The 69,282-nt window shown below is 35.5% G+C and overlaps 9 protein-coding genes, 1 long non-coding RNA gene and 1 pseudogene across 14 annotated transcripts in view; 6 read left to right on the top strand and 5 right to left on the bottom strand.

Annotated features, from left to right (window-relative positions):
- Positions 1 to 4,449: 4,449 nt before the first annotated feature.
- LOC125200636 (BTB/POZ domain and ankyrin repeat-containing protein NPR1-like) lies at positions 4,450 to 7,811 on the bottom strand. Its single transcript, XM_048098326.2, has 5 exons — positions 7,469 to 7,811; positions 6,415 to 7,373; positions 5,204 to 5,957; positions 4,938 to 5,135; positions 4,450 to 4,855 (listed from the first exon to the last, which is right to left on the bottom strand). The coding sequence occupies exons 2-5, from the start codon at positions 6,967 to 6,969 to the stop codon at positions 4,602 to 4,604; spliced, it is 1,761 nt and encodes a 586-aa protein (XP_047954283.1). The 5' UTR covers positions 6,970 to 7,373; positions 7,469 to 7,811; the 3' UTR covers positions 4,450 to 4,601.
- A 2,826-nt stretch (positions 7,812 to 10,637) lies between these two features.
- Positions 10,638 to 13,855, bottom strand: LOC125202077 (E3 ubiquitin-protein ligase RSL1-like). The gene is made up of 4 exons (XM_048100400.2): positions 13,674 to 13,855; positions 12,732 to 13,445; positions 11,885 to 12,621; positions 10,638 to 11,218 (listed from the first exon to the last, which is right to left on the bottom strand). Exons 2-4 carry the CDS (start codon positions 13,125 to 13,127, stop codon positions 10,837 to 10,839), a joined length of 1,515 nt encoding a protein of 504 aa, XP_047956357.1. The 5' UTR covers positions 13,128 to 13,445; positions 13,674 to 13,855; the 3' UTR covers positions 10,638 to 10,836.
- Positions 13,856 to 26,746: 12,891 nt separating this feature from the next.
- On the bottom strand, positions 26,747 to 28,032 carry LOC125204684 (BOI-related E3 ubiquitin-protein ligase 1-like). Its single transcript, XM_048103394.1, has 3 exons — positions 27,883 to 28,032; positions 27,503 to 27,788; positions 26,747 to 27,408 (listed from the first exon to the last, which is right to left on the bottom strand). Exons 1-3 carry the CDS (start codon positions 27,939 to 27,941, stop codon positions 26,866 to 26,868), a joined length of 888 nt encoding a protein of 295 aa, XP_047959351.1. The 5' UTR covers positions 27,942 to 28,032; the 3' UTR covers positions 26,747 to 26,865.
- Positions 28,033 to 40,140: 12,108 nt separating this feature from the next.
- Positions 40,141 to 42,296, bottom strand: LOC125201823 (vesicle-associated membrane protein 721-like). Its single transcript, XM_048100083.2, has 5 exons — positions 41,926 to 42,296; positions 41,286 to 41,427; positions 41,064 to 41,184; positions 40,645 to 40,707; positions 40,141 to 40,478 (listed from the first exon to the last, which is right to left on the bottom strand). Exons 1-5 carry the CDS (start codon positions 42,128 to 42,130, stop codon positions 40,335 to 40,337), a joined length of 675 nt encoding a protein of 224 aa, XP_047956040.1. The 5' UTR covers positions 42,131 to 42,296; the 3' UTR covers positions 40,141 to 40,334.
- A 1,191-nt stretch (positions 42,297 to 43,487) lies between these two features.
- Positions 43,488 to 46,974, top strand: LOC125204796 (uncharacterized). The gene is made up of 15 exons (XM_048103569.2): positions 43,488 to 43,717; positions 44,218 to 44,262; positions 44,493 to 44,533; positions 44,627 to 44,708; positions 44,792 to 44,836; positions 44,928 to 44,984; positions 45,114 to 45,173; positions 45,254 to 45,381; positions 45,484 to 45,742; positions 45,820 to 45,886; positions 45,958 to 46,028; positions 46,107 to 46,196; positions 46,262 to 46,370; positions 46,440 to 46,637; positions 46,740 to 46,974. The coding sequence occupies exons 1-15, from the start codon at positions 43,598 to 43,600 to the stop codon at positions 46,865 to 46,867; spliced, it is 1,500 nt and encodes a 499-aa protein (XP_047959526.2). The 5' UTR covers positions 43,488 to 43,597; the 3' UTR covers positions 46,868 to 46,974.
- A 504-nt stretch (positions 46,975 to 47,478) lies between these two features.
- Positions 47,479 to 49,799, top strand: LOC125202695 (uncharacterized; annotated as a pseudogene). Its single transcript, XR_016135151.1, has 4 exons — positions 47,479 to 47,818; positions 47,905 to 47,997; positions 48,330 to 48,499; positions 48,610 to 49,799. The product of XR_016135151.1 is annotated as an uncharacterized LOC125202695 (transcript).
- A 148-nt stretch (positions 49,800 to 49,947) lies between these two features.
- Positions 49,948 to 50,890, top strand: LOC125202691 (protein PHLOEM PROTEIN 2-LIKE A9-like). Its single transcript, XM_048101139.2, has 3 exons — positions 49,948 to 50,089; positions 50,171 to 50,256; positions 50,385 to 50,890. Exons 1-3 carry the CDS (start codon positions 50,033 to 50,035, stop codon positions 50,752 to 50,754), a joined length of 513 nt encoding a protein of 170 aa, XP_047957096.1. The 5' UTR covers positions 49,948 to 50,032; the 3' UTR covers positions 50,755 to 50,890.
- An 847-nt stretch (positions 50,891 to 51,737) lies between these two features.
- LOC148931754 (putative F-box/LRR-repeat protein 23) lies at positions 51,738 to 53,724 on the top strand. Its single transcript, XM_089063948.1, has 3 exons — positions 51,738 to 51,867; positions 51,982 to 52,315; positions 52,865 to 53,724. The coding sequence occupies exons 2-3, from the start codon at positions 51,990 to 51,992 to the stop codon at positions 53,259 to 53,261; spliced, it is 723 nt and encodes a 240-aa protein (XP_088920074.1). The 5' UTR covers positions 51,738 to 51,867; positions 51,982 to 51,989; the 3' UTR covers positions 53,262 to 53,724.
- Positions 53,725 to 55,977: 2,253 nt separating this feature from the next.
- LOC125201154 (putative F-box/LRR-repeat protein 9) lies at positions 55,978 to 58,547 on the top strand. 3 transcript variants are annotated; one of them, XM_048099121.2, is made up of 4 exons: positions 55,978 to 56,133; positions 56,325 to 56,381; positions 56,482 to 56,818; positions 57,722 to 58,547. In XM_048099121.2, the coding sequence occupies exons 2-4, from the start codon at positions 56,333 to 56,335 to the stop codon at positions 58,380 to 58,382; spliced, it is 1,047 nt and encodes a 348-aa protein (XP_047955078.2). In that variant the 5' UTR covers positions 55,978 to 56,133; positions 56,325 to 56,332; the 3' UTR covers positions 58,383 to 58,547. The 3 variants fall into 3 exon arrangements, with proteins under 3 accessions (XP_047955078.2, XP_047955079.2, XP_088920253.1); XM_048099122.2 differs by having other exon boundaries at positions 55,978 to 56,381; positions 57,722 to 58,394; positions 58,472 to 58,547; XM_089064127.1 differs by having other exon boundaries at positions 55,979 to 56,381.
- A 7,698-nt stretch (positions 58,548 to 66,245) lies between these two features.
- On the top strand, positions 66,246 to 68,681 carry LOC148931753 (putative F-box protein At4g05475). 2 transcript variants are annotated; one of them, XM_048099117.2, is made up of 4 exons: positions 66,246 to 66,413; positions 66,531 to 66,654; positions 66,755 to 67,091; positions 67,794 to 68,681. In XM_048099117.2, the coding sequence occupies exons 2-4, from the start codon at positions 66,606 to 66,608 to the stop codon at positions 68,455 to 68,457; spliced, it is 1,050 nt and encodes a 349-aa protein (XP_047955074.1). In that variant the 5' UTR covers positions 66,246 to 66,413; positions 66,531 to 66,605; the 3' UTR covers positions 68,458 to 68,681. The 2 variants fall into 2 exon arrangements, with proteins under 2 accessions (XP_047955074.1, XP_047955073.1); XM_048099116.2 differs by having other exon boundaries at positions 66,526 to 66,654.
- A 245-nt stretch (positions 68,682 to 68,926) lies between these two features.
- Positions 68,927 to 69,282, bottom strand: part of LOC125202798 (uncharacterized) — a 1,956-nt gene continuing 1,600 nt past the window's right edge. The window contains exon 4 of the long non-coding RNA XR_007173193.2: positions 68,927 to 69,159. This is a non-coding gene — a long non-coding RNA (uncharacterized LOC125202798). The remainder of the gene's footprint in view (positions 69,160 to 69,282) is intronic.

Genomic DNA, 69,282 nt, shown 5'->3' with positions numbered 1-69,282 from the left:
CTTCTGTCCCTGAAGATATTCATCCCCAATATCCTCCTTGTCTCTCCCAAATCCTTCATTTCAAACTTAATTTTCAATTCTGCCTTTACTTTCTTTACTTCATCAATATCTGGGGCTGCCACTAGCATATCATCCACATAGAGAAGAAGAAAAACAGAAGCAATTCCCTTCTTTTCTCTGATGTAAACGCAGCTGTCAAAATCAGATTTTCTGAAGCCCATGGAAGTAATGTGTTCATCAAACTTCATATACCACTGCTACTTTGCTTTAAGCCGTACAAACTTTTCTTTAACAAACACACCATTCCTTCACTCCCTGGCTGCTCAAAACCCTATGGTTGGTGCATATATATGGTCTCTTCGAGATCACCATGGAGGAATGCGGTTTTAACATCTAATTGATGCAGAACCCAATCATACTTTGCCACAAGGGCCAGCAGGATCCTGATTGAGGTGTGTTTCACAATTGGTGAAAAAACTTCATTAAAATCTACACCTTTCTCTTGAGTGAAACCTCTAGCCACCAACCTAGCCTTGAATCTGATACTATCTGAATCTCCTACCTCAACTTTCTTCTTGAAGATCCACTTACAACTTATGACTCTCTGAGTGAGGGGGTTCTTGACCAGGATCCAAGTCATGTTTTTGAGCAGGCTCCCAATCTCTTCATGCATAGCTTTCAGCCATTCTTTCTTTTCTTTGCTCCTCATAGCTTCAGTGTAGTTAGCTGGCTTAGCATGCTCAATTATCTCTGCTACACAGAGGGCAAAGAAACTCATCTCATAGTCACTGAATCTAGTTGGAGGCTTGGGCTATCTCCATCCCCTATCTCTGGCAAGTTTTCATCCACTGCTTCCTGGGGCTGTGGAGCTGGGCTCTGACCAGTGGCATCTATATGGTCATCTCCTCCTCCATCATCAGCTCCACCTCCATTTGTAGCTCCACCTCTATCTGTGGCTCCACCTTCATCTGAGGAGCTTGCATTCTTGTCAGTAGAGCTAGTTTCATCATCATCACTCTTGTTCTGACCAACTTCGGCTTCTGAGCCAGTGATCTTAGGATCATCCTTCTTCAAGTATGGCAATGAGTCTTCATCAAAGACAACATCTCTGCTGAAAATAACCTTCTGATTTCCTTTTTCAGTGCACCACAATCTATAGCCCTTTACACCCTGCTGATACCCAATCATCACACATTTGAGAGCTCTGGGATCAAGTTTCCCCTGCTTGCAGTGCGCATAAGCTCTGCAACCAAAGATCTTCAAAACCTTATAGTTGAAATCTCTTCCATACCATCTGATGTTAGGGACTTCATATCCTATTGCTGATGAGGGGGAGTTGTTAATTAACACAGTAGCAGTGCTAACTGCCTCACCCCAGAAGTTCTTTGGAAGACCAGAGGAAAGGAACATGCACCTCACCCTTTCCAAAAGAGTTCTGTTCATGCGTTCAGCAACCCCATTTTGTTGGGGGTTAGCTGGGACTGTCCTATGCCGCTGGATACCATTTTCCTTGCAGAAAGTCTGAAAATCAGAAGACAAGAACTCTAAGCCATTGTCAGTTCTTAAACACTTGAGAAACCTTCCATTCTTGAGCTTCATCTGCAGAGACCATTCTCTAAATTTCTCAAAAGCTTGAGATTTCTCCTTTAAGATGTACACCCAAACCTTTCTAGAAAAATCATCTATGATGGATAGGAAATACCTTCCTCCACCCATGGAAGGAGTTTGAGCAGGCCCCCACAGATCCGAGTGAGCATAATTCAGAATTTCCTTTGATGAATGAATCCCAGTTTCATAGGGAAATTTCTTACTCTTGCCTAACACACAAGACTCACATATGGTAGGCTTTGAGGATGCTTGTAACTCTATAACACCCTTTTTGATCAGCTCCTTCAACCCATTCTCACCAATATGCCCAAGTCTCTTATGCCATCTTTGGAAATCAGCATTCATAGAACCTACTATAGCCTCTGCCTCTAGATAATACAAGCTATTTTTTCTCTTAGCTCTTATCAGATCAACACCATCCTTAGAAACTATCATGTGTCCCTTTTCAGTAATGATCTTATAACCTTTAGATTCAAGAATGCCAACTGATATAAGATTTCTCTTGATGTCAGGAATGTACCTGACTTGTGTGATTATCTTGACTGCTCCATTGTATGTCCTGAGCCTGATATCCCCGACTCCTTTGACAGCACAAACCTGGTCATTTCCAAGAATCACTGAGCCAGTAGCATCAAGTTCGTTCTCAAACCATTCCTTGCAGGAGCAGATGTGGAAGCTGCATTCTGAGTCCATAATCCAAGCCCTCTCAATCTCTCTATCGACAACATTCAAAACCTAAGCTGGATCTGCTTCAAGAGTCAGATCGGCTTGATTCTAAGATCCCTCAGCCTGCTTCTTCTTCCAAGAAAAGCAGTCCTTCTTAAGGTGATCGGGCTTCTTGCAATAGTGACAGCTCCTGGTCTCTTTTCCACTTGCATCAAAATGCTTGGATTGTTGTGGATTCTTGAAACCATTTTGCCCCTTTTTTTTCTTTCCCTTGAATTGTTTGACATTCAAGGCTTGATTAGCCCCATCAGCTGGTGCATTTGAGGATCTCTCCAGCTCCTTTGAATGCAGAGCACACTGCACTTCCTCATAGGTGATGCCCGCATCCGCATTTCGACCAAAAAGCATAGCATCTTTGAGGTGTTGGTAAGACTTAGGCAGTTCATTTAGCAATAAGATGGCCTTATCTTCATTCTTCATCTGGCCATCCACGTTCTCAAGATCATCAAGATTCTTGCTGAAATCATCTATCTGCTCGGCAAAGGGGCGATCCTCCAAGAACTTGTATGAGAACAGTCGCTGCTTCATGTATAAGCGGTTGGCGAGAGACTTGGTCATGTAAAAACTTTCAAGCTTCGTCCAAATCCCATATGTCGTAGTCTCCTTCGATACTTCCCGCAACACTTTGTCGGTCAGATTCAAAACTATAGCGTTGTGTGCCTTCTTGGCCATTTGCGCCATCTTCAACGCATCTTTCTCGTCGAGCTCTTCCTTTCCCTTCTCCTTCGCGTCAATGGGCTGAATCGCTTCATCAAGGCCTTGCTGAATCAGCAGAGCCCTCATTTTGATCTGCCACAGACCAAAATCATTTTTACCCGAGAACTTCTCTGCTTCGAATCTCGTCGTCGCCATCGGTGATTTCTCTGATCGTCCGATTCCCACAGACGGCGCCACTTGATATAAAACGAGGGTCGATCGGTTGAGCAAGAAACGAAACAAACAACACACAAGAATTTTACGTGGTTCGATCCAATCGATCTACGTCCACGGGCAAGGAAGGGGGCGATATTATTGATGGTGATTTACAGAGATTACAAACACTGAATCGTTGAGTAGATTCCAACTCTCGCTTCTAATCTAGCTTCACTCTAAGCTTAATCAAGTGATGAAGAAGAACCCTAAAATTAGACTCTGAATTGGGGATGAAAACGCACGCATACAAAAAGTGAGCTATTGAGCTACCCGTCTACTTTTATATGCTGACGTGGAAGCTCTTCCTCTCAGCTTGTGGTCCCAGCCGAGGAGCGCATCTCCCGTAGCTCATTCATCTCCAAAACGACCATTGCATTTAAACGTGAGCCGTTGATCTTTGGTGATCAAACAAAATCGACGGCTCAGATGTCTTGATGCGTGGTTACTGTTTTATCATACATGAATTAAAAAATCAAATAAAGCCCGGCCCGGCCCACTTGCCAAGTGGGCTTGGGCTGGGCCGGGCTTAGCAAAATTAAGAAAAGTCCGGCCCAGCCCAGTCCGACTCAGGCCTGGGCCAAAATATAGGCGGGCTTCAGCGGGCCTGGGCCAGGCCGGGCCAGCCCAGTCCACTTGACATCTCTAAGTAGCAGTATAAGATACTCCTCCATCACATTCGAGATCCCCATCTGTTTTTTTTTTATCTTAATTAAGATGTCTATTTTCTACTTTTGGAATTAACTATCCTCTCTCTTCTCTTTTTAATAAAATATTCAATTATTATTTTTTATTTTATTTTATTCCACTCAACCGACAACAATTCACCTAAAATCTCATACTACCACGCAAAAATGTGGCATCTTGAATGAGATGGAATGAACTAATGTTTTGGGCTATAACAAAAATGCATCAATTACATGTCACATTGTAAAATGTAAATTGAGGCCGATTGTTTCTTAGCCCAATCTGAGTCAACATTAGCAAAATCTAAAATAGGAAGACTTAATTGTATACTCCATTTGTATGGAAACACACAAATTATACCCAAATATTTAGATTAATTTTTATCTATTACTACAATTTGGCATTGAAACCCAGTTTTAGCCCATACCAATAATTCATCATGGTAAATTTACCAATAAATTCTAAAACGAATAAACTTACAATATAAATACCAAAAGTTAAAAATTACACATCTTCACAAAATCAAGAAATTAGAAACTACCTTTCAATAAACAAGGTTAGTAACTGATGCATCTTAAAACATTTATTACAAGAACTTGCTAAAAACACATCTCTACAAGTGTAGAAAACAGTGCAAGAACACCTTTCTTTTCTTTCTTTCTATTTCTTTCTCAAATTTTATATATTTTGTGAGGTATGTCTTTGAAGGAGGAAGACGACGACGAAAACCCGGAGCGATGGAGCTTCGCTTTGTCCTTGCTGAACGCTCGATGAACCTCGTCTTTGAGCTCCATGAAGCGCGTCCGCTTCATCTTCTGTTCTTCCGGGGTGCCCATCTCAAGGTAGAGCGCATCGGGCAAGTCGTCTTCCATGAACTTGTCCAGCACCTGCGAGCAATTCGGGAAGTATCGCCTCCCCAACTCAACTGCCACCAAAAAACGACAAAAGTTAATCCGAAGCTCTAGACGACATTCAAACCTACTGGTTGGAGGAGAAACGTCTTATACCTGTTCTAGATAGGGTTTCTATTTTTGAAATGAGCCGTTTATTCTGGGAGATGGGCGTCTCGTTCAAGTCCACTTCCATCAAGTTCCCGCTCGAACCTCTTGATGCTAGAAGGCCAGCAAGGTCCGAAGTCGACTCAGCGTACGCGATCTCCATAGCTAGCTTCGCTTCGGTAGGGAAGAACATCCGAGCAAACGCCACTGTAAAATACGATACACAAACATCAAGAACTACTAATCGAGTTGAAAAATCAAAATCAACGAGCTACCTCGATCTTCTAAGTATAGCAATTTCATGTGCAAATCATCGGCCATCGCGAGGGACAAGAAGGACGCGTGCCCTGCAGTTGGATTCCTCCGCATCTCTCTCTCCAACACGTCGATGCATATCCGGTCCTTGTTCGCTTCCTGCCCTTTCTCTCGTTTCATCTGATACTCCTTCGGCCTCGTCAGTCTCCTGCAGATACTAACAGCGCTCTGCCCATCGAACGTCGGCTCTGCTGCAGACGCTCCTTTGGTCAGAAGCGACACTATAATCGACGGCTCCTTCCGCCTAGCAGCAACATGGAGCACCGTGTAGCCCCGTGAATTCCTCAAATTGACGTCGGCTAGACCTAGACTAAGCACCTCCGAAACTATCTTGGGATCACAAAACGCTGCAGAGTAATGCAGAGCACAGGCCTCGTCCAGGGTTACATCGGACTCGGTCAGAAGAAGCCTCACGAGCTCGATATCGTCCGAGTCCAACGCCTTTTGTATTCTCTTGATGTGCTTCTCGAGCATAGGATCCACGGGAGGCGCTTGATTTTCTTGCTCTGATTGGAAATTGAGACGAAGCAATTTAATATCCTCTGCAACACTAGACGGGAGGACCTTCTCAATGAAGATCGTCTCAAGGTCCGACTGAGCTACCCTGTGGGCGCACACAGTGAGGAGCTGACTCAATTGACAATGGAACGCGACTGTGAGAATCGGGATGACATCCTCAACAACAGCCTTCCCAACCAAATTAACAAGGCGACGCTGCAATTTAAGAACGCATTCGAACATTAGTTGAAAGGCGACTAGCATATAAACTACTTGTATTAGTCCATCAAAAAACAACTCGACATTCCTAATTAAACCTCATAACGATTCACAATTAGTTCATACACACGAAAAAAATCTCATAACTCATTTGTTCATCACTCAATTGACAACGGAAGGCGACGCTGCAATTCAAGATTGCATCACTAAATGCTCGGATTTTCGCGAAGGAGAAAGCACTTGCTAATTTTTATCTACAAACTATCCATTAACTTGTTCGAACATTAGTCGATCTAAAAACAACTCAAGATCACAATTATACCTCATAACGATTCACAAGCTCGGAGACTTGAAAACATCTCACAACTCATTAGTTCGTCACAAGTAAAACGACATACAAATAAGCATTATCCGATTCTTGAACAAATGAGTAGAGTTCTTAGCCATTTTATACCTGAAAAAGAGAAACAAGCTCGGAGACTTGAAAAATGGTGGATGCATACATCAACTCCACAGCAAAGTCGATCGCGGGCCTACACGCATCATGAGCACACAAACTATCCACACACGTAGACACCTCCAACGGGGAAGCTCTAAGCTTCCCCGTGTACAAGTAGCTCAAGAAGATCACAAACGCCTCGTATCCAACCTTGCCATAAGGCAACATATTCGCCATGTAATACCTCGGCTTCCCCTCCTTCCCACCAACAACCTTATCCTTGGCAAACAAGTCACTGAAAAACTTGCTCCGGGCAGCCAAGATGCACCGGTGCACGCCCACGCTACTCTCTTCCACCACAACCTCCGCATCACTAAAATCGCCACCAGAATCCGACAACAGCTGCCCCAAATTGCTGCTCAGCTTGCTCAAGCTGATGATTTCGAGATTCGGCCCTGCATCCGATCCACCACCGGAGGCGTGCATTCTGTTGCTCGCGGTTGATCCATTCGAGAAACGGGAGGAGGAGGTGAAGCTGATTGAAGATGATGGCTCTGCAGAGGTCTCCATCACCAATTCACCACAGCATATGAGCAAAGAGTTTATTCCTACCTAAGATGAATTCGAATTCCCACAGCATTCATATTGAATCTACCTACTGAAAAAGCTCTAACCAAAAACAAACTCGAGATATTTCATGCCCTTCACAAATGCAAGGAAACAGCAACGATTTGACAACACCACCATCAAATTCCTCCCACTCTTATGCAAAGAAAAAGGAGAGAGAATCATGATGCCAAAGAAGCAACACACGGCAGAAATTCCCTTTTGCCAAGAATCAAATACTACGGCACCCCTTTTCAACAAAGCCACAGAATTCACAATTACATCAAATCAACACGTTTTTTTTCCCTCTCCCTCAATCATAACACCAATTCACCACAGATTTCACGTGTTCTTGATTCCTGGCGCGGCTGAAATAAAAAAAAAAAAAAAAACAAACAAGCCCTTAAATCAAGAACACTTTTTTAAGACGAATTCAAGCCCTTCAACCGAAATTAAACCTTACCTTATTCAAGCTGGCGATGAAAAAGGTGGAGGAATTTGCAATTGAGCTAGATCCAGAGGCCACCCAAGTCCCAACCCAAAACACAAAAATTAAAGCTTAGAATTCAAGGGAGAAAACAGTCCAAAGAGGGACCCACGTGGGTTTAATGAAATTTCGTGATGGAATCAAAGAAATTGCGTGAGTTGACTGAGGAAAAATAGCTTTTGATTTTAATTTAACAGTGAAGTCACACTTGTTCCAGCGCCATTTCGGGTCCCAGTAAATTGCAGACGAATGCACTACAGAAATTCGCTTTAAAATGTTTTTTTTAATCGACCCACTAACCCAATTTGATAAGAACAGTGAGGAATTTCTGGGGGAAAAAATGGTGTTTAAAAGGAAAGAAGGTGGAAATTCCACCGACCGGATTCGGGTCGGGTCGGGTCTGCGGGCTGAAAATTTGGCGGAGTGGTTGGGTTCGGGCCCACAAAGTGAGGTGTCGGGTGGCTTTTGTGTTGTTTAGTAAATTTAATCTGATAAATGATGACGTGTCACTTAGTTAGTTGCGTTGAAGGCGTCACGTATGACGTCAGGCTTCGGATGTCGGCGACCGCTCATGAGCTATCGCGTCACCTTCTTATATCATGGATTTACGTAATTAGTTTTGCTTCTTTATTTAATTATTTTCTTTTTTTATTCAAATGGACAGGTTTTTGTTGTTCACAAAATTCAAACTAATAGTATTGTTTAACGTATTGTATAAATAGAAAATAAAATATGTATAAAAATAATACTAATAATAATAAGATATCCATATTTTTTTTTAGTTTGTCCTAATTAAGTTATTTATTTTTTATATTCAGAAATAAATCCATCTATTCCACATTATCCTCATTAAAAGTATTTATTGAAACTCTTAAATCTTTTTTCACCTCGACTTGGTGATGATCTTAGCTCCTCCATATAAGTAGAGATTATTCTTCCATTTATAAGACATTTTAAGGAGGGAGTGACTCATTTCTAATATGGTATCAGAGCGGATCCAAGTCGATGATGGATTTTATCTCTTTATCCTTCTTTTGCCTACTCACGTGATGAAAATCCGAAGTATTATTCCGGTCCACACGTGGGGGCATGTTAAAACCCTCCTTCTTATAAGTATGGATAAGCTCCTCTATATAAGTATGGATAACTCTCCCACTTATATGGCTTTTTAAAGGGTAAGTGACTCATTTTTTATAATATCAATTACATTTCTCTTTACTTACTCCATCTCCATCCAAAATCTCATGTCATTCAAGAATGTGGACATCTTGAGACGGAAGAAATACTACTTCCTCCGTATTCAAAAAATAGAAATATTTGAAACGACACGAATTTTAATGCATAATTGGTAAGTAAGTGAGAATAATTGGTAAAGTAAAAGAGAGGAAATGAAAAATGAGTAAAGTCAGAGAGAAGAAGAGAAAAAGTAGTGAAAGTAGAGTTAGTGGATTGTGGGGCCAATCCTAAATAGAAAAATTCTAAAGTTTTTATTTTTAAGAAACTGCCTAAAATAGAAATAGTTGTTATTTTTAAAAAAAATAGGAGTGTTTTACTAGTACACATGAAAAATCTATTTGGGCTCGACTGAATTTGAAACTTTAATAAAAATGAGGAGAATCATAATTTTTATAAATTAATTAATATAATACTATGTGATTTATTAATAAAAATATAAAAGAGACATAAAAAAGTATTAAATATATTAATGGTGGACGAATTGAGAAAATAATATTGACATTTAGAAATATTTCGCTATGAGTAAAACACACCGAAAGAATGTGGGATTAATAATTAAAATTGAAATGTTTGATTTTTTTCTTTGGTGGTGGGTCCTACGAGGAAGCTTCGTTGTAGAATAAAATAGTTGAGGTGATGTGTTTTATTACGCACGACTTTGGTGTTTGTCTTTTAGATTAAGACTTTATTTGTCATTTGGGCCCATTTTTAAATTAAAATAATGAAATACGTGGCTGAGCTTCTTGGGATTTGGATATTTAATAGTTTAGCAACATTAAGTAATTTGATAATCATGTTTGTCAAAAAGGATTAGCAGACCGTTGAATGAGTCCAATTGTGAGTGTAATTAGTGATTACTAATTATTTTATTCACAAACATTCGTATAAAACATGGGATTTATTCACAAACACTCATAAAAAATATGGGATTTTATTGTATTGTTATTATAATTTTACTCTCCCCTTCTCAGGTTACTCGCATTATTCATTGTAGACAGTAAATTTGAGATTGATTTTTTAATGTAATTAAATTAGAATTTTAAGTGTAATGAGAAATTACTTAATAAATGAGCTCTTAACTTAATCTAATATATTAATAAAATGCATTAATTCTAAAACTATAAATAGTGAAAGAGTTTGTGATGAGCCGAAAAGCAACCGTGCAAGTAACATAGGACGGAGGGAGTATATAAGAACGTCAATTTTTTTAAATTGAAATTGATTCATCTTATTTCAATGATGACAACCAGAAAAAAAAATTTTGAGGCGTAATAAATCATCACTTTTTTGCTTGATGATTAATCATCATGACCAAAACGTGAATGCTCTTTTAATAGACTCCAATTTCAAAATTTGAAAACCCTCGATTTAATATAATTAAATTTGATATATTAAAACTTTGGAATCTTTCTTTGAGAAGTGGGTGTTGGAGAAAAAATTAAGGAGTGACCGAGTGAGGCATGAAAAGTAGTAAGCATTATAAATTTCTTTTCGAAAAAGAATTAAAAAGTGGTATTTAGTTGATTTAACTGAAGTCAAGTATAAAGGAGTAATACTATGATTTACAAGTGAAAAAGTAATAAATTGAAAAGGATTAAACAATTAATTTTTGCCAAAAAAAATATTTACTGTATCACTTAATTTGGAACGGTCGTATGAATCACTTATTGATATGTAATGTAATTTAGGAATTTAAATTAGTTAATTATTTTCAATTTATAATGACAATTCCTTTAAAAAAATGGTATTGAAGAATAACTAAAATGGAATTGAAGAATAACTAAAATGGTATTGAAGAATAACTAAAATGGTATTGAAGAATAACTAAAATGGAATTGAAGAATAACTAAAATGGTATTGAAGAATAACTAAAATGGAATTGAAAAAAAAAAAGCAATAACTCAAATAGTGAACAATCAATCAATTGTGATCTATTTTGCTTTTAAATCATATAGCAAACATATATCTCTTGACCGTTATACATCCGATGTAATCTAAACATCACGAAACACGAACACAAACACGAGCACGAGTTCGGTAATCGCAGCTAAAACTCGTAATTTCTAAAGGAGTGAGAGTGAGTTGCTCTACCTCTCCTAAATCTCGCATCATTGTACGTAGTCTTCGTAGAAGTCGTCGCTTATCACTGAGACGAACCTCTCGAGCCAAGGCAGCTGGCGCAGATCCTTCATCGTGTCCGCATACGAGTCCGTGCACTGCGGAGGGGCTTGATGCGGATCCTCGTCGCCCAAGCTGAAGCCCCCAGCGAGGAACCTCTGAATCAGCGCCAGCTGTGACCGCTCTTGTTCCGAGTACGCGCCCGATGCGATCGGGAGCGGCTCGAACGAGTCCCACGCCCACTGCTCCAGCTGCTGGGAAGGGTACGCGACCATCCCTTCCGTGAAGTCGTCCTCCCAAAACGCGCACTGGCACGTCCGATTCCCATCCCCGTAGTCCTCCCCACACGAGTAGCAGAACTTGTGACCGCACCTGAAGAATCGAGCACGCACATGTGAATTATGAACGAAAATCGTAGCGAACAATTTCTCGTACACGAATCAACAATTTCTAGTGAAATTAATGTCATCGTGACTAGCTGAAGTAGTGTTAAGTAATGTAGTCGTTTAACGTTTCCACATCCGCATTAATGAAATACTCCCTCCGTCCGCGAATAGGAGTCCCGGTTGAATTGGGTGCGGATTTTAAGAAAAGTTTGAGTGTAATAATTAAAGTGTGTGATAGTGGAATGTGGGACCCATTTATATTATTATTTGCTTTATTCTTTGGAATAATGAAATCTAACATTAAGAGAGAAAGTGAGAAATTGCAATCAAAGTGGATTAAAATTAATTGCAGCTTCTAAATTAAGGGAACAATGAGGTCATTTTTTATACTCCCAAGATAAAATGTCTAACCGGGACTCCTAATGGCGGACGGATGAAAATGGCCAACCGGGACTCCTATTCGTGGACGGAGGGAGTACGTCATTTTATACGTCATCAAAAGACAACATTTTTGGATAATTGAGAAAGGACTAAAATTTCGTGATTTAATAATTCAATTTTAAATTTCATGGGATCGACCAGAATGTGACCAAATTTCATGATTTAAACGGCTATTAACCCTGTCAACAATAATATCAAGAAATCATCATACCAGCATCTCATGTGGTAGCGACCGTGAGTTAGCTCGACCATTGTCCTGCAACGATCGCAGCGTCTGCGCCTCGTGATCCGAGCCAGACGAAGCGAGGTCGAATCGGACGCGTCCCTCTCCTCCGACAGGAGACTTTGGTACTCCTCGCAGGTCATGGAGGAATGCCACGCGACCTCACAGTTAACGCAGACAAGCCCTTGACAGACGGGACACTCCACACAGCTGTTGTCCAACTGGCTCGATGACAAGCAATCACGGGGATCAAGCAGCACCGAGCAATTAGGATACGGGCAATATATCTTGTTCGAGCTCAACACATTTGCTCTCTCCAGAGACTCATACGAGGCAACGGGGAGAAACAGTTTGCACTCGGAAGCCGAGATACAATACTTGCATCCTGATTCAGGGCATCTGATCGGCACTCGACCGCAACGCACTTTACCCTCGACGTACGTTTTCATACAGTTGGAACAGAACTCGTGGGAGCACTTGAACGAGAGCATCATCGACGAGAGCTTCTCCTCACAACAGATCGAGCAGCTCTCCGTTGAATCCTCCCCGACACCACCACAAGAGGAGACTATACCAACAGTGACTCGAGCTAAACCCAAAGCCCTATCTAGGTCGCTGGCCGGGACGAGTTTTAACACAAACGTCTCGAGATTACGTGCTTGTTCCATGATTCTTTGCCTCAATGCCACCAAAAGAGGACTCTCAGCAATCTTCTCATCAACAATCTAACACATAAATTCACATCAGATTCAACATTCAACCTAAAAAACACCAATTCTTGATCAAATATAGTCAAATCAAACATCTTAAACGCTAAAAATTTTGCAAGATTCACCTGACTATGCAAGATTTCAGAATCTGTGAAGGCGAAAACGCACTTCGCCTCGTGCTGTATAGCCTCGGACAAACCATCCAGCAACGCCAAACACTCTGCAATCGGCTCCTCGACATAGAAATCGAGCTTCTTCTGGATCCGAACTGGGGCTGAACAACCCGGCCTCTCCATAACCACCCCAATTCCTGATATCCTAGAGCCCGAATCACCGGGGCAAGCAACAGACACACCCTTAAAATACATCTTAACTACATTTTCATCTAAATCCACCTTCACATTGTCTTCCTTCTCCTTCAAATCCAATTCATCCTCGTCTTCGCAGCAGCTCTTGAAGTCGTCTTCGTCTTCTTCCGCCCTCAACAATGCTTCACTCACTCCTTTTTCCTCCATTGTCATATCTTCCAATCACCCCCAAATCCCAATCACTCACCAAGAATCTCTCTCTTTATTCACTGATTTCCCACATTTAGAAATCCCCCAATTTTTTTGAAATAAACATAAAAATCGAATATTTATCTTCGAACAAAAACAGGCGAAATGAAATGCTAACAAACCAAGAAGATTATCCCCAAATTTCTAGAAATAAAAATCGAATCTTTATCTTCCAACAAAATTAGGGGAAATGAAATGCTAACAAACCAAGAAGATTATTCCCCAAATACTAACCAAAACCTAATCAGCATTTCAAATTATCTTCAATCTCCACACTGAATTCTGTACGGATATTCAAGAACTACAATTCAGTTTCAAGATCCAAACTTTCGAAATAAAGCAACAAAAAAAAAACAAATATACATAAAATTCGGCCCACAAAAAGAAGCTTTCCTTTGTGCATAAACCCAACAAAGTAAAATTAAAAAATAATGTATGCAGAAATAATAAATCCAAGAATTAAACAATAATAAAGAAACCAATTAGAAGAGAATGGAAGGAATTAATCACCTGACACTGTTTCTGCTAATCCTGATTTGTGTCTGCAAAGAAGCCTTCCCATAATTTTTCTTCCTTGTTGAGAGAGAGAGAGTTAGTGTGTGGTGGCAAGACTAAAATTCTGGATCAGATTGTATTGTTTTTCAATTTATCAAAATTAATTTTTGCAGAGGAAGTTGGAGATTTTACCACGATGAAAATGTCAAAAGAAATCCAAGAATTTAGCACAAAAAAAATACCTTATTTAATAGAAGAATCAAGTGATTATTGCAGAATCTTTACTTTAACAGTGCACTCTCCAACTAAATCCAACTCATGTACTACCACACTAGTATTATTTGTATAAGTCATAATTAAAATAATTAATTGTTGTGTGTATTTTATGTCAAATCATTCATATAATTTATTATTGTTTATGTATTTCCGTAATACATTAAAAATCGGACTTAAACTCCTTTATATTTGCTACCAATATATAGTAAAAATGAGTACTAATTATTTATGAATTACAGATCTTTGACCAGATTTTTGTATACTAATTTAAAATGTTATCTAATAATTGTTGAACATTTAGCTTAATTTAATCTAAAATGATAATGTTTTGGTAATTACTCTCGATTGATTTGGTCAACTTAAATTTACAAGTGATCGTGCTTGGGCCGGATTTCAATTCGTTGATAAAATTGATGCAATTAAATTAAGTAATTACGGAAATCCCAAATTAATGTGCATGACTAACAATAAAATACTATTATAAAAAAATTAGAAAGAGGAACCAAAATGGCTATTAAATATGATTAAAGTTTTGCAACCACAATAATTGGTAGTTCAATAATGGATGTTGAATTTCCTTTTTGACATTAACAAACAGTCCTCAATTATAAACTGTAGGTAGGTGTCCCACACGGAATTAATTAAATTATGCAGCAACTTCCGTTTAACTCGTGATTGTGACGACTCGAATATCCGATCTATTAATTAAAGATAAAACGTTGTATTATCTATAAAGTGTGGTGCGTGTGTTTTAATTCTATATTGGCGATCGATATAGTTCTGATTTTTTATTTTAAAATTCAATATCTAGGAATGGATTCGAAGGAATTTCATTTGTCGGCGTTCGAATATTTTTATTTTACTTTATTACATTAGAAATTAGAATGATGAAGTTTACAAATTATATAAACCTTAATGATTTGTTAATTTATAAATGGTGCTCATAGATTATCTGTAACATATCAGTCCATTTCATTTAGTATATAGTACTAGTACTATACTACTATTTATAATTTTATTTGAAGTATACAATGGAACTAGTTAGATAGTAAAGGCACATAAAATTTTCCCCTTATTTTAAATTTTTATTTATATGAATAAATTTTACTTATTTAAAGTAATGGAACCTAATTGGACTCGTAAGTATATAGACCACTTTTTCATGGTATATTCCCAGAGCTGATGTTACTTTTTTTTATCTATTAATCAGTTATCCAATAGTTTGATTGTGCTATTTAAATGCTCTGTATTTGATAATCTAGATTATTGCATCCTTAAAGTGGGACTTACAAATATTTAATTTAATTACTATTTGAATGTCAGAAGTCAGAACTTTGTACAGAAATTTGTTTGACTAAATTTCTTTACAAAATTAAATATAGTAATTGGTAGAACTTGGTAGGTTATATGCAGCCATCTATTTAGTTAATCACATTGTTCAATGCTTTTTGACCAACTTTTTTTTAATTGCAATTTTGCTGTATTTTTATATAAAATAATATTGGTGGGAACTTAAATGAACACCGATATAACATTGTTAATATAAGTTTATCCGGCAATAGAGATTCATTATACTACTATAATAAATATAAAAATGAGATTTATAATTTATTTATTTTTTAATTAATATTTCTTACTAAAATTCATGCTGAACTTAATTCTAATATGAGATGGGAGAGTATTTGTTTTACATTTACAAAGCATGAATAATTTATTGAAAAGTAGTGTGGAGTATGACTTATTACTAAAACAAATAAAACAATTGTACTGAACTTCAACTATTAAAAGGATATGTAACCACCTCTACACGTGAATGTCGTTAAACTAGTTGCTAAAATTTATCAACCCTCTAACAAATAATAGAAAAAATATACAACCAATTATCCAATCATCAATGGGTATTAATTTATTGTTATAATTATTAGTATAAAAATGTACCACGTCGAACTGTCTCAATCGTATAATAAAGTAAGTCACAAAATGTGTTGAAAATAGGATTAGTAGGGAGTCCACTCAATCACATTTCATGGAAGAAGTTAGGTATAGTAGGTAAAAAAATTGAAATGAGAGAGAATAGGAATTTAGACAGAGACCACCTAGATAATTGCATTTGTCATTATTTCCTCTTTTACATCTTCATCTAGCCCTAGTTACTCAAAAATATAGTAGTAGTACTCAAAAATATAGTAGTAGTACTTCGGTAGTTCGGCCTCGAAAATGTCCTGATATTTAAATATATAATCTCTTAGAACATTCATAGCAACGGCTATAAATTCGAATCATGCTTATATTATTCTCATATCGCATTTGTTTTTCGTGTCAATTTCAAACACCACCTATGTGCCACGAAGAGACCACAAAGTTCTAAAACGCTAGGGCTTGTTTGGTTTGTCAGTTTTCTTTTCTTGAGAAAATGTTTGGAATCAGATAGGGAGTTCCTTTTGTGCAGTTAGCTTTTCCAACTTAGACGTTTGGTTTGTCATTTTTTAATTCTGTATTGCTTTAAAACTTTTGTTTGATTCTTGTGCAAGAACATCACTTTCCACCATAACCTCATTTATTTTTTTATTCACAGCTTATTCCTCTTCCCCCTCATAAAAAACTCTCCCTCTCCAGTCTCCACCCACCGCCGCCCTCATCTCCCCTTTCTTTCTCCATTACCTCCACTGCACCTTCCTCTACCCACCCCTCCGCTGCCGCCGCAAACCATCACCCTAACTGCAGGCGAGCTGGGTCTCCGAGTACGCCAACCTGAGCAGTGATCGGGAAACGCCTCGGCCTGAATAGAGGCGAACTCGAAGAGTTTGAAGAACTTCGCTTCCGATGAAGATGAAAGAGGAGATTCAGAAATTTAATTTTGATGAGAATGAGTAAATGGCAAGGGTATTTCAGTAATTGCACCCAAAATATCTACTCCCCAGTTATGTATCAGACCAATTTTTAGAGTTATGGTAACTGACACTATCCGCCTTTATTAGGCGGGCCTGACCCCATAACTTGGGCCTAGCACAATATGTAAATGACAAATCAAACATTAGTTAACCCCATATAACACCCTCTAACTGATGCTATATGAAAAAAAAAGTTTCAAAATTTTCCAACATTCATTACCACATGGTGTTCACTGAGTGATTAATTCCATGCAACCTGGACCTCTATACAGTCCGTATAGAGGGCCCAGATTGCTCCGCCTAATGGGCGATCTATGTGCAGCTTAGGCCCGATCACATATTGTCAACGGTTGCCACTGCCATTAGTTATTGTACCAGCTAGGGCTAATTTCATTTACATGTGAGCTCAGCTACCTTCTAGAATAGCAAACCCATTAAGTGATTGGGCCTTCAAATAAAAACGGCCCAAACAAAACATATCTGGCCCACTTAATGTTTAGTCGCATTACTTTGTAGAAGTAATAATAATCACAGCATTTGCTGAAGCCCAAAACATATATCTGCCCATATACTAAAATTAAAATTTAATTCATAATTTATGTTTTACAATACTAATGGTATGTTTGTATGAGTGCAACAAGAATTTAATTCACAGGATGTAACAAAATAAAGTTCTTTTATGACTCAATTTAAACTACAAAAAAAACTTAGATATTTGTTTATTTAACTCAAATCGACTTGTACTATTGCTAAAAGACTCCAAACGTTGTTTGTAACAAGAATAAAACCACAACACATATGACCAAATTAAATTGAATTGAAAGGCCCAAATATATAAATTTAATTAAAATGGCCCATTAAAATGAATTAACACCCAATATAGTAATGGCCCATTTACTTTCGTTCCTAGTAAAGCCCATCATAGAGAGAGAGAGAGAGAATCTAATTAGCTGTATTAACAAATTAATCACTTTGCGGCTAAAAATAATACTACTAAATTAAGGATTACTAAAGAAAGTGAAAAAGGTAGGGTGAAAAAAGAAAAAGTTGGTCTATCCATACACCCAACAAAGGCAACAAAATTCTTGATATTGTGAACTTTATTTTATAGTGAAAATAGCACTATCTTGGATTCATATTCCTTCACAAAGTGGGGGAAAAAAAAAGAAAACAAAAAGTGTAATTTAAATTATGCATGGTGCTATTGGAAGTCCACTACTCTTCTCTTTTTCCATTAGAATATCTTTTTTTCTTGCCTTTGTGTGCATCATTTTCACTTTTGGTATAAAAAAAAATTAAAGAATGTGGAAAAATATCAATTCCACTAAGACAAATTGACATTGTCATGATGTTGGTGTAACAGGATTTGTGTAGTACTTTGTACTATGAAAAGGTAGGCATAATCATTGTACCAAAGATATAGATGAGGAGTTGGGTTTCCACTATGTGAAAATACAAATATATTTATATTCATACAAGTGTGTGTTTTTGGTGGTGGAATATGATGTGTGGACCATGAAAATGCTATGGGTTTTGGAGAAGTGTGATTTCTTTTCAAGATATTGCTTTTTTCCCAATCATTCAACTTAGTTGGGGTTTTGGATTCCCACTTTGAATGGGGTAAACTAAAAATACCTTTACCTTTACCTCCAATTCACTTTTGCTCCACACTTTGGTAGCCATCAAGGCACAATTCTTGGAGGGTCCATTTCATATTTTTCTTCACTTACAAGGATGTGAAAGCTCAAGAACCTACCTTTTAAAAATAAAGAAAACACCATAAAAATGTTTTATGTATTATGAGGAGTGTGGACAAAATAGTTTAATCACCACTAATCAAATTCCCCTCTCACAATCAATAGCGGATGCAGGTGGGGTCGGGGGAGTCGACTGATCCACAACTGGCTTATAAGGGTCAGAAGACTCCATTAAATTCGGTGTGGCAGTGTTCATCTTCGTTATTCGTCCGACATCCACTGCTATTGACGACCGCACCAGTACCTCTACTTATCGACGCTGATGATGACCTTGTCCATTATGTCTGATCTCACAAGTTTCGTTTCCTAGATCTATCGGTCGTCACAATGCAATAAATCAACATCAACAAAAGAATCATCTCAAAGAGAGATTTGTATGTGTCCCCAAACCCATAAAAGGTTGAACACTCCCATCCCACCCCACCCATAATAGGGGTCAATTTATTCATTGCCTGGTTTTGTCCACTTTCACATATGATCTACCTAAGAAAATGGGAATATGGGAATAAATGTGCACATTGGACAACTTTTTGTGCAATCACTTTCTATTGGGCCCACAAAAGCTCTCATCACAAATCTGTACAGAAACAAACATGGGCCAACAATACTGGGATTCTTTGCTTGGGTCAATTCATTAGGGAGGGTGGGTGGGTGGTGGGGTGGGGTAACCAAGGGTGGGAATAGGTATAATTGAACAATAAATTCTTGGTTGTCAAAAAAAAACTGACAAAGGCTGATTTAGGAGATAAAAATGTGGGGTTTTTGTTAGGTTGGCATTTTGATGATGATGTCTATTCTTCGTTTTGGATCAATGCCATTATAATTGTGCCATCTAATTCTCAATTATTTGTCTTCTTCTTTCTCTTTCTCATCAATTCATCATAATGTCACATTTCAATGTATTCGAGTGTTTTCTTATGTGTTCTTTTCTTTTTATTTGTCACTTTCTCTTTCCAAAATCTCATTATAGTATTGATGTCTTCCTCTTTTAAATTATGTTAGGGGAGAATGTAAAAAATGGAGGGGCCTTTATTTTTAAATTTTTTATTTTGTAACAATTTGGTTGATGAATTAAATATGAAAGATTTGGTAATCTATAGATTTGATTCATAAATGCTTAAAAAGAAATAATTTCAAGAAAGTGATAAAGAATTAAAGATAACTTAATGGGAGCATATGCCACTCATCTTTTTTCCCCCATTATCAATTTGGAGCAATAGAACCGAAGGAAGAATTTAGTGGAATACTTTGAAAGTGCTAGTCAATTACAAGAAAATTAAAAGTGTCAAAATATTATAGAGAAAATAGTGTGTTACGACTTACGACTAATATTTAATTAACAACTTTACCAACAAAAAGGGAATTCGTAATAATACAAATTATTAACATGCTTTTCCACAAGGATTGCATATGGACGACTTCAAAGAAATGGAAATTACTTCCTTCACTTCAATCACATCTTATAATTTATTTAACTTACTCCCTTTTTTATTTTATCTTTTTGGTGAAATATTCATTTAATATCAGATATAAAAATATAAAATATAAATCTTCAAATCTTTAAATTAAATAAAACGGAGAGAATATTCGTAGCATGAACACGCAGAAGGTGGAGAATAAATTTGGAAAAGAAAATTAAAGGAAATGTATTTTACAAAAATAGTGAGACTCAATAAAATAATGTATTCGAGCACCAGATTCCATTCATTCTTCGAGATAGAAGAGTATTTTTTTTCTACCAAAGAAAAAAAAATTATGTTCATCATTACGAAAAAACTAAAAAAAGGAAATTAAGTGTCTATTAATTTAACACTTTTTAGTGTACATCCCACTTCAAATTTACAGAATTATTCTTGTGATAGAAACGTGAGTCATGAACATTGAACGTAGGAATAGTAAAAGGTCATTACTTTCACTTAGATTGTTTGAATTCAAAAGAATTTCTAGAAACAATGTGTGAAAATTTTCAACTTCTAATCTTGACTTATATATCCTATAATACTAGATTCATAATATCGCATTTACCATTTCATGTGTGACTTTCGCAATAGCACTAGAATAAGGAAATTGAAATATCTAAGTGTAAAAATATCGTTGAAATGAGCCACTAACTTAGTCAAAGTAATTAGGCTACCCAACGTTAATTATGGATTTTCAAACTATCTTACTAACTAATAGTAGTAATAAAGTATGAATTATAACAAAGAGGTTGCTATGAACCTTCATTTTGTCAAATTAACTCTTATTTTATATACGAGTACTATTTGAATACCATTCAGAAAGATTTTTATAATTTTCATCATATAATTCAAATAGGAGAATGAAGTTTTAAAATTATGTTTTAATTATTTTGCAAATTTGATCGTCTAATATGTGATATAAAAGAAAAACAAGTTTAACCTAAACTTCCACGTAGATAACACTCCTCATTCTCATTGAACTAAACTTTATAGTATTATAATCCAAGGAGTGTGGTCGAGTGGCATGAGACTCGTCCATACTTAACTAAATGGTCAAGTAATTCATGTCTTGGATATGAAACAGCTTAAAATCTTTGGGCCAGTTGTCTCAACCATTGAGGTGCCTACAAATCAGAGCGAGAAATAATTACTGAGCATGCTAGTGGATACTCATGATAATTACCAATTTTTTTTTATATTATTATGTATAATGACCTTTATGGGTGTGATATTAATGCATACACTATCAGCATTCAAGATTCATTTCTAGAGCGGGCACTAACGTGCTCTATCGCCGAAGTAGAATATTTTGGCATTTTAGTACGTTGTGTTCGCAACTACAACGCGTAAGACCGTAAAAGTACAACACATATCAAAATATTTCTATGTTGCATTATTTTTTTTTATCTTTGTGTTCAAATTCTCAATATTAAGAATAATAAGTACCGAGTATATAATTCACTAAAAAAAGATGTAAATATTCACCATTTATGTATATCCTCACACTTTTTTTAATTCAAAAGCAAATAAAATATTAATATTATAATAAAAGTAAATATTAAAATCTCTAAATTATGGTACTTTGTGCTGCATATAGAGGGACAAACCTGTCCCATTTTGCGGGGCCCACATTTAAGATTTCCACATCAATTCAACCATCATCGACCAGACGATGTGGGCCCAATCACTATCCATTTTAGTTTGCCATTATTAATTCATTTTATGCATTTTAGTCCTAATCTGTTTAAAATAATAGTATTAATTTATATTGACAGATCACTTTGAATAATATGTGGGGAAAGCAATAATAATGGTGCACATGAGCATGAGGAAACACCAATTGTGAAAAGGATCTAAAACTAATTGCCATTACTTCACTCCAAAACAAACCAAAATGTGATAAAGATATGAATTGAATTTATGAAACGTGATCACTCAAAAAGCACTAAAGACAAACAATATGCTAAATTTCCACATGAACTATTACTAGTAGGCCCTCACCTTGCTTTTTAGGTGCAATTTGGTCTAGTTTTAATAATTAATTTTAAGTGTCCTAAAACACTAGGAAATTGTATGTATTTTGACCTAAAAGTCGGCATGAGAAATGTGAATCATTATTTTACCAAAATATTGTTATACACAAATTACATTTCATGCTTCCTTCATCCGCCGTTAAAAGTTGTGATTTACTATTTTAATCTATCGGTCATTACGAGTCTCGATTCATTATTACTATAAATAGTAAGTACACACTACTTTTCACTAACTCATTTCACGTATGTTGCATTTAGTCCTTCTTTAATTTTACTACTCACTCCTTTCGTGAAATATTATTCAGTTTTGCCATTTTGGTCCGTCCATGAAATGTTGTCCATTTTGCTTCTTTTTTTTTTACATTTTTGGCAAATAGAATTCACTTCCCACTAACTCATTAATCTCATATTCTATTGTAAAACTACTCCCTCCGTCCCACTTAAGATGACACGTTTTCCCTTTTAATTTGTCCCAACTAAGATGACATATTTCATTTTTTGTTAATTTTTTTTCTCTAATTAATACACTCAACCATTTTTTCTCACTCCTATTAAAATATGCATCTTTTTTCTCTCTCCTTTTTAATACTTACACTCACATTTTCTCAAATCAATAACTCCTAAAATTCCGTGTTGGCAAAAAATGTGTCATCTTAGACAGGACGGAGAGAGTAATATATAAATGTGGGCATACATTCCACTAATTTTTTCCATTATCTTTTTTCACATTTCTTTAAACCCGTACTGAATCAAACACGGGTAATAGGAGTATAAAATTTCCTATTTTTACGAGACAGAGTATAAACATAAATTGCAATATAGAGAGCAATTGCGTAGTGGATGCTAGAAAAATGTGTAATAAATGGAGTAAATATCATGTACTAGTAGGAAATAAATTGAAAAAGAAAAGATATGATACATCGAGTACACCGTCCACTAAAATACGCCGGGGTGGGGTCAGCGCAGCAGCAGCGGCGCTGTTTAAGGCTTCTTCTTTTCCCGACTGGGTGCGCAGGCAGAGGGAGCCAGGGTGGGCCCCACTGCACCCAACTCAATTAAGTCTGTTTCAGGATGGCGTTGATTTTAATAAGACATCTAAAATGCGCCACTGCGCACAGCAGCAGATATGATATGAAGTGAAGCAGTGGTGTTTTCGATCCACACGTTGTGGGCTCAATCAACCCATCAAAGCATCACCAAAATCAAAATACTTTTTTCTTTTCTTTTCTTTTTTTAATTTCCGAAAGTGGAGTGTCAGAATCTTGGCAGCCACATGGCACGTGCTAATCAGTTTAACGTTTATGGATATTAATATTATCAATATATTTGCGTAGATTAATAAATTATTGCCTCTAAAATGGAAATTCTACTTCATTTATGTTTCTGATTAGAATATCAATGATTTATTACTATTGGATTGTGGGAAAGTAGACACTTAATGGAGCAGAATAATTAGTTATTTTTTCAAATATTGTGTCTTTATTATTAGAATTAATTATCCATAATAATACAGAATATGTCATTTTCAATTTATTTTGTACCTCTCATATTAGAATTATAAATCATAATTTTAAAAATTTGCAATTTTCATATATGATCAAATTTATTTTAAGTACGTCGCACATTAATACTCCATGTTTAGTGATACTATTCACCTAAATCACGAAACTTACACTCCATGTGCATATTTCGTGATATTTTATAGTACAAATATTAAAATAGATGGGATATATCATAATTCGATCATATTTTCTTATTCTACTTGCAATTAACCATTTTTTAGTGTCACTGGACACTGATCATGCTTCACCACATCATGTAATTTTCATTCTTAGAACATTAAATAATTTCTTTGATGGAAAATTGTTAGAATAAAAGTCGAATTACGATCTTGGAGGGTTAAATACTTAAATATTTGGACTTATCGGTGGTCACTAAAAAAGAAGATGAATAATTTGGTATCAATACACCAGCATATCAATTTTATTTTTACCTAATAATAATAAAGATCTCATTGAGCTTTAAATATAATTTTTTTTTCCCTTTTTTCAACTAATAATAGAGGATTCTAGCTTCCAAGAATAATTAATAATGGCGTCAAGATTTTTTTGTGGTCCATACAAAAAATAAACCACCATTAGATATGTCTGGTCCACGTTCTAATTTGGACTAATGATTAGTTATTTAGTTTTTAAAAGGCAAAACACAATATAATAAGATTGAAGCAATATATAGAATAAAATATTATTTAAAACAATCATCATCACTTTATTGTAATGTTTCCTTAAGGATATGATGATTCCTAGAAAATGACTCCAAGTCTTGGACTCATTATATAATTCAAAATCTTAGAAGATAAGAAATCATTTATAATTGCAAGTTTGATTATTTATTAGAAGATGTGAAATGTGGAAGGATGAGAGAAGGAGAGAGGAAATTGATGGAAGGAAAGAGGGAATTGGCCTTTTCTTGGTTGATTTTATGGGAAATTTACATAGGGAAAAAAATTAAATAAAATTTAGAGAGAGAAATGGGAGCCACCAAAATTGAAGGAAGCAATAATAGAGAATGTGAAAGTGCTTAAATTTCCACTGACATGTTTGTCTTCGTAGCACCTGTATTTGTGCCCCATAAAGGAAAAATCCAACAACAAATTATAGTGAAATTAATGCCATATTTTACGGTCTATTTACGTTACATATAATATTTTTATATGAATTTGGCAATATATATTGAATGCAAGATTCACTATTTACCTCTCAACTTTTTCAGTATGTCTATCATTTAGCTAATTTAAGTTGCATACAAAATTCAAACGAGATAAGTTTCAGCCTAATTATATTTTGGGATAACCTACTATTCTCTACATATTTAAAGTATGGGCAAATTTTTGAAAAAACTACAATACGAAGATTTGATCATTATCTGACCTATTTCATAATTTTTAAAAATAACCTATTATATCACTATTTTAATATTTTTATAATTATTTCATAGATTAGGATTTGGGTAAATTAAATATGACTATTGAAACTAAAATACATTAACCTAACTCAAAACTTAAATTTTTTTTATTTTTGTGAGTGATATATACAAATCTGCCTAAAATCCACGGATTTTGGTTTATCATGAATAATTCTCTAATAAAAATCAATCAAACAAACGAGATAAGTATTGTATTAATGATACAATCATATATTCTCGAAAGTTGTGGGATCGATCATAAATCATCGGAACCTTATAATTTTTTCCACAATTTACTCTTAAAATTGTGTCCAAATCGTGTTGATAATAAAATCAAACAAATTGCATAATTATTTATTCAAGAAGCAATTAAGTTGTACTAGAATTTCAAAGGCCCTAAAATTAGTATACCTACACATAATTGCACCATACCATAAAATTGACTAGACATAGCATGAAATTTGGCCATAAATGTGTGAGGTGTGACAAGGACAATAAATGACATATATGGAGTATAATAAATAATCAACCAAACAGTTGACATAACCCAATGCCTAGAGATGATTTGACTATACCACTTATTTTTCGGGACAGATGTGGTGACTGATAACCAATTCATATCCCACAAAAACTCATGACCAAACAATATTGGACTACTATTTATTATCACTATCCACCTATCAATCAATTATGGAAGAAAATTAAAAGGCAAGAAATTTAATTTTGCTTTAGGTTTAGGCAAAAATCCCATGCCCCAAGGGAGGAATTTTCAACTTGCTACCTATCAATCCAATAAGTTGCTTTCACATGGCCGGACAAATAAAAGTTTGGAAAAAAAATCAATTGAAAATGGTCCATCCCCTTTTATTGCATTGTATCTATCTCCCCACAAACTAAAACTACTAAATTGAAATCATTCTTGTCTTGCCTAAACTTATTTTTTGGATAATCACAACGCAGAATACTATGAAATCGGTCGATTAACCTATTCATATGATAAGCTCTGATTAAACAACGACCATTGCGTGCTTAGCAGCCAGCAAAAACTATACATCACGTCGGTACATGCTCAATAAGTGAATCTTACGCTGACTCGTTATGCACATCGTTAATATCAAAGAACTGACTTATAAAAATATTAGGTTATTAAAGAGTGTTTTGTTCTAGTATATAGATGAGGTATATTCTTGATTCATCTCGATATTAGAGTAACCACAACGCTTAACACTAAGAATTGACAGATTAAACGTCTTACTTGTATTTGATTGTTACCTATACGATGGACTCTATTAGGGCAATGAACACGACGCGCTCAGTGGTTTGCAATATCGATACATGCTCAAAAAGTGAATCTTACACGTCGGTCGCACATAGCCTTCAAATCAAAGTGTATTTTTTATATTTATAGACAAAATTTACTCTTTATATCCATCAAAGCACAAAATCAACTTAACCCACCTAATGAAATTTTGATAGGCCCACATCGGTTAAAAAAGCGTCACGAGTAAAAAAGTTGGATTCCCAATATAAATTGTCACGATCCGAATCATGATTTTTTATTATAGGATAATAAAAAAGAAGATATAAAGATTTCATTTCTACTGTTTTCCCAATTGACGTGTTTTCGCCAACAAAAGGAAAAGGTATCTTTCAAAAGCTTAAAGCATGGCAGAAGATTGTCCACAAAATAAAATAAAATAAAATAAATAAAAAGAATAATAATCTCTTAGTAATTCCTAAAAAAACGAATTTACATATGGCTAATTAATTTACATCGCAAAATGTGTATTTTCTCCCCTCTTTTCGAATAAAATTAAACAGAAAAATCATGACATGTTAACATGCAGCGTTGCGGTCATGCTAAAGTTACACACCGGGCACGACTGCAGCTGCTGGGACCCACTCCCGCAGGCGGAGCAGAGGCAGAGATGCCGGCACGGCAACAGCAAAACGGAAGCCTCTCTCTCTCCGCACAATCTGCAGCGCCTCCTCTCGCTACTGTTTCCGTCGTCGTTTTCCTCTGCATCGGCGGATCTGCTGCTTCCGCAGCAGGATTCCTCGTCGGCGACATCGGCGGCGGAGAGATGCTGCTCGCCTCCGCCGTTTCCGACGTGGTGGAGGACTTGCTCGAGATCGGTGCGGAGAGAATTGGCGGTGGCTTCGTTCGATTGAGCTAAGTCTCGCCATAGCTGATTCTCGACGTAGAGGCTTTTGACGCGCTCCTGAAGGACTAGATTCAGCTTTGCCATTCTCTGAATCTGCTCGTCCTTCTCCTTCAATTTCTTCACCACGCCGTCGCCGATCGCCGCCGCGAGGAGCCGCGCCTGCTGCTTCTGCCGCGATTCGAGCTCGGATCGTATCTTCTTCGTCTGATTTATCATAAACAAAATTTTAGATCTCAGATCAGATTCGATTAATCGTCGCGAGTTTGGCGAAATCGGAAGCGATGGAGTGAATACGTACGTGCTGTGTGATGATCGCGTCGATCTCGTACTGATACTGCTGGATCCCCGGCACGATTTCCTCTCCGGCGATTGTCGCCTTCTGCGACGCGAAATTCTGGAACTGATTGAAGGAATCGGCTTCTCTGGAGCGCTTTCTCGCGATGTTGTTGTTGAAGGTGACGCCGCTGTCGGTGTTGACGGAGGTCTTCGCTGCCGCGGACGGATAATAGAACTGATTCTCCGGCAATGCCGCGGCGGTAGGAACGCCGAGGAACTGCGAGTTGTAGGCGTTCATCATCGCCTCTCTGCAAATCAAATCAACAAAATCGATCTCACAAATCCGATCGGAAATCGGAAAAAGCAACGGAAACCTAATCAAATCGGTAAAATTCAACACACCTGTCTTGAATCAGCTGAGGAGAGAAGAGATTATTCAGATGCCTTGCTTCCACTGCCATTTTGAATCACAACAAATTCGTGTTTTCGATTTCTAGAGAGAGAAAATGTGAGTGAAGAAACGAGGTGGCGACTAGAGAAATGGATTGGGATAAATGGATTTATATAAAGGAAGGAGAGAGAAAGTGCTAAGGAAAGTCAATAAATTTAGAGAGAGAAAAGTGGGTCTGTATTGAATTCAGCAAACAGTATGGCCGGTTATGTTTATTAAAATAAAATAAAGGGAGAAATCGTACTTGAGCAAAATCAGGATTTAAATATTTATTTTTACCTAAGTCAGCACTATTAAAGCCCATATCACGGTTTCCATTATTTGTAACGGCCTCATATCTAGGGCTCATGTGTATTTATTTATATTTCGGTGATTCACATTAAAATTTTATGTTTTTAGGCAAATTACATTAGCTTTAAATCTGCTAATCAAATATTAAAATATGACTTAGTCTAATCTTATAACAAAATATTAATTAATTCTGGTTTTACAACCGGTGAAGATTTTGAAATTCGATATAGATTGACGATTCACTTAAATGACACTATCAGTCGCTAATCAAAACTGACGTTACATATTAGGCAATAAAACATCGTCATATTGAATAGTGAGACGGAATGAAAAGATGAGAACGATTTAATTCAATATATATAGTGCGAGATTTTTTCGATTCTTACGATGTGACGTTGTTTTGAATTATTCTATAGTGTCATATAATTAAGCTATCGAACTAAACGATAAAATTTTGATTAGTTGCAAAATCAACATAAATTTATAGTACTATTCGGGTAATTCACAGATGGATTTTAAAGCTAGTGGGAAAATTAGAATTTGACGAAAATATACGAATTTAAAAGTTAACTCTTTATATTTTATGATTGGATTAGGTCTATTTTATTTTGAAATATGGGTAACGTTCCTTATTTCTTATTATATCTTGAAATACTATAAGGAGGTTTGTGATTCAGTATTACTCGTGTGACATATACATAATATACTTTTATAGAAAACATATCAAAAGAAGATGATGTGAAAGTGAAACTACTTTATAATGTATAATCTCTGTAGTGTAGCTATTTTCTTCTAGATCCATGTGTATAGATCACATAGTTTTGGGCAAAACCAACAATTATAGGTTGTCATTACTTATGTTCATAAATTTTTCAGCTAAATTTATCAACAAACGGCAAATGGGGCCATCCTAGAGTATTCGCCTAATGATTTTCTCATTTATTTAAAATAATATTACTCAGTGTATCACAAGAGATCGAGATAAATCTTTTCCGCATAAAGTTTAAATATCAGTATTAAGAAATTATGTTGATATAGAATAAAGTATATAAAAAAAAAGAGAATTAAAGAAATTAAAAGAATTTTTTTTTGCTAAACAAGTAAGTCACTTAACTTAATCCATTAACTTAAGGCATGTAGACTATAAATAATGTTTTTTCCAAATAAATATAATATCGTCTTCAAGCGGTAAACTAACTAGAGACAAAAACGTCATGACCGTCTCCATAGATTTAAGAAAAAAAATATACTTTGTGTGTGTGGGTTAGTTAAGCGGTAAGTTTAATGCTTGAGATGAAAGATCTCTAGTTCAAGTCATCCGTGACAGATCTTTATAATTTAAATTCATATACCAAAAAAAATTGAACAAAATAATTACGGTCTTAAGTATTAAAAAAATCTTAAGTATTAAAAAAATGAAGTTTTTCTAGATTGTGCGCATTAGACTACAGATCATTTCTATATATCCAATTCAGGTCTATTGTTATAGCTGTATTAGTACTCATATTTCCACAAATAAAATTTTATTTTATTACTTTAATCTATCCCAAAATATTTAATCTACATTATCCATTCTCTCTTATGTTTTACATATCAACTCGTATTACTCTCTCCGTTCCATAGTAATGTAGATGTTATTTTCAGCACGGAGATTAAGAAAAATTGTTTTAGGTGAGTTAAATAAATAGAGAATAAAGTGAAAAATAAAAAAGATAGAGAGATGAAGAGAAAAAAAAAGTAGCAGAGAGTATAGTATATGTGAAAAAATGTGTTGAATTTTATTAAAAAAAAATGACTCTATTACTGTAGAACTTACCAAAATGGTAAAATGAGTCTATTACTATGGAACGAGAGAGGGAGTACAATTTATGTCATCACAAAAATCCATATTTTTGAAGGAAGTACGGAGTAACATTTCTTAGAAATAAAAGCAATAATTATTTTATGGTACTAAATAGTAAATATAAAATCATGAAAAAAGTTGACGTGGCAGAGAGGTTTGATACGGTAACTGACAGAAGGGGTTCCCCGCCACGTTGCAGCTGCAGGTACTGGACCCCACACCACCGTACGCCACAGTTTCTGGCAATTAATATTTTCTTTTCCCATTTAATTTCTTTTACCAAAAAAAAAAGATGCGGTTGCAGAAACGTGAGGGGATGGGAGAGCGTGGGTCCCGCTTCGGGAAAAACGGAGCACGTGTGAGGTGTGAGTGTGTGTGTGTATGTACTATGCGGACAGACACAGTTGATTCTCTTCTTTTTCTGTTTTTCCTTTTTTTTCAGAAAGAAAATAAAATTGAATAAAATAACTTTTTTTTTATGGTTGTTTGGTGAGAGAAGGCCGTTGCGTGGGCCCAGTTTCATAATGTTTTTATCTGCAGTTTTTCCCCTCTTTTGATACCTTGTCCCCATTCCCAGAACTTGTGCGTGCCTTAGCTAGGACAACCTCAACCCTTGGGTTTCTATTGTCTACTTCGCCGGTGCACCTACACCAGATGGGAACTCGTACAACGACATTACGGTCGATAATTTAAACGATATCGTCTATTCTTAAAATCACTCGTGAACAATTATTATGTGTAGCGATTAGATTTCTTTTTGCAGTGGATCAATGCAAACTTCATGATTTTTTTTTGACTAATTTTTAAAGGCGTGAGATGGAATGAAATTTTACTGAAAATCTATAGTAAGTCCAATTGCTTGGGAATTTCATGAGATTTTTATTGAAGTTATTTTCGATGTGAATGAATAGTTTTGTATGCTGCTCAATTAGTAATTTGGATATACCAAAATGGTAAAAGGGAGTGTTAGTTTTTATGTTAATTCACCTACATATTGAGCTTTTTTTTTTTTGGAAAGTTGGTATGATATGTGTGGGTTTTGTATTATTCGATTATCTTTTGTGAGTTTACATATATACTATATGGTTGATTCTTGTTTGATAATGGATGCATAGTGAAATCAAGAGAATAATGCAAAAAAAGTTATTTATTCTTTTAGTTTGAGTTCTCTTATTTGGAGGATAGAATCAATAGTTTGGACATTATTGACTCTCCCGTATTTAATTAGTATCACTAAAAAATGTCATTTTATACTTTAATTGAACAATTGCAAATAATAAAATTTTAAAATTTATTATCCATTTATAACTGACTAAAATTTTACCAATTTTTTTTTAAATAATTGATGTCCTATATATATAATGTTCATATGTTTGTACTGATGCATTCTTACTTTTTGTGTCAAAATTTTCGCAACAAACAAAATACTTTGCTTGAAATCATGCATTTTACTCGAAAAAAAGAAAGGAAAAAGAGAATAAAGAATCCTTCAAATCTTGGAAAACCACTTCTTGAAACTCACCACCTTATCTTCACAAACGTCCAAATCATATATTGTCGTATTAGGATTTAGAAAATTTAAAAATAAAATAAAATATTTTTTATTGATATTTATACATGTATGTAATTTTTAATTCAATTATTAATTTCTCAACTGGATTTAGGTACAGAACTACAGATGCATTTCGTCCTAACTCAGTGGTCCATTTACATAGGGTTGAACAAATTTACTCCATATTAATTGCAAGTCAAGTACATTTTAGAGTAATATTTTATCATTCAATTTCCCATCTTGTAATTAATGTCTATACATTTCTCAGTTTCAATTAGTAATTGATTGCGATATCTCGAGAAAGTAACATAAATTTTGTTTTAAATGTTACAATAAGATTATGTTGTCATATTATTATATGCCATAAAAATTTTATTATATATAATATTTATTAATGAAATAAGAAATTATAATTAATTAATGTTCAATTATTTTTACATGCATATATAACTCTCATACTTAAATATAAATAGAGATATGATTTTTAGTTTATTTTCCTTCGTTCATCAAACTAAACGGAGACAATTTTATTGTTCTATTTAAATAATTTATCAATAGTTTAAATCTAAAATTTTAAGTCAATTTTACTAAATTGAAATCTAAATACAAAAAATAATATATCTTCAGATTTTGTATTTAATTTTCATTTATAGCAACGTACCCTAAATTAATCAAACTATTAATCGGAAACATTTTGTTGGCTGTCAAATTGATACTAAAAGTAATTATTCCAAGATTAGAACCAAAATCGAAAATTAAAATTAGTACCGTAATTTTAATTATTCAATTAATACTACTTCCCTTGGATATTAACTACCCAAATATTTTTTATACTGATGGTAAGAACGTCACATGCAATTATATGTATTAATTAAATACAGATTCATTAAGTTGGACTTGAGGGATTTGTTTAATTTAAATATTCTAAATTCTAATATTCCCTGTCGCGTATATACATTTAAGTAAACCAATTTTGGTTAATTCAATGATTTTCTAAAGTTTGACAACTCTAATTGAGTGTATCATCAACTACTAATTTTTAATTAAGCGATGACTGATAAGTACAGATCAAGAATATATTCTTTAATTATTTAGAATCATTTTACGTTTATGGGAATAAATCTTAGGGTTATCGTTTTCAATTTAAATATATATATTTTCAAGAACAAATGCTTGGAATAATGGAATTTTAAATTTACTATAAACTGAATTTTCTATCAATTTTGGTCAAAAAAGAAGCAATAATGCAGGGATCTTCACGTGTAAATATGTACTAAATTTGTACCAAGGTTTAATCAATATAAATTAACTTTTGTGATGATCAAGGTATGTGTTATTATGGAATTATTATAGTCTACAACATGTTGGAATCATTTCACGGCATATAGGGTTGTCTACAAGGCATCCCCACTACTAATGTGACATTATGCTTTATTATTTAAAAAGTGACAAATAAAATTAAAAGAAATATAAAGAAAATAAAATACTTACTACTAATGAATGCCATTTGTATGCATCAAAACAAAATCAATGGAATTAAACAATAATAATATGATAAGAATATGTATTGAGTGGTTTGGCCTAAAGATTAGGATTAAAGTGTAGACATGTCTCTTAATTTTCTCCTAATTTTGTTTAATTTTCTATTTGTTGGCCAATCAAATCAAATATTACACGAGATTAAGGTTAGTGGGACCCTATTGAAATTCTCCACAAATAAAAATTGAGTGCGCATCTTCAGTCTTCACACGTTCACCAAAATCATTGCAAATTAAGAAATAATTAAGAAAAAAAACATATCATTATTTTTTAATTACTTTAATTTGAAGCTGATCACTTCATTCGACAACGACTGAAATTGATTCTAATGTGGTTGGCAATCTTGAAATAGATCCCCTTCCTCAATTAGTGGTAATTAATTATTTCAAACTACTTGTTAAAATAATAATTAATCAGATAAATATGTCATCTCATCTTATCTTATACCATTAAAGTATGTTTTGTATTTTTTTAAACCTAACAGTTCAGACTATTAAATTATTATTTTCTCTAATCTCATTCTCGTGGTTTGAATTTTTTTACTAAATATTTGTCGCTTCTGTTTTTATGAACGACTTATAACTAATTTAAGTTCTTTATATATCTATTATTAGTAATTACATATAGCAAAACTTCAAAGCAATGTTGCTGACAACAGTTCAACCTTTAACAACTAATAAAGGGTAACGTAATTTATTTTATTATATTTTATTGTAGATGAGGTGCAACAGCCTTATTGAGTTTGATTTTTACGAATAAAACATTTGAATGACATGAAATAGTTGACATATTTTATAAATTGATTTATTTTGCCGACTTCTCCTCGAATCTTAAGGTTTTGTGCGGTTGGAATAAAAATTAAGTGGCTAATCTATCACTAATCACTCCCTTTAGATTAATATAAAATTCTTGCCACCATCATCTATATATTTATATTTGGCTCGGGTAGTGATAAAATGCAAACTTATATATTGTACAAACTCAAAACTCATCGACACAAGTTCAACACTATTTCAATAGAATATCAACACAGTGTAAAATTTCAAGATTTTAATGTCAACACAGTATCAACACAACATCAATCATTAACTGCCGTTGAAATTATGTTGACATTTTCCTATTGATACTTTTTTTATGATCTGTTGACATTTTTCAATGGTCCAGATCATAGTTTTGAGTTTGTATAATATTTAGAGTTTTCATTTGATCACATTCCTATTCGGCTAAATTGAAAAAAAAAAATAAAATTTGTCAAATTATTGTTTACTCCGCAACTTTCAAATTCGGCTAAAAATTTCTGAAATTTGGTTTGTTCACAATTTGCTCACAATAAAAAAACTGGTCGCATACATGTAATATATTGTTGATGTTTTTCAACTATAAACGTTATTATTTTGATGAAATAAATGACGTCGTTTAACTCCATATGTATTTCTTGACTGTTATGTTATAATTTCACTAAAAATAATTGATTGCGAACTAGATTAAACGTCATAGTTTCCCAATTTATTTTTTTACAGTGACATCATAATCTGACCAAATTTTATAATTTAGAACATTATACAATTAAGTTATACACTAATTAGTAATTACAAATAGTTACATTTATCTATTCACATGACAAATAAACTATTTTTAGTCTTTCAATAACAAAAATTTAGTTACATATAGTACTTGTTCGGTTAGATATAGAAAACAATTTTTATTGTTGTCAATTTCAATGTATATTACTCCACTATTAAACTTAGACATTGTTTGCATGTTGTTTTAGTTCCTTTGGATGTATTTAAATTCAATATTATTATTGCTTAAAAGTAAGCTCTTCAACTTAATTACTTAATGCAAGATTATCCAAACACCCTAAGTCCTTTTCATGTATTAGGTGATGCAATTATACTTATTTAGTCACTTTTTATTTAAACATATCCCTTAATCTTATTCTAGATTGATTAGCAACTTAGCCAAGAAAGTTGTCTCCAAATTTCTTTTACTTTACTTTTCTTTTGACATTAAATACAAATCACACAAAACAAAAGCAGCCGAAACGTTGACGTTGCGTTCAAGTGTTACTCATTATTCTTATTATTAAATAAAATCAACAATTTACTTTATTTATATACAAATCAAACATCTAAACTAATGACGCGTAATAGATCATCAATTGACAAGTCTTCTAGTTGTTTCTTCACAAGGTCTCATTCAAAAAAATGAATTAAATTAAATCTCTGTCAATACAGATGTACCAACTGATATGAATTCAATTAAAACATCCCTACTCTTGATAAAAATTCAAATTGTATAATATAAATTTTAATAGTTCGAATATACATGTCAATTACATAGTGAGTTGCATATATCCAATTAGATAATATACCACTTATAAACTTGCATTATCCTATATTATTAGATGATGGCTTCCTTGATTTGACTATATATTTCAAAATCACAATCAAACGTTTAAATATTAATAGAAAGATTTCACCATTTTCAAACCTCGAATCGACAAAAATACTTCACATGTTATTTATTATTACAGCCCAAACAGATATAGAACATTAGAGTTTGTAACAATCGATTCTCCTTAAGGCCAACGAGAATTGCTCACGGTTGGTTTATCATTACCAGACCACCACTTTGAGTTCTCGTTGGTCACAACCAAATTGATCGTACGTGCTTGATTCTTTGCCAAACCACCAGTTTGGGCCATATTCCAAATATCATTGTTGATCACGACTGTTTTTCACAAATCATCACTCGTAAGTCTTAAACTCTCAATGAAAGCATCAATATTACCGATCAAATATGAAAATATTTATGTATGACATTAGAGTCTGAAACACACTTGCCCGAGTCACATTAAATTTTCTTTTTATTTAATTTTTCTTGCTTTGGGGACCCTTCCCCCCATCACCATGTCACATTTTCACATCTGTAAAATGAAATCATAATTTCGATCAATTTGTATTTATGTGAATTGATGGGGTGTCACATTAGACGAATACAAGTGTTGGTTCAATCAATTTAAAGCTTAATTGTATAAAAGAACAAAATATGTGGGGCCCCAGCCGTATCTTGGACCACGACTACTTGATTATATAAAAACAAACGTATGTTTGTGTTCACGCCATGCACGTTGCTTTGCCCAATTTTCATTTATTCAATTGTCCATTTAAATGTATGTTGATGCATTTAATGTGAGAGTTACATCGATGTGATACGTTACCTTATTGTAGTCATGGTTTTGGATTTTTTTTGAAGTTGAGAAGATTGGATTGTCAATTTTGGCCAATCAACTTTATTATTGGATTAATTAGGGTATGCGTAAGATTCGGTAAAATTGCCGACTAGCGTTGTTTAAGGCTATGATTCGATTATTGTTAACCTTTCGTTTCTTGTTGTCTGTGATTATCTGGTTTTGTTGATTGTTTTTGTGTGCTTTGCTAATATTTTCTTTCTCTTAGTTTGTTTGACTAGTGGATGATTTGACGTGTATTTTATAACTGTTCGCCTGACGATAGCTCTCTCTTCTTCTCTTTTAGTGGTTTAGAGCATTTTTATTTCATAAGAAATACAATCATTTAATTTAGCATGTTTTCGTCTAGAAGTTGATTTGAACACAATGAGTTTCAATTCCACAATAATATTGTAAATTCAACTTAATGTTTTTTAAGAGAAAAGGTAATGTTTTTCTAGTTTGTCAAATATGAAAACTTGAGCCTCATATTTTACGTGTAAAATTCCATTGCTGTCCATATATTTCATCACATCACCCATTTTGATTGTAAATTCTCACAAATATGAAGTTGAAAAATCGTTTAATTAATCAATAATTGAACTAGTTGTGAATCATGGCAAATATAATCAACGAATTTATGAATCATCAAATAAATGGTTTTCTTGTCAACTTAAGATTGAGAAAATTAGTCAACCGACACAATGAGTTTTCTCTCTAGCTTTTCTAAGCAAGCCCATAAAAATATTTGAAATATTTTATTTGACTATGATAATATTATATAATTAAATGTGTTAGTACTCCAATCAAGAATAGGCCCACGTCATTCATGATAAAATGTGAGCAAAAGTAACTATAAGAAATGCTATTTATACAAATATAATTAGGCAAGCAATTGTCCTTTTCTTAAACAGTTGCAACCTCTCAGAATAATTGATGTCACCCACTCCCACAAACGATACATTTGTTACTTTTAGGAAATAAAATTAAACAACTTACTTTAAAAATTTGAATCTAGACATTGAAATTTCAAGAACGAGTCTAACTTGAATCGGTCGTATTCCCATATAAACTATGGTTCACTTTTCAATGTCACATTTTATTATTATCTAATATCCATATCTCTATTTCATGTTTACTATATTTGAGGAGAGTAATAGTTAACATATTTTACTAATTTTGTTTATTTATATTTAATTATTAAATTAATATATTAAAATGTGAATCACATTTTAGTAGCATTTTCTATCTTTACCAATTTCGTATTTTAAAACTTGCTTCGTTCTGAAATGGAATAATAGCGGACATATTGAGCACTTTTTATAATGACATTTATTTCTTGCTTGTATCGAATATAAATATCTGGATAAATTATCAGAAAACACCATGAAGTTTAATTGAATTATGGTCTAACTTTAAAAATTAACAAGAAAAAGGTTACAAAATGTAGATTTGTTCTTAATTATTCTATAGAACAAGAAAATTGGACGCCTCATAGAATATATTGTTCCAATTTTTCAACAAGACAATATCGTTATTTTATGAATAAATAGTAGTATAATTTAGGAGCATGTATGATTTGTTTTACTTTCATATGAGATTTTCATGATGGAAGAACAAATTTCAAATTCATGATTTTTTTTGACTAATTTTTTAGTTCTGGAATGTATCAGAATTTGACAAATGATAATTCGGCAATTTACCCTAAACATTTTGATTTTTTATAAAAAAATTAGAGAAGATTAATTTGTATGGACCGTTGTTATTGTGTGTCAGTTTTCATATTATTGACTTTAAATGACAACTAACTCTATACATATCCAAAAAGCAGCTCTGAATGCAACAAAACAGTGGTGACAAACGTGGAATCAAATAAGCCCAAAATCATGAAATAAAGTTGTTTGATAATAGTAAATGAAAACCAAACTTGATTGTGACTCTGTTGTTTGATGTTTATCTGTTTAGGGCTGCTGATTAAATAAATAAAATAGTAATTACATAAGCCTCATGTTTGTTGCCTAGGTCTGGTCAGCAATCACCTATATAATAAGTTAATAAACAATGTCACTGTTTGTTGATGATGTTGAAATTTCTTTTATTTAGAATTTATGTGATTTATTCAAATCTTGAACTTGATTTGATATGTATACATTGAATTAGTTCAATCAATTGCTTGTTGAAGTGTTTGAATTAGTTCAAGTGCTTGATGGAATATTTTTCCTCGGAATTTTGTATGAAAGGGTTGTCAATCGGAAATGGTCACGGACAAAATTCGCTGAACATCAGTCAGAATATAACCAACAGCAAAATCAACGTATATACGTAAGCAATGGTCCTTATAAAATCGGAAAGCCGGTTAACGAACATAGGGAAATAGAATAAATGGATATTTAGTGATTTTAATAAATCTATGACAGGGTCCTATTCTAATGCTTATAGCATTTTAATCTAAAATCAAGACTAAATCTTTACCTTAGATTTTAAAATGAGTGGATAAGATTAAAGCTTACAAAATCTCAATAAATAGTAGGCAAAATATCAACAAAAGGGTAATATCGTCATTATGTTATCATATGATTTTCGTGAGTGTTTTTTTATATCAACATTGTGTATTACAAATAACAACAATATGACATTAGAATATCAACACAAGGACAAGAAAATATCAACATATTTTTATTGAGATTGGACATGCATAATATTGAGATTTTGCCTAACAATATATTGAGATTTTTTGTTGCATTTGTTGAAAATAGCTGCTTATCAACATATACGAAAATTGAAATATAATTTATTAAATTTCATCACCCGAACATCGTCGGAACATATGCAATTGAGATCTCGTTGGAATCCTTAGTAAATTATCTTTAATTTGATATATTTTTTGCGAAAAAATAATTTAAATTGAGAGAGTTACGTAAATTTAAAGATTTGAGATGATTTTGAGGAGAGAGAAAGTAGTTAGTTATAATTACTAACATTAATATCCTTTTAATTTAATTAATAATTATTTAAATTTAAAATATATTACACTTGGCATTATATTAACCAAAAGATCTTCTAATCTAATGGTTGAAAATTGGTCTCAATTTGGGATTGATAATTACCCGATAACCTAAATTTATTTTCTTATATCCCATATATTTAATTGCAATTAAAAACTATAGTCATGTTAGTTGAGCATTCTACAAACTAATTATGCTTACCCAACTACTTATTGTGTTTTAATTGGGCCCAAATTAAACGAGCCTATAAATTTCTAAGGAGTAATCCATGTGCACCTAGCCCAATATATTTACACTCTTAACTAAAGGTCCAATTTTTGGGCTAAATTTCAAAGTATTTTAAACTATTTTTTCATAATACCCTTGCAGTATTTGCAATTTTATCCGCTCCATTTTTGCAAGATTTTAAAAAAAAATTATTATTGCAATATCGTGGAAACAATATCTAAACACAAACCAATTTAATATACAATTTGACATATAATCATCTATCAAAATGGAGTACTACAATTTTAACACAAATATTATATAGATTTGATTCAATTCAACTCGATATACAAATAAGTGTTATGTAGACTTTATTCGATTCATATTCGTATCAAGCGACATTATTCAGTATTCTGCTATTTGGGTTAGATTCGAATTCAAGTGACAAATCTTTACACATCCGACCCATTTGATGCATCGTACATGTGATACACTAGTTTATACGTAACACGGATAAATATACATGAGACCAGACTCCGATTTGCATAAACCGGATATGTTATCAAATAAAATTGGCGTTAGGAGTCACAGCATATAAGATCATAGTAGTAGTTATTTAAAATGGCCTAAAAACTCGAAAAGAGTTCTCTCCTACCAAACATGGTATAGTTTTTACTGCTTTATACAAAATGGATGTGTGATGATGCATAATCTTCCCAGCAGAGATCGATTTCTCAACACTTGAACCCATTGCACACAGAGAGGACGATTATGAGGATCAGCGCGACGATAATCGCCAAAACGATCAGCTTGATCTTCATGTTTTGCAGCCACATTTTTCTCCTGATTTGTGTTCCGGTGGTTCTGAAGTCCTGGGCCTGATTAAAATCCAGCAATGAATAGATATATGTGACGATCTTTGTATGAAGAATCCGTAGCATAAAAATAAATGCAGCTCGAACAGTAGATGAAGCATAAGGGTGCTTTGCAAATTTGGGAAAACCGGAAGTTATATAATTAGGAGAGTGTTTTCTGGATATATACCTGATGATGAAGATTCTCGGTCTTATCCACTAGAAGCTCGATCTTCTCACCACGATCTAGAACCTGCATTAGATGACTATATGAGATTGTATCCTACTTTCCAGATACAGCCATTGTTTAAACAAATATACACACGAATATTTAAATGTAAACAGGAAAACTAGAAAACAAATATGGCTGATAGTCATACTAATAGCTACAAATAAAGTAATCAGTCAACCGGAAAGCTGTCAAAACAATACGGAAAATGTGGAAGATATATTATCTTACTTTCAGCATCGAGTCAAATGTAGATCTAGCAAACCGACCAAAAGTAATTAAATGAACATAAAACATATTGAATTTTCAGTTTCCTGAGCATAGTTAACAACATGGAATGATGGAAGTCATTGCACATGATCGAAAAGTGGCGTCTATACCTTCTCGATGTTTTCCATCATAACACCTTTCACTTCTGAAACCTGAGCCTTGACCTTTGCAAATTTGCTAATCTCCTCGGGGTGCTCGCTGCAGTATAGCATTTGTTCCTTCAACTTCGGTCTGCAATACATGTTTTTTCCAAATCAATTACTGATATAGACATATCCAACAGAAAACATTTTATATTGCTAGTTTGTTACTATCACTAGAAAATTATGCACCCAAATTCTTTGTTAAGCCCGTTTGCAGGAGCTGTCGCAGCCTTTCCACCACCGTATTTTGCTACAAACTCGTCCTTTATGCGTTCTAGAAAAGCCATCGGAAGCTGCCTTCCAGCTGACTCTTCAGCAACGACACAGTATGCTGCACAGAAAGTAGAAACTACCATTTTAGAGCTCAATTCAACTTGAATCCTTAATAATTCACTTGTTTCTAACTCTCTGCGAACATAAATCAGCTTTCAATTTAGCATTAATAGCAAAATACGATAACAAAACAATCACTTGTTTCGAATGCTTCAATCATTTCGGCGAAGGTAGAGCTATACTAGATTATTTTTTCACATCGATTTTATGAATCAATTAGATGAACTAGGTCTCTACAAGCATAAATCACCACGAATCATTAGTTGTTCATAGAGAGGACCATAAGTTTATCTAAAATTTCAATAAAACACAGAAATCGGTGTATGAATCGACACCTAAAATATCAACACGAGCATAAAACTAAACAATTGCGAATTCACGATCTAATCGAGCAAATAGCAAATAAAATCAAGCCTCTTCCGATTCAAAAAAAATAAACGATAAACCGCCGAAGCAATCAACTAAGGTGAACAACAGCGACGATTATCGAACTTACTGAATCCGTCGTGGACGAGGTAATTGAAGGTGTGATTGTCGCAGTTGTAGGTGAACTTGTTGTTGGAGGCAGGAAGCTTCTGGAGGCACTGATAGGCTATGGAATTGAAGTTGCCGCTGAACTCGGTGTACTCCGCCAGCACCACCGGCGGCGTTCCGCGCGCCACCAGCGCGTAAATCAGCGTCTTCCGGCTGTTTTGCCCCATTTTCAACGGCCTAATTCGATTTGCAGCGCTAATTTAGGGTTCTTCACTTCTTCTTCTCAACCGTATAAATTCCTTTCTTAATCTCGAGATGGATCACTTTAGTTGAATTTCAAGAAAGAGAAACCTCTCTCTCTCTTCGGCTTTCCTTAGATTTTGTATTTTGAAATGCAATTAAATCTGCTTAAATAATCTTTAATAAAGCAATATTACATTTGTAATATAAGAGTATAAAAATATTGTCAACAAGATCAAAATTTAATAATTTTTCTGATGATTTTCAAAGTTGCAGACCAGAATTTTATCGACTACATTTTTCCTGAAATTTACTTGTGTTACGAATATTCATTTTGACTTTTAAGTCATTGGTTGCTTATTTAAATTTTCGATTACTATTAAATAGAAATTTAGGTTAATTATTGTCATTTTCAATAAATGTGATCGAGATTGAAAATGAGTATGATTCACATCAACGTTACGTTTCTTTTATTTTTTCATTCATTATGTTTCATGCACTCTAACAACATGCGCTTTTAACATTTTTTATATTTTAATTAATTGAATTTATAGTTATCACTTTTCATATACTAGTAATTTGATTATAATGAATGAACGGTTGGTATATTGTTATACATCACATCCGATCACTAAAGATGAATGAAATCCGTCCCAATTAGGTTGATGCAAAACTTTTTTGGATACGAAAATAAAAAAATTGCATTGAAAAGTACGATAAATGAATAAAGTATTTCTCCCGTTACACTGTAAATAAAACGTATTACTTTTTGGATCATCTCATTATAAATGACACGTTTTCTTTTGTGGCCTTAACAAACAACACTCACCACTCTTACTTTATCTGTATTTTTTCTCATTCCAATTTTATTCTATTTTCATTTAATCGCTAAATACTATATACAACTGCCTAAAAACAAACTTGTGCTAAAAAAAAATGGTGTCATATGTTCTTAGTTACAATATTCTTGATATTTATTTTTCAATTTGATTATTTAAAGGTTTAATAAAAGTAGGTCAACGTATAACTAATAACCAAAAATTGACCAATAAAGAATAATTTGTTGGATTATATATCAATCGACTTTTATTTAGTCTTAAATAAGCAAATCGAAAGTCTCTCAATATATAATTACAATTCATGCATAAAAATATATATAGATAACATATGACTCAACAAATTATGCAATATGATAAAAAAAGTTTAATAAATTTGACGGCAAAATGAGACAATTAACCTACTTGAACGCCCCCTTTATTTTAAGCTAACACAAACATAAAAAATGAAAAAAATTAAGCATAAAAAAATAAAACTTTAAAAAGAAAATCATGACTTTCTAGAGTTCTCATCTCACTCCATTAAAAATCCGTTCTTTAAAATGCGAAGCAAGAAGAAGCATCGAGAATCAATCACCAAGAGCAAAGCCTAACTAATTGCAAGAGTTTGAACTGTCAATGGAAGCCAACGCGCCCCAAATCGTGGACGTGGGTTCGGTGGTGGAGGCAATTTCAGCTGACGATTTCGACGCCCCTCTCTACGAAGTCGAGAGCCTCTGCATGCGCTGCCGCGAAAACGTATGCTCTCTTCCATTTCATTTTTCATCAATTTTGCTGCGGATGCTTCAATTCTGTTATCTGGGTTTTTCAATTGGAATTGTATTAGAGCGTCCCAAGTTGCAAGATTGCTTTTTTATTTCATTTCATCAAATTTTAAAAAATTACAATTGAATTTATGCTGTATGGTCGTTTGAACTTCACACTGTGTGGATTGATTGGTGAATACTCTAAATTTAGCTCGTGAGTTTGGTAATTTGTGTAGATTTGATGGACTGAAGATCTGTTCTTGCTGTTGTTTGAGTTCTTATGTTTTTTTATTGATTGCTTTTGGAAACTTACAGCTATAAATCAAGCTTTGTTGATCAAATTATTGGTTTTTAGCTCCTTATTTGTCTGTCTCTTGATTTGTATGAGTTAGATTACCATTCTTGTGTGCCTTTGTGTGTTTGATCAATTATTGGTTTTTAGCTTTTTGTTTACCTGTTTTTCTTTCTCCCTGATGAAGTACTTTTTTGCAGGGCACGACTCGGTTCTTGCTAACCGTAATTCCCCATTTCAGAAAGGTAACTAGTTCCCTTTACTCGTTGAACTATCCCGATTCTGACTGTATTGTTTATATCATAATCATATTCTATTTGGATTTGCCTTTTCGAAGTTACCTATTAAAGATTCAAGATTCGGTGTAAATTGGAGTAACGAGTGCTTGCCTGCGTATTGTACATATGTTTAGAGAACTATCCATCTTATATTCGAAGCTTAATTGTTCCGTTTTTCATATATCTTTTTGTGGTAGATATTGCTGTCAGCCTTTGAATGTCCACATTGTGGTGAGAGGTAATTCTGTCTAGAATGATATCAGCTGATGTTTTTGCTTTCGAGTTTGTAACTTTGTTGATTCATATTCCCTTTTGTGCCTTCTTTCACAAGGAATAATTACGTGCAATTTGCCGGTGAAATCCAACCTAAAGGCTGCCACTATGTACTGGATGTTCCATCAGGCGATAAAAAGGTGTTTGATATTTGCTTTATCTTTGATATTAATTTTCGAGCTTAAACTGTAAAAGTTGCTCATTTTGATATCATTATCCGCAGATGTTCAATCGTCAAGTGGTGAAATCCGAGACGGCCACAATCAAGGTACTTCGCTGCTTTACAACTCTGTTGTTTAATAGTTCTTACAAATGCAGAGGCTTTTCCGTTTTATCTCATTCTTGTGTCGATTCTGCAGATTCCGGAATTGGAATTTGAGATCCCTCCGGAGGCTCAACGTGGTTCTTTGTCAACAGTATGTTTTTTGTACCTCTTTTACACCGGAATAGGTTACTTCACTCTTGGTTCTCTCATATTTCAAAGTGAACCTGCGTCGTCTTTGCTTATTTAGTACTAGTACTAATATTCTCTGATGCACGTTTAGGTAGAAGGGATACTGGCCAGAGCTATCGAGGGGTTGGAGACTCTCCAGGAAGAGCGGAAGGTAAAGTTCGCTTGTGTTTGCTTGCTATCAGACGTCGTCATTGTCATCGCCCTAATAATGATGAATGCCTTTCGTTTCAGAGAGTAGATCCCGAGACGGCTGAAGCAATCGACAAATTCTTGGTGAAACTGAGAGCTTGTGCATCTGGCGAGTCGCATTTTACCTTCATCCTCGATGATCCTGCTGGAAACAGCTTTATTGAGAATCCGTAAGCGATCCTCTAATTCTACATTCCTTCGGATTAATCACGACCGTAGTTGTGGGTGTGGTCAAATATGTTTCTTTATGATAACGTTGCAATGTGAAATAGGTGTGCTCCATCGTCGGATCCATCACTGTCTATCAAGTTCTACGAGCGAACACCCGAACAACAAGCGGCCTTAGGCTACGTCGCAGACACGTCACAACGAGAACCCGGTGTTGAAAACCTAGACGGCTCGAACAATGTATCTCTAGCACAAGAGGAGCCACACGGCTCGGTTGGAGCAAGAGCTGGCCGCCGAGCTATTGCACAGGGTAACAGTGCAGAAATTGCAGATTCTCTGTTTCGGTATTCAGCTCCGGAAGAGGTACATTCGCCATCAAACCCGAGTCTATACGTTACACCATGTTTTCGTGTAACGATCACAACACTTTCTCGTGACAGGTCATGACATTTCCATCGACTTGCGGTGCCTGTGCCGCGAGCTGTGTGTGTCGTATGTTCGTGACAAGTATCCTTTCGATTGTGGCATTACATTTTCCGTTTTTTCGTATCAAAGTTGTTAGCTTTAACTGTAAACAGACATCCCTTATTTCCAAGAAGTGATTGTCATGGCTTCAACTTGTGACAGCTGTGGTTACCGCAACTCAGAGGTTCGTTCGGCCTCTTAGTTCCTTCCGTGCCCTCATCATATCTTCACACCGATGATTCAATAATCGTCTACTTTTCAGGTGAAGCCCGGTGGTGCTATTCCCGAAAAAGGGAAAAAGATAGTCGTTCGTGTGAAGAACGTCAGAGATCTTAGCCGCGACGTCATAAAGGTATGTAAGCCGTTGTTCATCTCTTCAAAGGCCTTGTTCCTAATTATTACCCTCGATCGTTTTAGTCGGATACGGCCTCCGTGGTAATACCGGAACTCGAGCTGGAACTGTCGAGTGGCACATTAGGCGGACTTGTCACGACCGTTGAAGGCTTGATATCCAAGATTGGTGAAAGTAAGTATCTTACGCATCATCTCGTCTCTAGCTCGAATCTTTATCTAAGTCTTCAACGCGCAATTGCAGGCCTCGAGAGAGTGCACGGGTTCACATTTGGTGATAGCATCGATGACGACAAGCGGAGCAAGTGGAAAGAATTCCAGGCGAAAATCGAGCAGCTTAAAAGGATAGAAGAGCCGTGGACTTTGATTCTCGACGATGCGCTATCCAATTCGTTCGTTGCACCCGTGACCGATGAAATGAAGGACGACGCCCAGTTATCATGTAAGTTCGTCCTCGTTCTCCATTTTCGTTGGATTTTTCGTACTTGTAATGTTCGTCTCCCCCGTGCTGATCCGGCCACTTGAACGTCGTGCTTGTGGTCAGTCGAGGAGTACGAGAGGTCGTGGGAGCAGAACGAGGAACTCGGTCTTAACGACATGGATACGTCGGCCGGTGACGCTGCTTATGAGTCTGCTAATGTTGAGCCAAGTGAGAAGGCTAATGATGCATGATTGTTCTTTGCTTGTGAGCAAATTATTGTTATTTTTATAGTGTAGTTTCTTTTGTAATTTGTAGCAATCTTCGAATTTCGTTTAAATGCTATGACATATCTCTCTTATACTTTGGTCACTAATATACAAATTATAATCAAATTTTGGACTAAAAGTCGAGAATTTTGAACGTGTTTGAGATTTCTCACCATTAACGCCGGCAAAATTGAATCATATGTGGCTTGTTGAATAGTTTAAGTGGACTAAGGCAGTTAAATCTAAAATGAGATAATTAATTAGCTTCTTGATCCTCAATAATCAATTTTATTTTTGGATTTTAAGTAAAAAATATTCTCTTTGTTTCAAGATAAATGAATCACATTCATTTTTGGGACATCTCAAAATAAGTGAATCATTTTTTTTTTTTGGTATTCTCTCTCTTACTTTTTCTCTTTATTTTATTAACTCTTTTATTTTATCCATTTTCACTTTACTAACGAAACATAATTTCCTTAAATCTCGTGTTGAAATTTTTTTACTCACTTATCTTAAAACAGAAAGGGTATTAATTTTTAGATTTATGCTAAACTAAAACCAAAAAGGTTTTTAAGTTTTATGATAAAAAAATGCATAATAATCGTAATTGATGTGACATTTAATAAGAAGTTCGAAATAAGAGTAAGTTCCAAGTTATAAAAGCAAAATAAACAAACAAACAACTAAAAAGCGCGGGAAACAAAAGGGGCTTAAAATTAGGGTGTTTTTTTTCAACGAAAGAGTGGAGATTTTGCAGCCGATCTTTGTCCATTGCTCTTCGATGGACGGAAAAGTGGGATCATCGGATTCAGCAGCTCCGGTAGCCGTCGATCTGAGCAGAAGTGGACCTGACGGGGAAGGTGCATCAGCTGCCGTGCTGCATCAAGCACGATGGACCCACCCCTGTTTCTCACTACTTCAAGCCCAAACCCACTGGTAAAAATTCGATGAATGTACAACTCTTCTACGATGTACAAGTGATTTATGCGCTGATCTAAACACTGAATGCTTCACTTGTGTAGAAATGGAGGTGGATGGGTTCAAAGTGGAGGAAGCACACTTCAGAGGGAGGAAATTGCACGGAACCACTGTTGCTCTTCCAATTGGCTATTCTGGTAATGGTGATCGCGTTTTTTATCCTCAGATTTCCGTCGTTTTTATTTGGTCTGATTTTGCGAAGAAATGTTTGAAATATTTTGTGGATTGAGTGTTGGAAGATAACCTAATTTCTACGCCCAATTTGTTCGTGTGGTGATTTCATAATTTTGGAATTTGTGCTTTGATTCAACATTATCTGCTTTTGAACCGATTTCCAGTGAAATCTAGTATAGAAAAAAGTTCAGTTGGATTCTGCTGTGATCAAATTTGATGGGAGATTTTGAAACTTTTCTTTTTTAATCACATTTAGCTTCAAATGAATGTGCTATAACTGTATCACTTTTTATAGGTTTCATCATAGGAAAGAAAGGTAGTGATCAAGGGAATAATGACGCGAACTCGCACTGCTGGGAGACAGCTGCGACTTTTGATGATATCACGGTCTGGAATCACGAAGCAATCCCTTCAAAAGATGATGCATTCTTGCGCGCTTTTCACTGGTTTGCCGCTGCCAATGCTGTAAGTTTCGGTTTGATTGTTTTTAACCTCGATGCATAGACGTACGCAGTTTGAAAGAGATTAGAATTCTTGGCTTCCATTGCTGAAAGTTTCTCTTTTGCGAACTGCAGCTGCATCAAATTGTAACTGCTGAAGATTTGGAATCCGCGTGCATTGATTAGAGGCTGGTTTTATTTTACAATGGCCAATGATGACAGACCTTGACTAGGCAGGAATGTGCTTTGAACTCTTCCATGCCTTACAATATGCAAAATATGATTCTCCATCTATCATTTCTTGCTGTTAAATATGGCTAGGAATATTATTCTTCATTCATTGATTCTCTCTTTTATCTTTCTTTGCTTTAGATTAAACTAGTACGGAGTATTTAAGATCTGCCAAAACTTTTAATTAAAAGTAGTTGAAGTCCACGGCTCATAGCTCTTGAGGAAAGGAATGTGCTTTGAAATTGTCTACGCATTACAATATGATTCTCCATCTATAATTTCTTGCTGTTAAATATGGCTTAGGAATATTTTTCTTCTTTTCATTGATTCTCTTGTTTTCTTTCTTTGCAGTAGATTGAATTAGTCTTTAAGTTCTGCGTTCCACGAGTAAGACAAGTGGGCGCGAAAAGTTTAGTTAAAAGTAGTTGAAGCCCACGGTTCACAGCTCTTGAAGAAATGGTGGCTGGCTCTTTACTCTTTAGTATAGATGCATTAAGCTTATTGCTCCACTATGTTTTATTTATTCTCACTTATTTTGAGGAGTATCTTAAATTGTTTATCTTGTTTAGTTCCTGGGAAATACTTTGATAGTTTGATGCAATTACTTGAATTAAATATATGCAGATTGCACTCTTTACTCTTACTTTCTGAACTCCTTTATGTGTGTGTGTGTGAAGGATATGAATAAGGTTGTGTTGGGGTGGGCGATTGAGACGATGCGATCCTCTGTTCCAAACTTCAATTCCGTCTCATATTCCAACAATGGGACGGGTAGAGTATTATTTTGGAATAGAGGATCTTGTTCGGTGAGGTATCGTTTTCATGTCCGTGAGCCGGGGAATCCACATAGGACGCGGAGGGCTGACCGGAATCCATTTGTATGGTTGTTCACCACTAATACACTACTTATATATTCTGTGAAGAGTTTATTTGTGATGCTTTTGAATATATTAGAAAGATCACTCCCAGAAAAAAATCGTGACATAATTGGGTATTAAAATTTACTATGATATTTGAAAAGCTTTATTCTTTATATCGTTGGAATTATAAAGTATAGTCGAAGTTGGAGGCCACTTTAAACTGTGAGGTAATATAATTATCAAATTACGCGCACATTTTATTCGATACATTCACACGTCCAATCTGTCACAAGTATTTATTCTTATTCCACCAACTTTAATTCAGAAAAAATAAAATCAAATTACTCTATTTTTTTCTAGTTCACCTATATGTATAAATATGAGGGACACCAACCAACAACAAAACCATCAAAATTTACAACCTCAGCTCATAAACACATTGTTTCTTCACCATCACAAATATAGAAATGGCCTCCAACACAACCGCACATCATTCTGGAAATTCCTCATTAAAATTCACAAAGGTACATATAAACACACTTGAGTTTTTTTTTTGAAAGACGTCTTACCATCTAAGTCGTGTTTAATCGTTGTGATGTATGCAGGAGGTGCATGGAATGAAGATTTCACCTAGAAACCTCAACATTGTATGGGGCAACGACGACCGCTATTGGAAAGTACACAAAAACAAGTGAGTTAAATTTATCGGTCATATATTTGTGGATTCATCAAGTTATTAGTGTTTTTTTATAACGAATTCATAGTATTTCGCGAGAATTTTGCTGAAATCAGTATTTTTTACCATTTATTATTTTTTAGTGATTCGGCTGCGGCAGAGCTGAATCAAGTGAGCTGGCTAGAGGTGACCGGAGGCGTGGAGGGGACGACGGCTGCGAAGAGCTACGAAGTAGGGTTTAGTGTGTCGTTGAATGCAGATGCATTTGGATGGGGAAATTATCCGATTTACATCATGATTAAGAGAGGGAATGAAGAGAATACTACGTGGACTAAAATTCAGATCAACCCTAATCAATTAGGGCAGTTTGAGATTAAGGGGAAATTGATGAAATCTAATGATCAAATCGGAGGTTCGGACAGTGGGAAGCTGAGCTTCGGATTGTACGAGGTTTGGAGTGGGAAGTGGAAGGGAGGTCTCAAGATTCACCATGCATATGTCAAGGAATTTTGATTTGAATAGTAATTTTTTTTAAATATATGATTACTACTAGATTTATTTCATTTAATTTGAGGATGTCTGTGTCTTCATATAGAGATTGATGATTCTATGTAGTTTTCTAATGTCTAATAAAAAAGTTGATCATTTTTTGTTATCATTTGGTTAAATCATGTTTTCTACCATACCCTCCTCTCTTTAATTAAGATAATGGTATAGACAAATATTCGTACCAATTGCAATATCCTAGAGAGCTATACGAATCATGGTATTGCAATTTCCAATCCTCACTTCATTTTCGTTACATATATAGTCTAATTCAAGTACTCACTCCGTCGTAATAGTTGTCAAATTTGGTGTGCACACAGACTTTAAGAAATGTAAAGAATAATGAGTTGCAAAAGTTAATGGAATATGAATTTCACTTTTTATATCAATTTTATAATAAAATGTGAGTGACGTAAGTTAGCAGAATGTGAGACCTGCTTACCATTTATGGTAAAAGTGAAATATAACTTATATGTGAGATAAATCAAAATGACAAAACATGACACTTATTGTGGGACGAAGAAAGTAATTTTTAAAATAGATTTAACAGATGCCATTGGCCGAGGTTTAAATATGAGAAACGTTGGTCTTGAGAGAACTAATATTCCCTCCGTCTCAGATAGTTTGTCTCACTTTTATCGGACATGAGTTTTAAGAAATATAATGAAAAATGATTTGAAAAAGTTAGTGTAATGTGGATCCTACTTTTATATGAATAAGTTAGTGGAATATAAAGTCCATTATAAAAAATGGTTAAAAATGAAATAGGACAAACCAGGTAAGATTAACCGAAATAGAAAAATGAGACAAACTATATGGAAGAAAGGGAGTAAGAAACATGGAATATCTCGTCCAACTATCACCGGGTCGGGTTACAAGTCTTAAAGCCCACTTAAAGGCCTCTTAGCTTTCCCGCCCAAAAAAGCGTATGCAACAATTCTCACCTCGGTGTATGTAGCAAGAAAAGAGTTGTCATTTCCATCAATTCCCTTCGCTCTGTTCAATAAATATCGATATCTTCTTCCCTATGCTTCAAATCGGAGGCGCTGAGCTATTAATTCTTCACCACTACCGGTTCAGGTACTTGTAGTTCTAATTTTTGAGCCCTAATTTTACTTTTACTGCGAAATCGAGCAAGTTTTCCCCTCATTTCCATCGATAATTTGAAGAATCGAGCTGTGCGGTTATTTGCAGGTCGAAGTATGAACACTAAATGTGAAATTCCGGCGACGGCGGCGGTCGATTCATGGATCGAGCTGCCTGCAGATGTGACTGGCAACATTCTCAAGAGGTTGGGGGCGGAGGAGAAGCTGTGCAGCGCGCAGCAAGTGAGTGCAACCTGGTGGAAGGTTTGCAAGAATCCAGCCTTGTGGCGAGTCGTCGATTTCTCCAGCACTAAGCAGATCGGTTTGAACAAAAAATACACCGCCATGTGCCGCCGCGTTGTTGACCGGAGCCGGGGGCAGATTACCGACTTAACCATTCAGTACTTTGGCGACAACGCACTCTTGGAATACATCGCTGATCGGTAAATTTCTTATGTTCATTGTGTGATTGTGGAGATTGCGTTGGTTGATTTTCATCTTTTTTGTGTTTAATCATTTCTCTGTGTAAAATATAGAGAATTGAATAGGAATGGAGAAACCTCCCTGGAAGGAGGAAGAAGAAAATCGTCGATTGTGAGAGAGGAGAGAAAAAGGGAAATTCATTTATGGACTACATTTTGTAAAGTGTTAATCCAAAATACAATGGAAAGCCTTATATATAGGCACAAAATAACATCTAATAAATCCTAAACTAATTCTTAATTCTATTTTTATTTTCAATTCTAATACTCTGCTTGTTTTTAATGATTTGAAATTCGATAACTGCTTTGATTCATATCTGAAATTTGGCAACAGTAGCTAAGCTATGCAAAGAAGCCTTGGAAATTGGCATATTGTATTTGAATCGTGAAATGTTACAACTCTTTCCAAAAATTGTTCTTTCATCTTTTTCTCTCTCAGAATTTTGTATTTTTGCTTGAATTTATTGCTTCTATCAGTGTTCAATTGTTAATCTTTTTGATGTATGACAGATCACCAAATCTCAAACGCCTTAAACTCGGGACTTGCTTTTACATATCAGGAGAGTGTGCAGCTAGAATGTTTGCCAAACTTGGGCAGTTGGAAGAATTGCACCTTACGCTTAATGTAGGGTTTCAATCTGCCGACATTCGGGCCATTGGCAATGCATGCCCGATGCTGAAATCATTTTCACTCAACGGATTTAAGCTGGATCTGATAGAGGATGTTGACGAAAATGATGATCGTCCTTTTATTGAATCAATTCATCGGAATCTGTATGCTCTCGCAATCAGCAAAAGCATGCCCAACTTGCAGCATCTTCAAGTTTATGGACACTGGATGGGAAATAGAGGACTTGAAGTCATCCTTAAAGGCTGTCCACACCTCGAGTCACTTGACATCCGGTGATGCTTTGATCTCGATCTTGAAGGGGATTTAGGGAAAAGATGCCGTCAACAAATTAAACATCTTAAGCTCCCTCATGACTCGACCAAGGACGTGCCTTGGCCTTGTTGCATAATGGGTGATCCATTTGCTGCTTCTCCACTCAGGTACCAATATATAGAGGAGTGCTACTTTTATGGGGAAGATGTGGATGATCATATTCGACGTCACGGCATCGCAGACGTATACGGACGCTCTGGCTTAACTAGTGGTAGATGGTAAAGATGTCTTTCTTCCATCGTTTTCCGGCATTTTGCACGACGGGGGATCCAAATAACACTCACCTTTCCCCCCCTTTTGTGGGTGTTTTTGTTGCTTGATAAGGTGGTGTTATGCTATCAGGTTTAGCTAGTTTTGTACTACTAACATCTTTATGTCCATTATATATTAGTAGACTCTTTCTTAACAATATATCAGTAGTATTAATGAAGAATGAGATTTACTTATGAATTCTTATCTATATATATAAAAGGTGAGTTTTGGGTTATTTTGAATAATTATTTTATGCCAGGGATACAAATACAATTTTAAAATGACGAAGAGAACGGTTCCCAACTATCTTCGGGCTGAATACTTTCATATTATCACTGGTCATTTATCATTAACTTTGGAACGGCTCCCACTAAATAAAATGATAAATGATGTAATTTAAGCAGCTATTAGCCTACTAAGATTTAAGATGTAACCGATTCCATGGAAAAAAAATAATGAAGACAATGTGAATGTATAATGATGTAATTTAGGCAGCCAGTTAGCATACAACGTGAGAGTATTCTAATGATGTAAATTAGCTAGCCAATTAGCATTTAATATTTTATCAATAAAGTTTATGAATATTGTGTATCAAAATTAATTTTCAGTTTCAGGAATAAAACAGACAATTAATTAGGAGCATTGACCCTCCACCATGATTGATTATTTACGGCCTATTCTTCTACTCATAGCTTTTGCATCTATATATATATGGATCTTTTCACTTATCTAGCAACCCAGTATTATTAACTTTGTCTAATTGTTCATTCTTCATTTTGATAGGGAAAAGAGCTATAATCGTATATCACTTTAGAATGGTTTCAATTTCAATGAAGTTAGAATACCTTGCCGTACGTGCATCTTCCCTTTTGTCTTTCTAGCAACTAAAAGAGTTCCAGAATTCAATCTTAAGGTGGTGTAATGTTGCTTTCCAAATGTACTTTTTTAGCGTCTATAATTTTATATTTATTTTTATGGAATTGGCTTGTGGAAGCTCTTTACTGGTTCAGGCTTTATGTCAATTATAAACGTGTTAATGGTTATGAAGTTTGAATCATTCAAGTTATATTGCTGATGTTGTGCATGGTTTGATGATCTTTTAGCTGAATCAGATTGTGAAAATTTTCATGCTATTGTAATAGTTTTTGTTAGGCTATTTTCTTTTAATTTTTTTATTCTTTTTCTCCTTATTTTACTACTCCATGTTTATGTTTTTTAATTAGATTTGTGGGTATTTTGTGTATTCTTTCAGGAATTTTGTTTCAAGCACACTTGATAATTGATATTACCCTGGAAAAAAAAAGAGCAACAAAGGTCAATTTACACCGAGAGTGAAGAATAGGGACGACAAATTAGTTAATTTAATTTAATTAGTTCGGTTTGTTTGGTTCAGTTTAGATTTTTTTTAAATTTTATTTGGCTCAATTATTTAATACTATTTCAATTCAGATTTGTTTAAGTGTATTTGGCTCAATTATTGTTAGGATTTTAGGTTTCCATAATTTTTTAATATTGTTATGGAGGGTTTTAGTGTGTAATTATATTACTATTTATGAATTTACTAAATTTGTTATTATTTTCTAATAGTTTAAATTATTGTTGCATATATATTTATTTATATTATTTTTTTATGTCATGTACATATTGCTTCATTTTTTTATAATTAAAAAATATAAAAAAGTAACTTAATAATCCGTGCATAGCACGGGTAAAATGGAACTGAAATTCAGCTATATGATGGTTTATTGATGTTAATCTATCACTATGTATTAATTAATTACTAAAATATTGATCCAATTTTAAGTTTTAACCTACTGGCATGAAATTTGAAGTCATTGGTCTTTTTCGGAAAAATAGTTGGAACGCTCCAAGTTAAATGGCTCATTTAATTTTGTGATAAAGATTAATTATTTGAGTCTGTCTTTTACATTATTTTTTTCCTATTTATTTGACTAGTATTATTTCTTCTTTAAGCTCATGAAATGCTACTCTTATACACAGAACTTGTACATTTGGGACTACAAGTTAAGATCGTCAGGACTTTATCTTTCGATTGTTTGGGTCAATGAAGCATTTTTTAACTATTCATGAAATTGAAATTTTCTATTGACATAATCTAATCATATACTCCCTTTGTCCCAATAAATATGAAACATTTGGTTTCCGGTACGGGATTTTATGCAGTGTTGTCTTGTGAGTTGATGAAGAGAGAGTAAAGTAGGAGAGGGGAAAAAGTAAAGAGAGTGATATTTCCATTTTAGGAAACGTTTCATTTTTAGAGGAACAACCCAAAAAGGAAAACGTTGCATTTCTAATGGGACAGAGGGGTACTTATTTTATCCTATCAAAATAAAATAATTTTATTTTTTAATTGCATATCTTATAGTTGAATTACGGCCCGGTTCGGGTTAACCCCGTTAAAGGTTTCTACTACCTTTCCCGCGCAAAAGAGTGCAACAATTCCCATTTCCATCAAATCCCTTCGCTCTGTTCAATAAATATTGATTTCTTCTCCCCTAGGGTTCACATCGGAGGCGCTGAGCAATTTAATTCTTCACCACCGGCGCCGAATTCAGCGATTCCGGTATTTGCATTCCTAATTTTGAGCCCTAATTTTACTTTTACTGCGAAATCGAGTAAGTTTTTCCATTATTTCTACCGATAATTTGAAAATCCAGCTGAGCGGTTATTTGCAGTGTAGTCCTATTTTAGCTTTTACTGCAAAACCGAGCAAGTTTTTCCATCATTTCAATCATTTCCATCGATAATTTGAAGGTCTAAGTATGAATACTAGACGGAAAATTCGGGCGGCGGCGGAATTTTGCGGTTCAGGTTATTTTAGCCCCAATTTTGAGCCCTAATTTTATTTTTACAAAGTTTTTCCCTCATTTCCGTCGATAATTTGGAGATCGATCTGAGCGCTTATATGCAGGTCGAAATATGAATACTGGATCCGAAATTCCGGCGGTTGCTTCATCCTCGCCGCCGTGGATCGAGTTACCTCTAGATGTGACCGCCAATATACTCCAGAGGCTCGGGGCGGAGGAGATGCTGTGCAGCGCGCAGCAAGTGTGTGCTACCTGGTGGAATGTTTGCAAGGATCCTTCCTTGTGGCGAGTCATCGATTTCTCCAGCACTAAGCAGATCGATTGTGCCGCCAAGTACACCGCCATGTGCCGCCGTGCTGTTGACCGCAGCCGAGGGCAGCTGACCGACTTCACCATTCAATACTTTGGTGACGACAAACTCATGGAATACATCGCTGATCGGTAAATATCTGTATGCATTTCTGTTCATTGTGTGATTGTGGAGATATGCGTTGGTTGATTTTCATCTTTTTTGTGTCTAATCATTTCTCTACTAGTTTTTAATGATTGAAAATTCTAGAATTGTTTAGATATTGGGTAGTGCCCTCATAAGTCATAACACTAGCTAAGCATGTGCAAAGAAGCCTTGGAAATTGGCATATTGAATTTGCATTGTGAAATGTGATAAGTCTTTCCAAAAATTTAAAGAGTTGTTTTTTCATATTCTTTTCTCAGAATTTTGTATTTTTGCTTGAATTTATTGCTTCTGTTTCTTCCTTGTTTTACTATACTATTCTCCTCATGTTTATCTGTTTTCTATATAATGTCGGGTTGTTTACTGCTCGGGCCAAGTTTCGCTCTTATGTTCGAATCGATATTAGTCAATCGCATCCAATTTCAATCGAAAAGGATAAGTAAACTCCACTGATTTGGCCACCTCAGATTTTCAACTCGTTTAGCAGAAGTTCAATTAAATTGAAATTCTTTGTTAAACAGATATTAAAGTTGCTGTCGGCAGATGTTCTTCCATTTTATGCAAGATCTTAGCTTGTTATATCTACTGTTTCTGCAAAGATTATTCAAGTAGTTAGTTCAATTTTCTGAAAAATCATAACTGTATGCTTTAATTCTTGCAAGTTCATTGCCTATGTTTCTGCCAGATTCCGCTCCTTGTTACAAATTCTGTAAAAAATTTCTTCAATTTTGTTCGATTGTTGATCAATATAATGCAGTAGACGATGGGCGGAATTTGACCCTTTCTCTCGATTTTATATCACATAAGCGAATGTAGCAAATATTGGTTTAAGAAACTTTTTTCATCTTGCTCTATGTAAACAATGGTCTAATCTTTTTGATGTTTGACAGATCACCAAATCTCAAACGCCTTAAACTCGGAACTTGCTTTTTCATATCAGGACCATGTGCAGCTAGAATGGTTGCAAAGCTTGGACAGTTGGAAGAGTTGCACCTTACGATTAGACCAAGGTTTGGTGCGATTGAACCAGGGGTTATGTCTGCCGACATTCGGGATATTGGCAATGCATGCCCGACGTTGAAATCATTCTCACTGAACGGATTTAAGTACCTTCTGATAGAGGATACTGACGAATACGAAGATGATGATCGTCCTTTTATTGAATCAATTCATCGGAATCTGTATGCTCTCGCAATCAGCAAAAGCATGCCCAACTTGCAGCATCTTCAAGTTTATGGACACTGGATGGGAAATAGAGGACTTGAAGTCATCCTTAAAGGCTGTCCACGCCTCGAGTCACTTGACATCCGGCGATGTTTTGATCTCGATCTTGAAGGGGATTTGGGGAAAAGATGCCGTCAACAAATTAAACATCTTAAACTCCCTCAAGACTCGACTAGTGATGTCCCATGGCCGAGTTGCCTAGGCGGCGATCCATTTACCTCTCCTCCATTCTCCACTTATAATCCTGACGCATACTGGTATTATGAAGATTTGGATGATTATATTCGACGTCACGGCTACAGCGACGTAGTCTCTGACTTAGTCTAGGCGTGGTAGATGGTAAAGATATCGTTCTTCTATCGTTTTCCGGCATGTATATGGATAAATAACACTCACCTTTCCCCTCCATTTTGCAGGTTTATCATTTTGGTTTAGCTACTTTTGTACTAACACATCTTTATGTCTATTATTAGTGCTTCATGTCTTTATTTAGTCGACTCTTTGCAGAGATTAATGTGAATTGATAACGTAGAAAAATGTAGAAAATATTAGTATTAATGAAGAATGCGATTTACTTTCTTTTTATTATTTAAAATGGAACTGAAATTCAGCTATATGATGGTTTATTGATATTAATCTATCAATATGTATTAATTAATTACTTAAATATTGACCCAATTTAATGTTTTAACCTGTTGGCATGAAATTTGAAGTCATCGGTTTTTTTCCGGAAAAATATTTGGAACGCTCCAAGTTAAATGGATCATTTAATTTTGTGACGAAGATCAATTATTTTAGTCTGTTTCTTACATTATTTTTTTCCTTTTTATTTGACTAGTATGAAATTCTACTCTTATACACATGACTTGTACATTTGGGACTATCTAAGAGCGTCTCCAATGGTGGACATCCCGGTAGGACGTCGCCGACGTCCGATCGGACGTCCGCCGCAGTGGCTCCGAAGGGCGCCCGCGCCCGTCCCATATGCCTGTCGCATGGGCTCGCCCGTCCTCCCCACGGGCGAGCGGACGTACGCCGTTGTGGCGACACTCGGACGTCCGGTTTATATATATATATATATATATATATATATAGAGCCCCATTATCCACAAATCCACTCTTAAAGACCGAACCACCGAACTCTACCAAATTAGGGCTTTTAGATCTAGTTTTTTTATGGATAAGATACATAAATTTATAAATTATTTTCGCCTTCATCACGAGCCTATTTTAATTCATCTGAAGGTAAATAAGTCATACTAACATGTTACGAAGATTTAACTTCGTTCCAGAATATATTACTTCATTCTAGTAGGTTTTTACTTCATTCCAGTAGGTTTTTACTTCATTCCAGTACGTAAATGTGGTTTCGCCGGCGCGTGCCGTTCTTTCTCTCTACAATATCTATCACCAACGCCATGGCGCTAATATGGTTTAATAAATACATGGAACAATGTAATAAATTATTGGAATGAAGTATGTGTAGAAGCATTTGAAGTGCAGAATGAAGTAATAAACCTATTATAATGAAGTAAAATGGGCTTGTAATGAAGCCGAAAAAATTTTCACAGCAGCACATCTCATCAAAAAAACTAGATCTAATGGCCCAGATTTGGTCTCTAGTTCGGTCTTTAAAATTGGTTCGACAATGATCACAAGAGATCTAGTTTTTTTGATGAGATGTGCTGCTGTGAAAATTTTTTCGGCTTCATTACAAGCCCATTTTACTTCATTATAATAGGTTTATTACTTCATTCTCTACATAATACCTTGAAACTACAACATGTTTTTACTTGCTTCCAGTAGATTTTGAAATGATTCAACATATGCTTCATTCAAATTCATTGACGTTGGTTTTTGCTTGATTAACATTTAAAAATGCAATTTATTCAAGTGAGTTTATTACTTCATTCAGAAACATTATTACTTCATTGGATAAGATTTTTACTTCATTCCAGTAGGACTTCAAATGCTTCTACATATACTTCATTCCAATAATTTATTGCATTATTCTATGTGTTTATTAAATCATATTAGCGCCATGGCGTTGGTGATAGATATTGTAGAGAGAAAGAACGGCACGCGACGATGAAACCACATTTACGTACTGAAATGAAGTAAAAACCTACTGGAATGAAGTAAAAACCTACTAGAATGAAGTAATATATTCTGGAACGAAGTTAATTCTTCGTAACATGTTAGTATGACTTATTTACCTTCAAATGAATTAAAATAGGCTCGTGATGTAGGCGAAAATAATTTATAAATTTTTGTATCTTATCCATAAAAAACTAGATCTAAAAGCCCTAATTTGGTAGGGTTCGGTGGTTCGGTCTTTAAGAGTGGATTTGTGGATAATGGGACTCTCTCTGTCTCTATATATATATAGAGTTGTGATCAATGTCGAACCAATTTTAAAGACCGAACTAGAGACCAAATCTGGGCCATTAGATCTAGTTTTTTTTATGAGATGTGCTGCTGTGAAAATTTTTTCGGCTTCATTACAAGCTCATTTTACTTCATTATATAGGTTTATTACTTCATTCTGTACTTCAAATGCTTCTACACATACTTCATTCCAATAATTTATTACATTATTCCATGTGTTTATTAAACCATATTAGCGCCATGGCGTTGGTGATAGATATTGTAGAGAGAAAGAACGGCACGCGACGGAGAATGAAGTAAAAACCTACTAGAATGAAGTAAAAACCTACTAGAATGAAGTAATATATTCTGGAACGAAGTTAAATCTTCGTAACATGTTAGTATGACTTATTTACCTTCAGATGAATTAAAATAGGCTCGCGATGAAGGCGAAAATAATTTATAAATTTCTGTATCTTATCCATAAAAAACTAGATTTAAAAGCCCTAATTTGGTAGGGTTCGGTGGTTCGGTCTTTAAGAGTGGATTTGTGGATAATGGGACTATATATATATATATTTAAAAAATTCTATAAATAAGGCTCGTTGAACTTCATTTCATTCACATCACTTGTGTTGACAAGTTTCTCTCTCTAAATCTACAAATTTCATTTTTACTACAATGGAGTACAATAGGAATTCCCCCACCACGAGCGGAGGAAACACACCCCCGATTCCCACCGGAATAGAGGAAAACTTTGCGGGGATGAATCCCCAGATGGCGAGGATGACTCCCCAAATGTTCTACAATATGTTCCAGTGGATGAGTCAGATGGGTGGGATGATGCCCGGGGCAGCGGGGATGGGCGGTACGCCGTCAAATATGACGGGGGTGGGTGGGATGATGCCCGGGGCAGCGGGGATGGGCGGTACGCCGTCAAATATGACGGGGGTGGGTGGGATGATGCCAGGGGCAGCGGGGATGGGCGGTATGCCGTCAAATATGACGGGGGTGGGTGGGACGATGCCTGAGGCAGTGGGGATGGGCGGCATGCCGCCAAATATGGCGGTGGGTGGGTCGATGCAGCACAGGAGCCCGAGGACGCCTAGGGAATCTGTCTATCACCCATATATAGATTGTTGGCCGACGATTCCCCTAGTACTGTTCCGGAGACTCAGTACGCCGACATCAAGACTTTCTCTTTTGAGGAGCTGAGAGCGGAGTTGGGGCTATCCCCGATCCGTGAGACTCCCGATGAGGCGGAGCCTGCTGCAAGGCAAGGGCAAGACCAGGGGCGGAGGTAGGGGCAAGGGCAAAGTCCCGACCTCTTCCTCGAACACGGGGGCAGAGGAGGAGGGTGAGGATGAGGCGGAGGAGAGGAGGGCGATCTGGACCGTGTGAGAATATGCCGCACTTGCGAAGGCCTGGGTCGGTGTAGTAGAGGATCCCTATGTCGGGCCGAACCAATATGTTGACCGATTGTGGCTTCGCATTAGTGAGGCCTACCGGATATGCAAACCGTCTGGGGCGAAGCCTCGCACTTCCGAGCAATGTCGGAAACAGTGGCTTCGGTTGAGGCCTAAGCTCAGTCGTTTTGCCGCCTTCTACCAAAACAACATGCGCATGGCAACCATCGGCATGTCTGAGAATGATGTGAAGAGACGAGCCTTGGCCCAGTACCTCGACAAATAATTGAAGTTCAAAGAGTTTGACCAATGGGAGGCCTTTCTCGTGGTCAAGGAATCGCAAAAGTTTGTTGTGGATGTCGACTCGGGCTGGAAGCGGACGGAGATCAACTTTTCCGGTGAGTACAGCATTAGTGCTGGTTCGCACGAGCTCCCCGAAGCCGAGGAAGTGGCCCCGCTACCACGAACATACTTTCGACGTCGTCGTCGCCCGATGGGGCAAAAGGCTGCGCAGCGGATGGTGAGGAGAAGTGGCAGCGGGTCCTACGAGGTCGAATCGGAGGCCCCAGGAGACCCAAGTAGCGACCGTCTCGCCCGCGCGCAGCTTACGAAGACCCTGATGCAGATCACGAGTAAGTGGTTTAACAATCACGATCCTGTGTGTTAGAGTTTGTATACTAGAAATCACGTTTCAAGTGATTGAATACCGTAAAACTCTTATTTTATTTTCCAATTAATAAAACAAATTATTTTTGTCATAATGTTGTTATGTTTTACATTTAATGGATGTTAATACATGTTTAAATGTATAAGTTAACTTAACAAAGTCTAAGTCTTTGTTTTAGTAGACCGGTTGTGGGCGTCGTCCACTTTAAGGTAATACGGTCAGTTCTAAACAAAGAAAAAGATGAATTTCACAACCTAGTTGGAATTTGACTATCTGATGAACTATTTATTAGCACTAAAAATATCTGCAAGTTTACAGGGTAGATCTAGTATAGCTAAAGGTCAGTACCGGGATATCGAACACAGGGAATAAGATTGCAACTGTCTATCATATACTAAGAATCATATACTATTTAGAGACACAGAGTATTTGGGTTTTGGATTTATAAACTAGGCAAAAATAAATAAACAAAAAAAAAAGAAAAAGAAAATAATACAAAACAGGCTAAAGAATGTTGAGTTTTAGGATCCAACCACTACGACCTAGTGATGATTAATCTCATAGAACCTTTACCTTTATGTGTCTCTAGGATTATTAGGAAAGTCGCGATTTTAAGATAAACCCTCTCTCGAGTGCACCTATCTAGTAGATTAGACTCTAACTATCAAAGTCCTTCCAATAGATTAGATTCTAACTCCTTAAATTCCTAAGACTCAAGTCCTCACAAAGGGTCCCCTCTCTCGAGTGCAGATAAACCTATGTGCTGTACCCGTTCCTTTTACCACGTAAAACTAGCTATCTCTCGATTAATCTAGTTAAACGGACACGGACATAGTTCTAAAGTTGGCCAGACAAAAGAACAATAAAAGCACAAGAACAAGCAAAACAATCACAAGAGCTAGGAAAAAGTTCAATTCAATAAATCAAAACATGTTTATAATAGTCTTCACCAAAAACCATACAAAAGATATTTAACTACTCATAGACAAGTAGTAAAAATCAATAAAAGTACTAGACATGAAAGAAATAGATAAAACCCAAGGTTGAATCTTCAATCTTCAGTCTCTCTTGCCTGGATCTGCAGAGCTCCGCTCCAATGGAAGATGGATGAATTGATGTGTGGAATATGGAATGGAAGAATGTGTAGAGGGGAAAGGATTGGAGGTTCTGGGATAGAGATTGTGAATTAGGTTTGGGTATTTATAGGCTAGAAAAAGGGTCTAGGAATGGTAAAAATTATCCTCCAAGAAATATAAAAGATATTATTTTCGAATTTTTCAATTAATAGGAGAGATTTGAGCAATAATTTATTCCTTCCTTGAATTTCCGCCTAATTTCCGTCAGCTTTGACTGCACTGCGTAATGTTCGTAGAATGGTCATAACTTTCTCCACAGAACTCCGATGGAGACGTGCGAGATGTCCACGCAAAGATCTTTCGAAGACGAAGAGAATGATATGAATTAAGCACTGATTGGACTTCAAACTCGCAGGCAGAATGGGCTCGAACAGAGGCTGCTGCACCTTGGTGTTTTTGCACCTTTTTCTATCTTTTTCTATCATTTATCAACAAACACATTAAAAATACCAAATGTATAACATATGCAATTTAAGAACATAATTTGCATGATTGACATTTAAAACGAGTCAAATCTAGCCCTTAAAAACATGCAAAATCCGTGTTTGTCACTATCCATCGAGAAAGGTTGCAATGTCAGTCTGCATATTTCTAAGCCTTACTGGAATAAGATGACATTGGTGTGGTATAACACTGAACGGATCTAACAGCAAGACTTGTCCTTGGGCTATCTACTGAAAGGCGAGGTCTTGATAATATTTGTTTCTTAATCAATGTAGGTTATAGCATTGAGCATACGGTATTGATTATGCATTACTTTGACTTATCAAATATTGCGGGTTTTTCGTAACCCAATTATCCTGATATATTGGGTAGTGGTGATCAATATCTAGTGGTGCTAGGATTGCTATTATATTGAATCGTGCACGAATTGAGTCTCGTTTGATAATGTCCTCAAGAGGAGCGCGAAACAAGCTTTTATTATTCGGAACCTAGCTAATTGGAGTTTAATTACTCTATGAATAATAAATAAACGTTTCATGCTAAGTCCACTCTTGGAATTAATAAAAAGTTAATTAATTAAGTCAATAGCAGACATTAATTAATTAATGGACATTTTAATCTTAAGCGCGGGAAATGAAAGTTAAACGGAAACCCGGATTACTTGTAATTTCGGATTTGGATGGGGAGAGTTCAATATTACTTCTGTAGTGGCTGCTCGTAATATTCCAATTATAACTTATATTAAATTGTGGGTTCAATTTAATTAGTAAAAAGCAAATTGGATGAGCCCATATCCAAAACCTTCCATAGATCCCTGTCTGGGCCCAAAAGGAACTTAATATAAATAGGAGAATAAAGGAGACATAAATAACACAATTTTATTTCATAAAATTTTTGAAAATTTTCGGCCCCCTAGCTGAAGGAGATTTCGAATTCCACTCCTATTCCCAAAAGGATTTCTTCTGTCTTCTTTATTTAAGTCCTAGTATTCTAGTAAGATCAGCCCACACTGATATTGGAATACAGTGCGGGAACCAGAGAGAAGATTTGTGGTCTAGTATTCAAAGCATCACGTGGAGAAGGAGCTAGCCATCTTCAATTCTTTGGAGAATTAATTAGGTATTTTTCTGCTCCGTAGAAAAGCATGTTTTAGGTTTCAATATTCTTAAAGCATGATTAATTCAAGTTATGAGCATGATACATGTGATAATTACGCGAATAGATTTTGTCTAAATGATCTGCTAAATAGATCTGATTATTATGTGATTTATTGGTGTGATTGATAATTGTAAAATTATGATAATCAAGTTCAACACCGCTTCCGCTGCCGGTTCCATCAATTGGTATCAGAGCCTGTCTTTGGCTCTGATTATTTGGATTTAAATTTTGTGAAATTCATGTATGCAAGGATGCGATTTAGGAATGCCACCCATTGATGATTATGGCGTCGAGATTGGGGACGGACACGTCGGAGGCGGCAGCGGCACGGGCGACGGGGACGAGGACGAGGAGGAGTGAGAGCCGAGGGTATTATGTAATTTTATTTTTAAATAATGTAATTTTTTTTAAATTATGTAATTTTCTTTAAATTATGTAATTATTATTTTTTAATTATGTAATTTTTTAATGAAGTTTTCGAATTTTCCCGTATTCCGTGTCGACATTTTAATTCCGTAAATTTTAAGTCCGTAAATTGAATAATTGCGGAAAGTCCTAGTGGGAAGTCCTAGTGCAGTGGGAAGTCCTAGTGATGTGGCAGTGGAATGGAAAGGGCTAGTGATGACGTGACAGACAGTTTTGTGGGAAGTCCTAGTGGGAGGGTCACCACCGAAGACGCTCTAATAAGTTAAGATCGTCAAGACTTTATCTTTCGGTTGTTTGGGTCAATGAAGCATTTTTTTAACTATTCATGAAATTGAAATTTTCTATTGACATAATCTAATCATATAGGAGTACTCATTTTGTCCTATTAAAAATAAATTGCCTATTAAAAACAAAATATTTTTTAAAATAAAAATAATTATTTTAACTTTTTCTTCTCTCATGTCTTCTCTTTTCATTAACTTACAACGGAACAATTGTTTATAAAATTAAGTGATGAAAATCAAATATTTCATATTTACTCGAGTAGGGTTATAGTCGAATTACGGCCCGGTTCGGGTTTAGCCCCGTTAATGGTTTCTGCTACCTTTCCCGCGCAAAAGAGTCCAGCAATTCCCATTTCCAACAAATCCCTTCGCTCCGTTCAATAAATATTGATTTCTTCTCCCCTAGGGTTCATATCGGAGGCGCTGAGCAATTTTATTTTTCACCACTAGCTGCGAATTCAGCGATTCAGGTATTTGCAGTCCTAATTTTGAGCCCTAATTTTACTTTTACTGCGAAATCGAGTAAGTTTTTCCATTATTTTCACCGATAATTTGAAAATCGAGCTGAGCCGTTATTTGCAGTGTAGCCCTATTTTACTGCGAAATCGAGCAAGTTTTTCCATCGTTTCAATCATTTCCATCGATAATTTGAAGGTCTAAGTATGAATACTAGACGGAAAATTCGGGCGGCGGCGGAATTTAGCGGTTCAGGTTATTTTAGCCCCAATTTTGAGCCCTAATTTTATTTTTACAAAGTTTTTCCCTCATTTCCGTCGATAATTTGGAGATCGATTTGAGCGGTTATTTGCAGGTCGAAATATGAATATTGGATCCAAAATTCCGGCGGTTGCTTCATCCTCGCCGCCGTGGATCGAGTTGCCTCTAGATGTGACCGCCAATATACTCCAGAGGCTCGGGGCGGAGGAGATGCTGTGCAGCGCGCAGCAAGTGTGTGCTACCTGGTGGAACGTTTGCAAGGATCCTTCCTTGTGGCGAGTCATCGATTTCTCCGGCACTAAGCAGATCGATCGTACCGCCAAGTACACCGCCATGTGCCGCCGTGCTGTCGACCGCAGCCGGGGGCAGCTGACCGACTTCACCATTCAGTACTTTGGCGGCGACGAACTCATGGAATACATCGCTGATCGGTACATTTCTATTGGCATTGCTGTTCATTGTGTGATTGTGTCTTTCCAAAAATTTATAGAGCTGTTTTTTCATATTTTTTCTCAGAAATTTGTATTTTTGCTTGAATTTATTTGCTTCTGCTTATTTTCCTCAAGTTTATCAGTTTTTCCATATTTTGTCTGGTTGTTCACTACCCGGGCCAAGTTTCGTCCTCATATTCAAATTGATTTTAGTCAATTGCATCCCATTTCAATTGAGAAGTTTTGCCACCTCAGATTTTCAACTCGTTTAGCAGAAGTTGGATTAAATTGAAATTATTCGTTAAAGATATTTTTAAGTTGCTGTCGAGTGTCGGCCGATGTTCCCCCATTTTGTGCAAGATCTTAGCTTGTTATGCCTACTGTTTCTGCAAAGATTATTCAAGCAGTTGGTTTAATTTTCTGCAGTATCATAACTGTATGTTTTTGTTCTCGCTGAATCGTAGCCTGTGTTCTGCTCATGTTTGTTAGCTTATGTTTCTGCAAGATCATACAAATTCTGTCAAAAATTTCTTCGATTTTGTTTGGTTGTTAATATAATGCAGTAGACGATAGACAAAATTTGACCCTTTCTCTCGATTTTATATCACATAAGTGAATGTACGAGTTGCATTTATTGGTTTAAGAAGCTTTTTTGATCTTGCTCTATGTAAACACAGGTCTAATCTTTTTGATGTTTGACAGATCACCGAATCTCAAACGCCTTAAACTTGGAACTTGCTTTTTCATATCAGGACCGTGTGCAGCTAGAATAGTTGCAAAGCTTGGACAGTTGGAAGAGTTGCACATTACGATTAGACCAAGGTTTGGTGTGATTGAACCAGGGGTTATGTCTGCTGATATTCGGGCTATTGGCAATGCATGCCCGACGTTGAAATCATTCTCATTGAACGCATTTAAGTTCATTCTGATAGAGGATGTTGACGAAAATGATGATCGTCCTTTTATTGAATCAATTCATCGGAATCTGTATGCTCTCGCAATCAGCAAAAGTATGCCCAATCTGCAGCATCTTCAAGTTTATGGGCTCTTGATTGGAAATAAAGGACTTGAAATCATCCTTAACGGCTGTCCACGCCTCGAGTCACTTGACATTCGGCGGTGTTTTGATCTCGATCTTGAAGGGGATTTGGGGAAAAGATGCCGTCAACAAATTAAACATCTTAAACTTCCTCATGACTCGACTAGTGATGTCCCATGGCCGAGTTGCCGAGGCGGTGATCCATTTACCTCTCCTCCATTCTCCACTTATAATCCGGACATATACTATTATAATGAAGATATGGATGATTATATTCAACGTTACGGATATGCAGACTTACACGAATCCTTTGGCTTATTAGTCTAGGCATATGGTAGACGCCGGTAAAGCTATCTTTTCTATCATTTTCCGGCATATATATGGATAAATAACACTCACCTCTTCCCCCCTTTTGTAGGTTTTTTGTTGCTTGATTAGGTGGTGTTAATTGTTATGCTATCCTTTTGGTTCAGTTAGTTTTGTCAATGCTGCTTTATGTCTTTTATTAGTGTGCATGATGTCTTTGTTTAGTAGACTCTTTCTTGGGCGTATGATTTTGTGTACCTACCTAACTTCTTACTTAACGATATACTCTCGTGCTTGAAAATAGAGATTTTGTAGACTATACAAGTTTTAGCGCGAATTTGGTAACATGTCACGTCTGCATTTTCTAAGAATAGAAAATATGGTTGATCGCGACCAATGCCTGCATTTTCTAAGAATAGAAAACACGGTTGATCGCGACTAGAAGGGGATTAAAGAAGCGGGGGAGAAAAGGGGAAGAACAAAATATATGTGACCAAGCAAAAGATTAACTAAAGAATTAGAACGACAAATACTGTCTCAACAAACTAACTTCGAAGAATTCGATCCAGAGATAAACAATCCAAAGGAAAAGACATAGAAACTAGCGGAAGCATCAAGACATGGGATAATGCCGGTATGAAGACCCGACAAATCCGACAATTAAACAAGACATAATTTTCCAACGACAGTGCTCAACATCCTCCACATCCATCGCCGCTCAATCTGCACATTAAGAAAAACAATATGCAGGGCTGAGTACTTGATGCACTCAGTGGACACATGCCAAAATATAGATTGTCAAGCCATAACGAATGATCTTGTGGGTTTTAATTTAAAAGAACCCAA

Source organism: Salvia hispanica, chromosome 2 (genome assembly GCF_029641045.1).
Source record: "Salvia hispanica isolate PSC_SH4W2 chromosome 2, Shi_PSC_v1, whole genome shotgun sequence".
NCBI classification, from domain to species: Eukaryota; Viridiplantae; Streptophyta; class Magnoliopsida; order Lamiales; family Lamiaceae; genus Salvia; species Salvia hispanica.
The sequence above is the reverse complement of the archived record's forward strand: the minus strand, read 5'-3'. Positions and strand labels throughout refer to the sequence as shown.

Coding starts and splice junctions, on each gene's coding strand:
- LOC125204684 (XM_048103394.1), bottom strand. CDS start 27,941: ATGGCAGTGGAAGCAAGGCATCTGAATAATCTCTTCTCTCCTCAGCTG. Junction 27,789..27,882: donor CCTCAGCTGATTCAAGACAG/GTGTGTTGAATT, acceptor TTTGATTTGCAG/AGAGGCGATGATGAACGCCT. Junction 27,409..27,502: donor ACGCGATCATCACACAGCAC/GTACGTATTCAC, acceptor ATGATAAATCAG/ACGAAGAAGATACGATCCGA.
- LOC125201823 (XM_048100083.2), bottom strand. CDS start 42,130: ATGGGGCAAAACAGCCGGAAGACGCTGATTTACGCGCTGGTGGCGCGC. Junction 41,185..41,285: donor GGGCTTAACAAAGAATTTGG/GTGCATAATTTT, acceptor CATGTATTGCAG/ACCGAAGTTGAAGGAACAAA. Junction 40,479..40,644: donor CCGAGAATCTTCATCATCAG/GTATATATCCAG, acceptor GATTTTAATCAG/GCCCAGGACTTCAGAACCAC.
- LOC125202077 (XM_048100400.2), bottom strand. CDS start 13,127: ATGACAATGGAGGAAAAAGGAGTGAGTGAAGCATTGTTGAGGGCGGAA. Junction 12,622..12,731: donor CTGAAATCTTGCATAGTCAG/GTGAATCTTGCA, acceptor TTTATGTGTTAG/ATTGTTGATGAGAAGATTGC. Junction 11,219..11,884: donor CGCTACCACATGAGATGCTG/GTATGATGATTT, acceptor TCGATTCTTCAG/GTGCGGTCACAAGTTCTGCT.
- LOC125204796 (XM_048103569.2), top strand. CDS start 43,598: ATGGAAGCCAACGCGCCCCAAATCGTGGACGTGGGTTCGGTGGTGGAG. Junction 44,837..44,927: donor CCGAGACGGCCACAATCAAG/GTACTTCGCTGC, acceptor TCGATTCTGCAG/ATTCCGGAATTGGAATTTGA. Junction 46,638..46,739: donor GGACGACGCCCAGTTATCAT/GTAAGTTCGTCC, acceptor GCTTGTGGTCAG/TCGAGGAGTACGAGAGGTCG.
- LOC148931754 (XM_089063948.1), top strand. CDS start 51,990: ATGAACACTAAATGTGAAATTCCGGCGACGGCGGCGGTCGATTCATGG. Junction 52,316..52,864: donor TTGGAATACATCGCTGATCG/GTAAATTTCTTA, acceptor GATGTATGACAG/ATCACCAAATCTCAAACGCC.
- LOC125200636 (XM_048098326.2), bottom strand. CDS start 6,969: ATGGAGACCTCTGCAGAGCCATCATCTTCAATCAGCTTCACCTCCTCC. Junction 5,958..6,414: donor AGCTTGTTTCTCTTTTTCAG/GTATAAAATGGC, acceptor CTTAAATTGCAG/CGTCGCCTTGTTAATTTGGT. Junction 5,136..5,203: donor GCTATACTTAGAAGATCGAG/GTAGCTCGTTGA, acceptor CGTATTTTACAG/TGGCGTTTGCTCGGATGTTC.
- LOC125201154 (XM_048099121.2), top strand. CDS start 56,333: ATGAATACTAGACGGAAAATTCGGGCGGCGGCGGAATTTTGCGGTTCA. Junction 56,382..56,481: donor GGCGGAATTTTGCGGTTCAG/GTTATTTTAGCC, acceptor GCTTATATGCAG/GTCGAAATATGAATACTGGA. Junction 56,819..57,721: donor ATGGAATACATCGCTGATCG/GTAAATATCTGT, acceptor GATGTTTGACAG/ATCACCAAATCTCAAACGCC.
- LOC148931753 (XM_048099117.2), top strand. CDS start 66,606: ATGAATACTAGACGGAAAATTCGGGCGGCGGCGGAATTTAGCGGTTCA. Junction 66,655..66,754: donor GGCGGAATTTAGCGGTTCAG/GTTATTTTAGCC, acceptor GGTTATTTGCAG/GTCGAAATATGAATATTGGA. Junction 67,092..67,793: donor ATGGAATACATCGCTGATCG/GTACATTTCTAT, acceptor GATGTTTGACAG/ATCACCGAATCTCAAACGCC.
- LOC125202691 (XM_048101139.2), top strand. CDS start 50,033: ATGGCCTCCAACACAACCGCACATCATTCTGGAAATTCCTCATTAAAA. Junction 50,090..50,170: donor CCTCATTAAAATTCACAAAG/GTACATATAAAC, acceptor TGATGTATGCAG/GAGGTGCATGGAATGAAGAT. Junction 50,257..50,384: donor TGGAAAGTACACAAAAACAA/GTGAGTTAAATT, acceptor ATTATTTTTTAG/TGATTCGGCTGCGGCAGAGC.